Source organism: Durio zibethinus, chromosome 10, assembly GCF_047325235.1.
Source record: "Durio zibethinus cultivar Kanyao isolate XHJ-2024 chromosome 10, ASM4732523v1, whole genome shotgun sequence".
In the NCBI taxonomy this organism is placed as follows: domain Eukaryota; kingdom Viridiplantae; phylum Streptophyta; class Magnoliopsida; order Malvales; family Malvaceae; genus Durio; species Durio zibethinus.
The window spans coordinates 8,655,812-8,727,900 of NC_143171.1; the positions used below are offsets into that span (position 1 = coordinate 8,655,812).

The window sequence follows — 72,089 nt, forward strand, 5'->3', positions numbered from 1 at the left end:
TTATTAATCAATTTACTATTAAATTATTACTGATTTACAACTAAATTATTAGTGATTTATTACTAAGTTATTAATAATTTACATCTAAATTATCAATGATTTACTATTATGTTATTATACATTTACAACTATGCTATCATTAATTTATTACTTAGTTTTCAATTATTTATTACAAAATTATCATAGATTTATTATTAACTTAACTATGATTCATTATCAATTTATCACTAATTTATATTAAATTATCCATGATTTATTATTAAGTTATCATTGATTAACTACTACTAAGTTATATACTTATATTGATTTACATTTAAGTTTTTAATGGTTAACTACTAACTTATCAGTGATTTACTATTAAGTTATTTATCATTTACTACTAAGTTTATCAATTTCATCACTATTAAATTGAAATTAATTTATTGTTAAGTTATCACTAATTTATTACTAAGTTATCATTAATTATTATTTAAATTTTAAATCATTAACCACTTAGTTATCACTTATTTTCTATTAACATATCATTGATTACTAAAATATTGTTATGTATTTACAACTATGAAACAAGAAATATAAAAATCTACATATAATATATGAGATATCTTTCTTTTTATATAATAACATTATTATTTTATTTAAGTTTAGAAAATTTTCAGTAATTTTTTATTGAATAGGTTTATACTAGGTTTATCCTTACCCTAAAAATGAAAGTTTTGACTTCATTTTTGCTAATAATTAGGGTTCAATCCCTGGCAATTTCAAGTATAAAAAAGTTATTAATGATTGATAATTAAGCTATTAATTATCCACTACTAAGATATAAATGATTTACAACCAAATTATCAACGATTTACTACTAATTTATGAATAAGTTATCCTTAAATTATGAATGATTAACCATTAAATTATTGGTGATTTATCACTAAGTTATTAATAATTTATTATAAAGTTATAACTGATTTATTATTAATTTACCAATGATACTGAAAAGTTATCAATGATCAACTAATTTACTACTAAATTATCACTAACCTTTTTTGTCATATGGAAAAAATGGAGTTATGTATAACTAATCAATCTTTCGTCTCATTTTTTTTGTTGCTTAGTATAATCTTCTACTGGTGTTTCCATCAATTAAATGTAATTGTACGTTTTATCAATCGAAAAATTAAATTTTCTTTTATTTAAAGAATTTTATTATACATAAATTTTTATTATATAAAATATTAAAATATATAATTTTGAAAAATAAAATAAAATAAAATAATTTCCTGATATTGGTATTTGTCATGTTTTTTTAAGAAAATTTCAATTTTAAGAATAACAAACTTATTATGTAATACCTATACAATTCATAATGATTTCATTTTCAGTATTAACAACATAAATTTTCATGCATATTAAAATAAAAGTTGAAAGAAAATTAAATCAATTATTATTTTAATCAAGGTGAACAATTTATATGGCAATGCGACGGGATTCAATCATGTACTAGTGGCTCCATCACCTCCTAAATCATCTAATTCTACAAGTGAAAAGTCCAATTAAAGTGTTCAATGAATCACATTGTGCTAGTTATTGGTGGATGAGGTGCAATTGATTTGCATATAATTTGATATTAATTTTTGTTCATGGAATAACAATTATAAAATTTTAGAGAAAAAATACAAAAGAGAAATTAATTATGAAGGCAAGACAAAACTATAAAAAAATGATATATTAAAGAATTATTTCAAGGGACTAAAAAAATTCAATTATGACATCAATGATCAAATGATCAACTGATGAAACATATAACTAATAAAATCATTAACATACCGATTTAGTTAATATATTAAAACAAAAATTGAATGGAAAAAAATAAAAAGAATATGCTTAAATAACTTAATTATGCTTATCTTTAATAAATTTATTTATCCACATAAACTACATTTACCATTGTCATTACAACAATTAAAAAAACAAATTTAATTTAATTTATTTATTCCTATGCACATTCAACTTTTATCCTATTTTTGTTTGTATTTTTATTTGATGCAAAAAATCAGTTAACTTATTAAGAAAAGTCTAATAATAAAAAAAATCATTTAAATGACAATTTACAAAAAAATTACAAATGGTATTTTAATTAATTACTTTTAACAATTTTAGAATTAAAATTTTATTAAGAGTACTTTAATTAATCTCTTTTAGTATTTTTTTTAGTCTAATTATAAAAGTCTAACGATAAAAAAATCATTTAAATTAAAATTTATAAAAACATTTATTAAAAATATTTTAATCAATCACTTTAAACAGTTTTAGAATTAAAATTTCAAAATTTTAAGTAGTTTAATTTCAAATAAACATAATTTTTAATTCTAATTGATTTAAACTAACTTATATAAATAAATTAATAAAAGTTATATATATTGTAGACACTCCAATTTGTCTGGGGTTCTACCTAGGTTAATTTTGTTAATTAAAAATAAAAAATAAAAAAACAAGTAGTTGAATTTGTGTGGAATTATTAGAACTGGTTTGTAAAGTTTGAGTTGGGTTTAAGGTTGAAATTTAAAGGAAATTAAGATTCCTTTCTGGATTGAAGTTCTCAGATTCAAAACCTTATAAATGCATGCCCATATAGATCACATAAGGACACACAAAAATCAAGGAAAGAGGTAGAAATCAAAGAAAGTTGTCAAAAAACTTTTTTGAAGATTTTTTGAGGTTTTAACAAAAAAGGGATTTTTTTTGGAAAAATCTAGAAAATTACCAGATTTTGATGAATTTTTTTAGTTATTGGTGAATTTTTCCACGTCAGTTGAATTTTTTAATGGATTTTTCAGAATTCAATAGACGATTCCAGTGAATTTTTTTATGAACTTTCGATGAACCAACCGGATTTTGACATGATTTTTTAGAATCTGACAAAGATTCAATTTGAGTTAATTTGATTATAAAGAGAAAGGGAGAGGAAAGAAGAGAAGAGAGAAAGAAGGAAAGGGAGATCTGAAGTGGAAAGAAAAAAATCAAGCTTTTATATTATTCCAAAACGACGTCATTTTAAAGTTAAAACGGCCTCAGGATCTGCATGTTTTTGTTCAAGCCAACCTGACCTAAGTGCACGACCTATCTTCGAACTACGGACCGGTTCTTGGCTCGAGTCGAGTCGTGTAGCCGAGCCGTCTCAACCACTGTTTCTACAGCTGAGTCGAGCCAATCCTTCTGTAGCTGAGTCGAGCCATTTTCCTATTTGATATTTTTTATTTTTTATTTATTTTTAGTATTTTTGTATGAATAAATTTTAGAAAAATAAAAAATATAAAAAAATAGTTTTTTTGGAGAATAAATACTAATTATCTAATGATGAAATTTTTAGAAATTTCAAATGGTAAATTTTTATAAATTTTTTAGGTGAGAAATTTTTTCTAAATTTATCTCAAATGGTGGAATGATTTAGATAAAATTTCAATAATAATAGTTAATATTTATTTTCAAACAAAAAATAATAAGTTAAAATAAAGATTTTGGTTGAAAATTTTTGATAATTATCCAATGATAAGATTATTAGAAATTTCAAATGGTAAATTCCTAAGAAATTTTTAGATGAGGAATTTCTTTAAATTTGTTTCAAATGGTAGAAGAGTTTAAATGAAATTTCAAGAAAATAATTATCATATTATTTTCTTTCCAAAGAATAAAAAATTTTTTCTAAATAAGCCCAAAATGGTGAAAATTTTAGAAATTAAAAGAAGAAGATATTTTTAATTTGGTTCAAATGGTGGAGTAATTAGATATATTTTCAATAAAAAATGAAACAAAAAAATGATTAAATCTTTTTTTGACAACGGAGCCTCTTTAAGAAAATGAATGGGATTCTTGAATACTCTTGAGCGAAAAAAATATTTTCAAAAATTTTACTAGATTGATGGAGAATCTTAAGAGTTATTGTCAATATTTAAACATTAAAACTTAAAACCATTAAAATCATGATCTTAGGATAAATTTAAAATTAAATGGTATCATCATTTGGGTAGGCATATGGGGTGCTATAACCTTTCTCACATGTAACTGAACTCTTGAACCATGTTTTGATTAGTAAACCAGAACATATTCTTTTAGAGCTCCTTAGTTAAGCTTAGAAGCTCCTTAAAAAGGATAGATTCATTAGGTGACTAATCACACCTAGTAAAAAAGATTGATGGTGACTCCATTTGTTAAAGCTATAAATTTTCAAATCTATATGTTATGACATATGTACTGATAAATTTGTTAATTTAAAAATTTATAAGAGTATTTAGGTCAATCACTATTAATTTTTTTGGAGTTTACTCTATCATATGTAGAGGATAGTAATACATTTGGCCATAGTATTACTTTAGTTTAGAATGTTAAAATATAATAATCAATTTTGTTAACATTTGACCTGTATTTTATACATTACTAGATTTTCACCCTCACTTTATTGAGGGCTTTTTTTTATATATTTATAATTTTTTGTTGAATGAATCTTAATACGAAAAGATTATTGCAATCAAGTTTAAAAGGTTCTTCCTTCTTTCATAGTACAAACTAAAGTGTAATTATAATAGGAGGGGACTCTCTCTTATCTTTTTTCTTTTTATGAGACTAGATATAAGACATTAAAAGTAAAAAAAAATTGAATTTAAAAAGTTGTGGATGAAAATAAAATATTACATAAAAGTCATGAATTGTTGGTGTATTTTGCTCATTAAAACATTTAGGAATCGTAAGACCTTGAAATATTGGTGTCAAATTATGGAAGTTCAAAACGAAACATTTTAGTAGATCAAGGACCAATGATAAAGTTTATGTGAAATTTATCAACCTTTCCTTCTAACATTGTGTTTTATTGGGGAAAAATGTATTTAGACATAATTTGAAGGTGCTTTTTTTTTTCTTTTTGTTTACTTTGGTGCAGTAATAAATATCTTTGAATTGATTGATTATGGATGTGCAAAATGACAGTGGATTTATCATATCATGTGAATGTGATTGTGATTGTAGGTTGTTTTTGTTTAGAGGATATACAGCTCCAAAATATGCCATTAGAGGAGAATTGTCCAAAAAGGTAGACATATATAGCTTTGGAATTCTTGTGCTTGAAATCATTAGCTGCAGGAAGAACACCAATCTTACTTTGCAATCAGAAATGCATTATCTTCCATAATATGTATGTAGCTTTTAATTTAACTTGAAATCAAATCATAAAAGATAAAATGATTGAAGTTATGAATCAGAATTACCATTAAAGTAAGTATGGCGATGCAAAACATTGATATAATTCAAAGATGAATTACCATCATTTGGCATATTAAGAATTGGAATTTGTGTGATAGAACCCTTTCGCACTTCAATTTGTCCAGCACAATCGTATATTGTGGCCAAATCTGTATACATGTACCTAGGATATCCATGTTTTCTAGGTACTTTTTCTTGGGCAACAGACACCTGTAGTAGCAATAATAGTTTGTCTCACATAAATGGCATAAAATTATATAAAATCTTACAAATTTAAGATGATTAAAAACAATAAACTTTCAGCATTCACAAAAAAGTTTTTGGGAGTTGCATACATTTTCTAAAATGCATGTATTAAATATATAGAATGCAAGAGCAACCAAAATCATAAACAATGGTGAAGAATACGGGTTCATGGATCTTTAGTTTCCACAACTAACATTTCTCTTTTTCTCTACTTACTCTTCCTTTTCCTTGGCTTTAGAGAAACTATAAGTTTTCTAAACTTTTTGCCAGCCATTAGCACATTTAATTTGACTTTCTAAAAAAATTAACCATATCAATCTACAAAATAGAAGTAAATAAGATAATTAAAAAAATCAATTTCTTTAAACCTGACCAACAAATAAGGACAAGAATTTAAGCTTTAATACTTAACAAATCTTTCAATTTCATATTTGGAGAAAGTTTTCCCTTAAATTGTTGGTTATTTTCTGACTCTAAGTTTGAATCTAGAGAAGAGTTCTTGCTCATCATATCGAAACTTTCAATGACTCCTAAATCCTACTTATAAGCAGGTGCATCTAAACTTTTTTATCTCAACCATGATTCAAAAGCTAATGATTGTTATTTTTTATATATAGCTTGCAAGTGCATAGATCAAGTAATAAAATGGAGTATTTCATCCTTTCAGGAATTATAGAGTGTAACATTAGGTAGTTCACAAGTACCAAAAGTGTAAAGTTGCAGTCCTATATCTAAACAAATGAATATTTAAGGTTTTAAGGTTACAGGGTTTGAATAGCCATGGATCAAGTAAATATTAAAGGTGATGTATGGCAGGGTTCTAAACTTCATTGACTATTACTTGGGAAGTAAAAGATTAATGCCAATAAGTAATCCTATAGCGAGAATCAAAAAATTATAAAGTAAAGAATCAAAAGATTGTAAACAAGAATGTTGAATTGCTTTTGAAAAATAAAGATTGCATGAAAGAAATTAAAGAACACGTAAAAAAAAAGAGTGATGGCCAAATTTTGCAAAGTAAATAAAAGAACTTGGATCTTGAAAATAAAATGGTTGTACTAAAATTAAAGAAAACAAGAAACAAGATTTTGTAAACAAGAAAACAAGAAAAGATATCTTTGAATGAAAATACTTTTTGATTGAAAATGATTTAAAAAACAAAAACTTCGTAATTGGCAAATTTATCACCTAATCCAATACCTTAATTAAAAGAAATAAAGAACTTAAAGAAACTTAAAAACTAAAAAAAAGAAAAGAAGTGAGGAGAGGAAATGGATGACGAAACAAGTGAATGACCTTGCCTATTTATAAGCATAGGTTCAGTTAAGGGGGAATAAACTACACAAGTGTTTGATTTTAATTTAAATACAATTGGATGAGCTTTATCTTGATCTTCTAAGCTTCACAGCCAAATAAAACTCTCCATGCTTGAGTGTTATTGGCTAAATGGATTCTTGGTGGGTTAATCTTAGCTTTTGTTTGCATCTTGATCAAATTTTGGATAATCTCCTCCATTAAATTCAACAAAGGCTTGAAGTTTCAAGATCAGTTGAATTTTTATCCATTTCTTAAATTTTGAATGAATAAAATCCTACTCCAAGTTAATTTTTTTGAGGCTAAGCAACAAACTCCTAGTAAGCTTCAAACTCATCTTCGCCAAATGCATTTAGGCTCCATTGTGAGAGAAATAAATGATAGCTCCTTTGGAATTACTTTCGTCAAATTTCTCTAGTGTTCTTGTGAGTTTGAACTTTTTTAATCACATTTCCTTTCTTTTGGCCAAATAGATAAAATTCTTGTGCATTTAAATTTGTATAGAGTCTACTTAAATTTGAATTGGCTGAACATGAAAGGGCTTTGGAGAATTCTTAATCTTACAAACTTTTTCAAATGAGCTCCATTTTTCCTTGCACTTGCCTTGGCCAAATATTATAGGATACCAAGTGAGATTTGAATTGCATGTGTGTGGATCAAAGGGGCAGCATTAAGCTTCTATAATTGGGTCGAACATCTTCTTTGCATGCTTGTATGCATGGCTTGTATGAAATGAAGTATTTAAGCTTGAAAAACCTAAAATCATGAAAATAACATTAAAAACGCTAAAAATCATCCAAAATTTTAAATTTTAGCACTATTTTAACATGTAAAAACTATATATTTTTTGGTGTTCTCAGCTAACAACTTCCATCTAGCAGCTAGGTTACAGTACAATAAAAATCCAATCAAAGAACCAAAAGATACTTATAAAATTAATGCAATAAAGTCAAAAGTCACAAAGAAGTACATGTTTGCAAATAGTCATGACAAAAGGATAAGGTTTAGCTAGAGCTTATTAACTCTACTTCTGCCTTCTTCCGATCTTACACATATATTTTATCCTAGTCCAATCACTATCCTACAATTGTATGAGATACTAAGAGTGATAACACATGAAAATCATCATTTTATGTATTTGGTACAAAGAAGAAAGTGGTGAATATATATAGTTAAAGGGAGGAATATTTGAAATAGGATATAAAAACTCATAACCTTGTTCAAGTATTTATCGACAACCATAGGAATATCAATGTGAGGTTTGTAGTTGCCATAGAAAGCACCATTGAGAGTCCTCTCACTCAGGATATTCATTAGATGAGTCTTGAATGCATCATCAAATTTTGGCACACGAAAATTAAAAAAGCATTATATATATATTCAATTAAAACATACAATGTAAACAAGTACTATTATTTTTGTTTGAAGAATAGGAGGTTTGAATAAGATAATTACATCATAGACACACTTAAATGTGAAAATATGGCATCAACACTCCCTGTACACTCAACATTGCAACCCACTCCTTCGCTAATCATCTCAGCAATCACCTAATTTTTGGCAATAATATGTTAATAATCTCTATCAAACAAATACTCTAATACATTCTCCAACATCAATAATTCAATAATCGTGTAGCCAATAGCCACAAAAATGAGATTCACAAATCAAAACTGTTGAAACTAAAGAATTGAATACAAAATGAATAATAATTTTTGAGCTGGAACCAACCTCCTGAAAGGCTTGTTGTAATCTTTTGGATATACAAATTTTGTAATACCAAACTTTTTAGTTAATAACAGGAATAAGAAGAAACATGATCACTTAGTAATTTTACTTTATAACTATGGACCAAAACAACAAATCAACCAAATTGGTACTACTTTCTTTGAATCTTCTAAAGTTTAAATCAGCAATGATAATCCAAGAAGTTCTACAAACCCTTGCACCTTCAATAGCCTAAATTTAAAAAACATGTCTAATGATAAAAATCAATCCAACACATTTCCAAGTTGCCTAAAGAAAACCATAACAGAGACAAGAATAACTCATGGCAAAACCAATGGCACCTAGTCCAAAAATGGCAATAGTTTGGCCTTTTTTAGGTTTAGCAACATTCATAGTGGCCCTAAAACCTAAAAAAGTAGAGAACCAATATATTAGTGAAAGAACAAATTTCTCATTTCTGACTTCTAATCAGTTTCATTCTTACCATTTATTCATTTCTCCACGATCAAGGCTCAAACCAATGCATAATAAGCTAACCTCCAAAGGTGATACAAAAGGTAGATCACCATAATCTTTAGGACCGATGGCTTGAAGCAATGGAGAGTAGTGCACTTGAGATAAATGTTTTCCTCGATTAGAGGCATTTCATGATATAACAAGGTGCATTACCAATCAAATAATCCTCAGGACTAAGGGAGAAAGGTTAGGGCAAAGCTAAAAGCTAACATGCTGGCTAATGCAATAGAGAGTAGTGCACTTACTAAAATAGACATGTTTTCATTTAAAAACAAAAAAAGTGAAAAATTAATTAAAAATAAGTTAATATTGAATTAATTATAGAGAAATTATAGTTTTTTTCTTTTACTTGAGGATTATGAAAATTCTAGAAATTAAATGAAATTGTTGCCATGCTTGTAGATGAATTTTCTTCTGTTCAAAGGAAATATATTAGATTGAATGGTTTTTAAACTTCTTAGATTAAAGGGTTTCAAAACCACTTACTTTTTAACATTAAAATCCAACATGGTAAATCAATATTAGCAAAGGAAAAAAAATGCTCGAATACTAGCCTCTTGCATACACCACGTTATAGGTACAATTCTCTCTAATCCCAAACTTAAACCTTTTAAAATCGTTGTACTTTTTCCATGACTTTTCTTTCTTATTCTTAAACCTCAAAGCCACATCACCAATCAGGTTTTTCCCATTGATTGGAGTTTGATACTCCAAAAACACTGGGTTTTTTTTAGCAAAGATTGATGAAAAAGGGTAGGGGAAAGCCAACGTTAGCAAATGGTAGCCATGATAATGTCACTACTAAATGCTTGAAATTATGCAATTATGCACGTGACAAGAACAAATTACATAAATGTCACTACTAAATGCATGATAAAAGCATGACCAAAAAAAAAAAACTAATTACAAGTCTATGCATTTACAAAACTAATTATAAACAAGTTTCATATAAAAATTCAAGGAAAAAATGGATCAATCATAATAAACTTTTGAAATTGGTTTGAATGTTCCACCATTTTGTCTTTTAAAAATCTAACCAAACAAATATAAAAATCAACCAAACAACTCATTCAACTATTTTTTTTTCAGTGAAAAATTAATCCAACACATTAAAAATTTAGTAAACATGACAAACACAAAAATCAAATACAAAAGATCAAGCAACATTTGGCCACAAATGATAAGCGAGTTTCGGCCAAGCAAGGAAACTACCTTGGCCAAATATTCTATGGCATTTCCCTAAGTAATCAATATTTCATTTTACTCAAATATGCATTGAACCTCACCATTTTTATCATATGAAGGCATCTATAATACATGAGGAGTTTCAACAAACATATGATGAACTAAGAAGAGTAGAAAACATGGAGTCAATATTTAAAGTCAAACAACTTCTTCATCACATTCTAGCTAAAATTTATGTAAACAACAAATAAACTTATCATTTAATCATCACAAATAACCTTCAAAAGTAAGAAAAACATCAATGGAGGACCAAAAGAGGTTCAGCCATGGTGTGGTTGTTTGGTCGAACCTTGTAAACACCCTACTTGGTCTGGGCCCAAACCCATTGGGCCTAGCTCAATAGGGCCCAGGTTATTAGGCCCAATTGGTCATTCTTTTACTTTTTATTTATTTTATTATTTTTTGGTTTTATTGGGCTGATTATTAATCTTCGTTTTTTATTAATTTTTCTTTTTTTTGTATTCTTATTTTGTTAGATTTATTATTAGTTTTTTTTAGGTGAAAAAAAAAAGAAGGTTTTACTGTGAATTGGACTAGTGGCAAAATTATGGTTGAATTAAATTTCTATGGGATAAGGCTGAATTATTGTCAATGTGGGAGTTATAGAGTTAATAAAAAATTCTTTTGATTAAACTCTATAAATACCCATTGATCATAGGCCAAAGGAAAACACATACAGAGAAAATAGAAAACAAAAATCTCAAAATCACAGAAAAGCAGAAAACAGTGAAAACTTTTTGAAGTTTTTGGGTTCAGTGGAAAAAAGGGATTTTTCTAGAAAAATTTGGACAATTCCCAGATTTTGGTGAAAATTTTTAGTTTCGATGAATTTTTCAGCGTCAGTTAAATTTTTCGGTGACTTTTTCGGCACTACTTGAATTTTTCGACGAGGGTTTCCAAAATTCAATGAAGATTCCAATAATGTTTTAATTTTTCAGTGAACTTTCGGTGAATCAACCCAGATTTTGATGATATTTTCTAAAATTCGACAGAGATTCAATCAGAGTTCATCCGGTTCTAAAGAGAGAGGGAAAGAAAAGAAAGGGAAAAAAAAGATCTAAGGCAAAAAGCTTGAACTTGGGCTTTTATAGCCACCATAAAACGACGTCGTTTTGGCATTTAAGAAGACCTAGGATCTGTGCGTTTTTCATTCGGATGACTCGACCCGTAGCACAACTTATTTTTGACCAGTGCCTCAACCAATCTTTCCAACTAAGTCGAGCCCTCAAGTCGCAACTCCTGAGTCGTTGTTTTTGCTTCGAGTCGAGCCAAATTTCAATCGCTCCAACAGAGCCATTTTTATTTTTTTGGTATTTTTTTTATTTTTTTATATATTTTTTCTTATTATTTTGCATGATTAAAAAAATAATAAAAAATAAAAATAAAATTTTTGAGAATAAATAATAATTATCCAATTATGAAATTTATAGAAATTTTAAATGGTAAATTTTTATAAAATTCCTAGGTGAGAAATTCTATCTAAATTTGTCCCAAATTGTGAAATAATTTAGATAAAGTTTCAATAACAATAATTAATATTTATTTTCAAACCAAAAAAAAAAAAAAGAATTTGGGTTGAAAATATTTGATAATTATTCAAGGATGAGATTTTTAAAAATTTCAAATGGTAAATTTCTAAAAAATCTCTAGGTAAGAAATTTTCTTTAAATTTATCCTAAATGATGGAATAATTTAAATGAAATTTCAATAAAAATAATTGTAATATTATTTTCTTTATGAAAAAAAATAAAAAGAAAATTTAAATAGGCCCAAATGATAGAAAATTTAGAAATTTCAAAAAAATATATTTTTAAATTAACCCAAATGGTGGAAAGTTTAGAGATAAAAAAAAAGGGAAAGAAAAAAAGAATTTCTAAATAGGCCTAAATGGTGAAAAATTTAAAAATTCAAAAAGAGAAAATATTTTTATTTTGGCCCAAATGGTGAAATAATTATATATATTTTTGACAAAAAAATAATAATAAATATTTTTCCGATGATGGAGCATCTTCAAGAAAACAAATAAGATTCTTGAATACTCTTAAGGTGAAAAAATATTTTTAAGAATTCTACCAGATTGATGGAAGAATCTTATAAATTATTTTTGATATTTCAACATAAAAATTTAAAATCATTAGACTTAAGACCTAAGGATAAATTTAAAATAAAATGGTACCATCCTTTGGATGGGCATGTGGGGGTGCTATAACTCTTTCTACATGTAACCAAACTTTTGAACCCTGTTTTGGTTTGTAGGCTCGAACCTATTCTTTTAGGGATCCTTTATCAAGTTTAGGAACTCCTTAAAGGGATAAATTCCTTAGGTGACCAATCACACCTAGTTAAAAAAGATTGGTGGTGACTCCATCTATTTGTTAAGTCTAGCTATAGATTTATAGATCTATCTATTATGACTGTTTGGCAACTCAATTGGGGAAGCCATAGAGAGTTAAGCCATAATTTTTGAATTTATCCTGTTTTTGGTCTAATGGTTTTAAATTGTAATGACTTGTGTTACTTGTTTACTAACGTTTTTGTCTTTCTTGTCTTTTATTTTTGTGGCATGAAACCTATATGTTCTTTCACACACATTATCACATGCATTTACATTACATGAGCTCTATACCTGAGCTTTGTCCTTTTTAGAAAAGAGTAAAGTACCTACACTCTCGTGAGATGATAATCTTCACAATGGTTAGCGAAATACTCTCACTCAAATTGAATCCTTTCGTTGGTAGCCTATGATGGATAAGAATTGGAATGCCTTACTAGTTTATGATGGACAATGATGTAAGAAATAATTTGGGAACCTTTAGTGTTCAAAGTCACCTAACCCTGCATATAGTGTACACTTAAGAGGCCAGACTCAGGATAGAGTCATTTCTACCTATTGATAGATGTAACCTGAAGTTAGGATACAAGAATGAACAATTTGTGCCTATCTAACTATTTTGATTGTTCGACTTTGTGCATTTGCATTATCATGTCATGCATCATTGTCATATGCATCACTTTCATTTCATCCATTAAACTAAACATTTTGTTTGTTTAACCTTCTGCATCAATTCATCCATGAAAATTCACATTCCATTTATGCATCAACATATCATGCATAAAGCATAGCATTTCTAATCATAATTACGGTGCTTAATGTTTAAATATAGCTCTACCAAGCAAGAACCTCACTCACCTATACAATACAAGGGCCCGAGTTAGACGAATGGAATAAGAAAATTCTAATTGTCTTGAGAAGATAGAGAAAGCTTAAGAAAAGCTAGAAGAATAGTTGAATAGGATTTTAGAGGCATTAAACAAATTAAACAAAGGGGAAGGTATAGAAAAAAGTACTAGCCAACAAGACTATCCATCACAAGAGGTGGATGACCCACTGTACCCTCATGGTTTTGGGCCATATCAATCCTAACTAGCATAAGATCCACAACCACAGCAGTTCACTTATCATGTAGGGTACACATACCCTGGAATACCATCAACTTCAAACTCTGGACAATATCAGAGTTATGTAAATCCTGTCTTTACAAAAAAAATAGTATAACTAGCTTAGGTCCTTAATTTGGACGATCCAAAGGAGAACGAAAAGTTAAAATCAAAAGGGGAAAAGTCACTGAGGGACTCAAAAGTTCACCAAAAAATTAGTATGCTGAAAGAAAAGCTGCAAGTAGTAGAAGGAGTTGATTTTTATGGTTTAATGGATACAGCTGGGCTCTGTTCAGTCCCAGATATGGTTATTCCTTCAAAGTTCAAGGTGCCAGAGTTTGAGAAGTATGATGGTACAAAATGTTCAAAGAACCACATTATCATGTACTAAGAAAAATGTAGCCCATACTAATAATGAAAAACTGTTAATGCAAGTATTTCAAGACAACCTCACAGGCTCTACTGCTAGATAATATGTTTAGCTGAATAAGATCCGTATTCATTCTTGGAGCAATATGACCCATGTTTTTATCAATCAGTATCGACATATTATAGACTTGGTCTCATATCACTTTTCTTTGTAAAATATAGAAAAAAATGACTGAATTATTTAAAAAGTATACCCAGAGGTTGAGAGATATTGCTTCTCAAGTGCAACCTCCTCTGACTGAGAAGGAGACCATGATATTATTTGTCAGCACTTTGAAATCCTTCTATTATGAAAAGATGATAGGGAATACAATAAAAAATTTTATCGATATGGTGATCTCAGGCGAAATCATTGAGAATGCCATTAAAAATGATAATTTGAACGGAGGGAAAATCAAGAAGGCGTCAGAAAAGAAAAAGATTGAAGCTCAAGTTGTGAACTTTGATAGATAGTTCAGGGGATATCAACCCTATCCATCATAAGTAGGATTGGCATCGGGTCGGGTTCGGGGCGGGTTTTGCTCGCTCCGAACCCAACCCGACTTAATACTTAAAAAACCCGAACCTGACCCTACCCGAAAATTTTTTTATTTTTTCATACCCGAACCCGACCTGACCCGACACTATATAAATTGTACCCGACCCGACCCGACCCGAAATTAATAAAATATTATTTTTTAAATATAAATATTTAAAAATATCATTATATAAATATATATATAATTAAAAAATTAATTAAAAAAATTATTTTTATATATATATCGGGTCGGGTAGGGTCGGGTTTGCCTAAAACCCGACCTCGACCCGACCCCGACTTTGTTTTCATGCTACCCGACCTGACCCGACCCGACCCTCGATTTTTTAAAAAAAAAACCGACCCTAAAAAATTTGGTCGGACTGGAACCCGTCGGGTACATTTTTTTTGCCTTCCCTAATCATAAGTTTACTCTCTGTACTATCCTACTATGAATAATATATCACCTTACCCTTACCAACCATATCCACAACTAGTTTACCTACAATTCACCTTTCGAATACCTATATCATCTTCAAAGCCTAACAATCAAGCAAAGGGTTTAAGGAGATTTTAAGATCACTAAGAAAGGGCACATATTGACCCTATCCCTATGACTTATATTGAGTTATTCCCAAATCTAGTCAAGAGCAACTTGGTATCTCCAGTTATTCTAGAACCATTAAAGCCACCATATCCAAAATGGTATGATGCTAATGTGATGTACGATTATCATAATGGAAACATAGGTCATTTTATTGAAACTTGCTTTACTTTTAAACATAAAATGCAAAGTTTGATCTAGAAAGGCTTAGTGAGCTTCGACGAATCAGAAGGGCAAGATGTTAATAAAAATCTTTCACTTGATTGTACAGGGGCATAATTTTGATAAGGATGTTAAGGCTGGTTGGAAGCTATTTGTCATTCTAGATTTCTTTCATAGTAATGTTAGGAATTCTTTTATGCAATAGGATTTCAATTATTATCATTTTAATAAAAGGCAAGGATAATGCATTTCATTATATTTTCTCTTTCATTCAACCATTATTCCATGCTTTGTCATATTTTATAACTTTTCATTCCCATTCTCAAATTTTAAATGATGAATGTTTAGACAATGAGAATAATAATTTTGGAATCTAATTTTGAGAACTCATTTACATTGATCTGAGAAAATTATTTGAGCAAAAGAAGCGAGCTGATGTAAAATAGATATGTCTTAAAGATGTGCAGTCTATTATAAAGATCCATGAGCTTATTTTTGCTATATGAATTTCAAAAAAAGCATTCATATTTGGGAGGGAAAATGACCATATTTTTTTTTACCATTTAAAAAATCATTCATTGCTATCCCTTTAAGCCTATTATGATTTATTTTTCTAAAAAACCCTAACCAAGGATCACCCTCCACACTAAGGGTGTAATTTTTGAAAAAAAAAAGAGGTAAAAGATCACAAAAGGTTTCAAAGATGAAAAAAAAGTAAAAGAAAAAAAAGAAAAAAAAATAAATGCCATACATGATTTGGGGCAAAATAATGGGTTTTTTTTTGTGAAAAATGAGATGATGAAAACGAAAAAAGTAGTGAATAATCTGGAATGGGGCAAAATGCCAAGTTACATCAAATAATAAACGATCCTTTGGTTCTGAACCCTTTAAACACATGTTTTAAGCCTATTTTATCCATTTCTTTCATGATCTCTCACTATGGCCTATATTACAACCTTGAAAAATTCGTTTGGATCAAGTGTGAATGCTCGAATTGAATGATCATATATTGGGCAAAGGCATGCTCATGATTGAATAATGAAACCATGCTATATTTTTCTAGAGATTAATATATGAGAGATATCAACAGTGGATGAAAGATGAAAAAAAAGAGAAAAAAAGTAAAAATGGATGGAAAAAATGAAAAAAGAGAAAATAAAAAAAAAAAGATGAAAAGAGAAAAAAGAATACTCAAATTGAAAACTTGAAAGGATGATTTGGGTAAACAAATCTCTGAGTTGAAAGTTGGATGAACAGTTCAAATATATAGAAGATCAAGGCATCTAAAAAAATTGGAGTAAAGTTTGATGAGCTTAAAATGATTTTAACAGTCAATGGAATGAGTTTTCAGAAAAAAAATCTTGGATTAATGTTCAAAATTGTCTAAATATTCATTCGTCCCAATGAGATACATCTAACTTGTTTTTTTTTCTCATTTGCTTTTGTACCAGACTCACTCTTCATTGATTGTTTTTCTTTCAGCGCACCTTGCGCTTTTTATTCTCACATCCCTAGAATGAATCGAGGAAATGTATGATTGCATTGTGATTATCAAGAATTGAAATGATAATGAATGAATGAATATGTGCTTAAAAGGTTTTTGCATTCTTTTGAAAAAAATTTTGGGATGATTCAAGGCAAAAATGATGAAAAGATGGCAGAAACTTAAAAAAATAACACATGGGATGGCCAAATGATGAACTTGGTGATGGATTGCTCAACAAGATGAATAGAGGGAAAAAATGATTAAGAGATGAATATGGTGATAGATTGGTCTACATAACCTGTGAGTTATAGTCAAATGGTGAGAATATTGTAGACTAGTGGATGAAATTCATTCTTGAATGGCTAGTGCTGAAAAGCCTGTGAATGGTGATCAAGTGATGAATGCAATGTGGATCAATTGATAAATGGTGATTAAGTGATGAACATAATGTGGACCAAAGGATAGAATTTATTCTTGAATGGCTAGCGCTAAGAAGCCTGTGAATTGTGGTGAAAATAATATGGACAAAATTTGTTCTAAAATTGCTGGTGCTAAAAAGCTTGTGAATTGCGATCAAGTATCAATTGACAGAACTTGTTATAAATGGTTAATGCTGAGAAGTTGAAAAGGAAAGATAAGAGATGGTGGAGTCTTGAAAACCATATTACCATAATTAATTAAAATTTCATGACATGGACATCCGCATTACATGCATTACATTTGCATTATTGCTTGGAGAATATTTGAAACTTTGGTTTGGCTATGCATTTGCATTATGTAGTAAATATTTGAACCATGGTTGAGAATATGACATTGTGAGAATCTAGATTGTTGCATTTGCATCATTAGGAAAGCATTTACATCATTGATCATGACATATAAAATTTTGACTTTGGTAAAAGTTTGAAGCTTATTTGGAAAAGGAATTTTGAATATTTTGATGAAATCTTGAATTTTGAAATGAGAAGTTTTTAGTCTTAAATGAGAATCTTTGAGTCTTAAATGAGAATCTTTAAGACATTTTCAAATGAGAATTTTTTAATTCTCAAATGAGAATCTTTGAGTTTTCAATCTTTGAGTCTTAAATGAGAATCTTTAAGACATTTTCAAATGAGAATCTTTAAGTTTCAAATGAGAATCTTTTAGTTTTCAATCATTGAGTCTTAAATGAAAATCTTTAAAAAATCCTCAAATGAGAATTTTTTAGTTTCAAATGATAATCTTTAAGATGTGACACCTTAAGGTTCGTCGAATGTGAATCTTTGAACTAGAATGAAACGTTTTGAACTTTTTGGATGTGAATCTCTAAAATTCAAACGAAAGCTTTAAACTCAATTTTTTGATGTGAATATTTAAATATTTGAGTGAAAACTTTTGAACTTAGATGTGAAACTCTAAGATTTATTTGAACTCGAATGAGAAGCTTTGAACTTTTGGATGTGAATCTCTAAAATTCAAATGAGAATCTTTAAATGTCGGATGCGAGTTTTACAATATGCAATGTAAATCTTGAGATCTTGCAAATTTGAATTCTTGTGAAACTGAAATTTTAAAAATCAAACTTCAGTGAATTCTTACGAAGCTTACGAATTTGAACCTTTGAATTTCGAACTCAAATTATGAATCTTTAAGTTTTCATTAGACATGATCTATGACTCTTCTGGATATGTTGTCGATGAGCATTTATCTTTTCAAAGTTATGGTGTCTCTGTTTAGAAGAACAATTTATTTTTCTAAAAGTTGTGATGCCTCTGTTTAGAGGAGTTTAATTTATTTTCAAAAGCTGTTGAGCCTCTGTTTAGAGGAACTTTGTTTAATTTTTCAAAAAAAAAAAGAAATGTCGAGTTGAGTCCTAATTGGGTATCTACGTCTTTGCACAATTTTTGTTTCACAGAAAATATGCAAAGAGGGGCAGCTGTAGACACCCTACTTAGTCCGGGCCTAAGCCCATTGGGCCCAACTCAATAGGCCCAATTAGCCATTCTTTTACTTTTTATTTATTTTATTATTTTTTGGTTTTATTAGGCTAATTATTAATCTTCATTTTTGTATTGATTTATCTGTTTTTTTTGTATTCTTATTTTGTTAGATTTATTATTAGTTTTTTTTAAGTGATTAAAAAAAAAGTTTTACCATGGATTGGACTAGTGGTAGAATCATGGTTGAATTAGATTTCTATGGGATAAGGTCGAATTATTGTCAAAGTGGGAGTTATAGAGTTAATTAAAAATTCTTCTAATTAAACTCTATAAATACCCACTGATCACAGACCAAAGGAAAACACATATAGAGAAAATAAAAAACAAAAATCTCATAATCACAAAAAAGCATAAAGCAGTGAAATTTTTTTGAAGTTTTTAGGTTCAAGGGAAAAAAAGAGATTTTTTTAGAAAAATCTGGAAAATTTCGAGATTCTGGCAAAAATTTCTAGTTTTCGATGAATTTTTCGACATCGATTAAATTTTTTTGGTGACTTTTTCAATGCTAGTTGAATTTTTCAACGAGGGTTTCTAGAATCCGATGAAGATTCTGGCGAGGTTTGAATTTTTTGGTGAACTTTTGGAGAACCAACTCAGATTCCAGTGACATTTTTTAGAATCTAACGGAGATTCAACTGGAATTCATCCGATTCTAAAGAGAGAGGGAGAGAAAAGAAAGTGAAGAGAGAGAAGGGGAAAAGGAGATCTGAGACAGAAAACTTGAACTTGGGCTTTTATAGCCTCTCTAAAACGATGTCGTTTTGGCATTTAAGAATACCCAATATCCACGCGTTTTCCACTTTGGTAACCCGACTGTAGCCCAACCTGATTTTGACTCGTGCCTCAGCCAATCTTTCTAGATGAGTCGAGCCACCAAGTCGCATCTCCCGAGCTGTTGTTTTTGCTTCGAGCCGAGTCGAATTTCAGTCGTTCCAATCGAGCCATTTTTATATTTTTATATTTTATATTTTTTTTCTTATTATTTTGCATGATTAAAAAAATAATAAAAAATAAAAATAAAATATTTAAGAATAAATAATAATTATCCAATGATGAAATTTATAGAAATTTCAAATGATAAATTTCTATAAAATTCTTAGGTGAGAAATTCTATCTAAATTTATCTCAAATGGTGGAATAATTTAGATAAAGTTTCAATAACAATAATTAATATTTATTTTCAAACCAAAAAAAAATAAAAATTTGGGTTGAAAATATTTGATAATTATCCAAGGATGAAATTTTTAAAAATTTCAAATGGTAAATTTCTAAAAAATCTCTATGTGAGAAATTTTCTTTAAATTTGTCTCAAATGGTGGAATAATTTAAATAAAATTTTGATAAAAATAATTGTCATATTATTTTCTCTTCAAAAAAAATAAAAAAATTTCTAAATAGGCCCAAATGGTAAAAAATTTAGAGATAAAAAAAAAAGAGAAATGAAAAAAGAATTTCTAAATAAGCTCAAATGGTGGAAAATTTAAAAATTCAAAAAGAAAAAATATTTCTAATTTGACCCAAATGATGAAATAATTAGATATATTTTTGACAAAAAAATAATAAAAAGCTTTTTCGATGACGGAGCCTCTTAAAGGAAACAAATGAGATTCTTGAATACTCTTGAGGTGAAAAAATATTTTTAAGAATTCTACTAGATTGATGAAAGAATCTTATAAATTATTTCTAATATTTCAACAAAAAAATTTGAAACCATTAGACTCATGACCTAAGGATAAATTTAAAATAAAATGGTACTATATTTTGGATAGGCAGATAGAAGTGCTATAACCTTCTCCACATATAACTGAACTGTCGAATCATATTCTGATTTGTAGACCTGAACCATTGTTTTAGGGACCTTTCGTCAAGCTTAGGAACTCCTTAAAGGGATAGATTCCTTAAATGGCCAATCACACCTAGTTAAAAAAGATTGATGCCGACACTATCTATTTGTTAAGTCTAGCTATAGATTTACAGATCTATATGTTATGACTAACTTTTAAAGGCTAAAATGGTGGACTGAAAATTCTTTGTTGCTTGGTTTTCTTTTATCTAAGGGGTATTTTTGTAATTTCATACCTTTTAGGGTATTGCTATGATTTCAAATACATCAAAAATCATGAAATATTAGAAAATTAAGATCTGAAAAGTTTCATGAAAATCTAAACTGGAGAAGGCTAAATTATGAAAATATCTTTAAGGGGTATTTTGGTAATTTCACACCTCTTAAGGTATTACTGTGATGTCAAACGCACTAAAAATCATGAAATATTATGAAATTAAGATCTGAAAATTTCATAAAAATTTAAGCTTGGAAAGGGCATTTTAGTACTTTTGTAATTCCCTAAGTGCAATAAAAGTTTTAGTGCTTTAAAAATCACCAAATTTAACTTTTGAACTACATTGATTTTAATTAGGTTACGAATTTTTAGAATTGACTTGATTTCTATCCATTTTGACTAAGTGTTGTGTAATTTTAACTTTGTTTGACTAATTTTAACTTTATTGACTAAGTTTGATCAGATTTGACTTGAGTAAACTTTGGGTCTCCAAATAAGCTAATTTGTGAACTCTTTATGAGTTGTAAATGATCCTTCTAAATGGTTTACGTAATGGTCTTATATTAATGGTTTCGGCTCATGTTCACAAATAAACCTGGGTCAGTCATGTTAAAAATGTTTCTGATAAAATTCGATCTCAATAAATTACATATATATATCCTATGGTTAAACGCAATTTGAGTTTACCTGTTGAAGTTTAAAATGTGATACTTAACTACCTTATAATTTATTTTATTATATTTTTACCCAAAACCATTACTTTTTTTTAATATTTTTTATCTTTAATTCATCTTCTCTCTTTAAAATTAGATAAATTCTCTCTCTAAATAACTAAACCCAAAGCTACCAAAAAACTCTTTTTCACAAACCTAGAAAAGCAATCTCAAACCAAGACCTAAAATTTTATTCTGCTCTTGGATATTCCTGTTAATGGTGTTCTTTAGCTGTGTTTATTATTTTTAATTGAGACTTTTAATTTTTTTGCTTATCTGTTTGTATACAAATTTTAGGTTTTGAGTCCATTTGGGAATGGAATTTTTGCTGTTAAGAATTGTATCAAGTATCAAACAAACAACCAATTTTTATTCGGTAGTCACACCAATTTTCAGGGACAACCATCAACAAACCCAAAAACCAAGAAACCTAGAAACAAACCCAGCACCCACCAGAAAAACTCACAAAACCCGAATCCACCCTGAATTACTCATATATAATAAACCCACAAAACAACCACAAATTCACATAATAGCTATAACAACTCATCAACAAGGATTTTTTTTTTTTTTGGTTTCAGTTTGAATTTTTTAAAGAATTTTTGGGTTTTTAAAATAGAGACCAAAAAAAAAAAGGGGGAAGATCAACTAGTGGCATATACCATAATAGTATACTTTTTCAACATTTGATCCCCCACTTGCTGAACATTGTGAAGAATTCATGCTTCTAACCTAATTTTTCTTTAAAAAGTTTAAATATGAGAAAAAAAACAAACAAAAAAAAAAGGAGAAAGAACTAGGGTATATTGATTAGGCTTTAACGGCATTAATGAAAACTAACGGAATATCACTAATATATAGCTCAAAGTGGTTAAGTGTCAACTTTTAAATCTCAATGGATAAACTCAAATTGCGTTAAACTTCAAAATATATTTATGTAATTTACTTTTTTTTTAAATTTATCCTATTAAATTTTGAATAAAGTAATATTTATTGTCTTATCATTTTTTTTCCCAAAACATACATTTTCATTAAGTCATTAATCATTTCTACACCCATAGTTGCAATAACTCTATCATCACATTCCAATTGTTTTTTTTTTTTATTGGATCATCCAAATTAAAAGAAAAGAAAGTGTACCCAAAAAAATAAAAGTACAAAATTAGGTACTTATAGCATGGTGTAATTAAATTTGTAAAGCAACATGGTTGTAGACACCTAATTTGGTGGATCAATTAGGCCTGGTCCAAATGGATAAGCCCATTTTATTTTTTTTTATTTTTTATTTTGTATTTTTATTTTTTTGCATCTTATTTATTTATTTATTATTACTATTATTATTTATTAATATATTATATTATATTTTTTTCTTTTTTCTTTTTCTTTTTCTCAATTATTTTTCTATTAACTTATTTTATTATTTATCTATTAATATATATTTTTTATTATTATTTATCTATTCATATATTACTATTTATCTGTTAATATATATATGTATTTTTTTTCTTGATTGATTCCCGATTGGGATTAGGATTAGAATTGGAATTCTGGAGTGAATTTGAGGCTGGCAGAGTTGGGATTGGATTCAAAGATTGAATCCAAATTCCAGAAGGAATTGGGATTGATCAGAAACTCTTTTGATCAATCCCTATAAATAGGTGCTGAAGCGTACAGGAAAACAGAGAGAAAAAAATACACTGGGGAGAGGAAAAGTAAAAGAGAAGAAAAAAATGTGTTCAGAAGGGTCAGAGCAATTTCAGGGTTTTTTTAGAAATTTTGGAGAATTTTAGGCAAATTTTTTCTAGAAATTTTTGAAAAATTTTCAGATTTCGGTTGAATTTTTGGTAAAATTTAAATTTTTCGGTGACTTTTTCGGCACCGGTTGAATTTTTCGGTTAGCTACCCAGTTTTTAGCAACTATTTTCAGAAACCGACAACTTTTCGGTAACTTCCGGTGAAAAACCTAGATTCTGATGATATTTTCCAAAATCCAGATAGATTCAACCGGAGTTCTTGGTTCAGGTAGAGAAAGGGAGGAGGAAATGAAGGGAAGAGAGAAAGAGGGAAGGGGAGATCTATCGAAAAAACTAAGGTTAGAGCCTTTTATACCCTATTAAAACGACGTCGTTTTGCGCTTAAAAAAATTCCAGGATCCACGCGTTCCCATTCGGGTGACTCGACCCGTAGTGCACCTGATCCAGCGACCCATTTCTCCATCTGGGTTCGAGCCGAGCCGTATCTCCGAGCCGTTTTCTTTCTCAATTTTTCACTAAGCCGAGCCGTTCTAAGGTTTTTTTTTTATTTTATTATTATTATTATTGTTATTATTATTATTATTTATTGATTAGATTAGAATTATTTAGTATTTCTTATTTTATTTTATTTTTATTTTCTTCTATTTTTATCTTTATTTTTATTTTTTTTAAATAAAATTCCAAAAAAAAATATTTTTAAAGAAAAGTTGAAAGTATCAATTTTCCTTGAAAATAAGTTTTTCTAAAAAATATTTTTGAGAAAAAGTTGAAAATATCAATTTTTCTTAAAAATAAGTTTTCTAAAAAATATTTTTGAGAAAAAATTGAAAGTATCAATTTTTCTTTAAAATAAGTTTTTTAAAAAATATTTTTAAAGAAAAGTTGAAAGTATCAATTTTCCTTGAAATTAAAGTTTCAAAAAAATATTTTGAGAAAAAGTTAAAAGTATCAAATTTATTTGTACGAAAGTAATAAGTTTTTTTGAAGAGAAAAAGATTTATACCTAAAGCTGAATCATTTTTTTTCTTTCTTTTTTTTTTGTTTTTTTTCCTTTTTATTTTTTTGAATTTTCTTTAATAATAAATAATCCGACAATAAAACCTCTGCAAGTGAAACAGTAGTTTCATTGCATACTCTTGAGGTGAGAGAATTTTTTTAATTTTTTACTAAAAGTATTAGAATCAATTGAGAATAATTTTCAATAATTAATTATTTAGTAAATTTTTAAGGTTTATTGGATAACACAAAATTAAGTTGGTACCATCTTTCGATGGACGTTGTAAGGGTGTTACAACCTTCCTCACACGTAACCGTACTCCTGAACCCTATTTTGGTTAGTATACCTAAACATATTCTTTTAGGAACCCTTAGGCTTAGGTGTTCCTTAAAATGATATATTCTTTAAGTGGCCAATCGTACCTAAATAAAAAAAGATTTGTGACGACTCTTTCAAATCAATATCTAACGATAAATTTCTAAATCTAAACGTTACGACAATGATAACAAATGACTTAGTAGAAATTAAAATTGTAGTAGCTAGTAGTACCCTCTAATGTACCCTATTGCCTTATGTACTTCGTTAGCATCTTTGGAATTTTGATGGACAAATAGTTAGCATTGTCCTCTCTCTATATATAAAAAAAGTCAAGGTCTAACGGAATTAAAGAAAGAAAATTTGTTAAGTACCACGAATTGAATTTTCATTTTGCTTGAATCGATTTCTTTAAGGAAGTAGATGAAATAATATTTGAACTAAATCCTAAGCTTGTTATGAGTGTCATTTTTATACCTAAAATATAGGAATAAGAATAATTGCCGTTACTACAATTTAATTTTAGTGTGTATTAATTTTAATTACATGAAATATTCCACAAAATTGTTTCAATGAGAAATTAAAAAAAAAAGAAACAAAACAAAACAAAACGTTCTCTACGTTAATTTTTTAATGGCTGCTTGTGACTTGTGATGATCACAAAAATTTTTGTTCTCGTTTTGATAGTTGGAACAAATTATGAATAATTATTATGTTATACTACTAAATTTACAACATTTTATCATGCTTATGCAATCCTAGTTAAGTGAAAGAAGAATAAGAAAGGCCAACTTTGAGAAAAAAATTTCAAAGTACTTAATAGTTTCCCAGAGGAGACTGGGAAGTAAAATTGACTAGTGTTCATACATATATATATATATATATTTGCATTCAATGAATACTTGATTCATTTTTCCAGTTTCGACACTAGCTAGCTGGAAATCAAAGTGGCTGAGGGGGTAGTTGAGGCATGGAGTTTTGGCTTGGTAACGACCCTAGTTGGACTGTTCTTAGATTGTAAGCCATGCCTGTTATTCATTTCATAAACGACCCTAGTTTCAAAGCATAATTGAACTATATGATTGCGAAAATCAAGCATGATTAACTGAATCACGGTAAAAAAATAAAAGGCTATTCTTCTTTCCTGTTTGAGCCTTTTTGGAAGATTACGAAGGAAAAGAGTGAAATAGGAATTACTTGAAGGGGAAAAAAACTCGTAAGGCTGTGTTTTTAATTTTCTTTCTTTGGCTTGGTGCAGGAATTGAAGAGCTACCCCTGTTTCCTCATAATTGAAGAAGCTGTGAGTGTTAATGTATGATATTAATTGATTTAACTTTTTCTTAATTTTTCCTTAATTTCCAAAAAATAAATTATTTATGTTATTACGTAACAAGTATTAGGTATATATCATTCTCCTTTTTACGTATGCAAGACAAAAATATGATTTGTATAATCTTCAAAAAGAAAAAAAAAAACATAAATCTGTTTAATACTATAGCTTTTCTTCTTTTTTTCTTTTTTTTTTTTATTGGTTGCCGGGGGGGGGGGAGTTGAGACTTGAGACAGAACCTTATTATTTGCACATGTCAGAAAATCCTACAGTCTCGAGTTTGCTCTATCAAGAACCAAAGGTAGTAGGGTGAATTTTGGGATTTCAAATCTGGTCAATAAACCAAAGAGATGATTCCCAAGTAAATTCAGTTTCTGGTGAATTCCTAACCAAAGAAAGCATGTTTTCTTTTCCAATTGAGTCAGAAAAAGAAAAAAAAAAAAAAAAAGCTGCAGCAGTCAGAGGAAGGTTCATGTTTTCAATTGAAGTGAAAGGCTGTAGTTGGGGATTATGACTGCAAAAAAAAATTGATTAATGTCTACTTTGCTTAATAATATGGTGGACCAAAGTTATACTTAACCCCCTTTCCTTTCCAATCCCAGGTCGCTGAAACCTGATAGGCCAACACGGAATCCTGGTGAAATCTAAGGCGATCCACTAGTTCACAAGGTTTTGTTTTTCTACAAAAGATGGATAGGAGAATTAAAGAAAGAATTATAAATATTAAAATTTAAATCTTTAAATTTATTTAATTTTATCTCTTAAAAATGACTATATTAAATAATTGGACCACATCTTGAGTTCAAAGTACATGTTTTTTATATGAAATGTCAACATTTTATTCGAGTTCCAGGGCCTGGTTGTGGTCCATTTGAACCCCAATTTTTTATTTTTAACAGTTAGGTCAGGTAAATGAAAAGTGAAAACACTTCTATCAGATAATGATTATACTTTCCTGGTTTGCGGTCCTGTAATTCATGCTTATTGCCCTTGGAAAGTGGGCAATCAAATTGACTTATTATTCCCAAACAAACAAAAAAATCAAATAACAAAAGCAAGTGGGGCGGATATTGATATATATTCCTATCACTTTCTATAAAACTACTATATAAACAGTTTGAAATTTGAGGTCAGAAAACATGAAAATCAATGACGTTATAGTGATGCTAAAACACGCAATCCTTCACCCATTATCTTAGATTTTAAGTATAATTATTTTGAGTAAATTATAAAATCAATCTTTTTAATGACCTTGTTTTTCATGCGAAACGAAAAATATCTAAACGAATAAAAAATGGTGAGATGAAACCGTCAATGGTTCCGACGTCTTTGGCAGAGAGCGATGCATGATGCAAGTAAGGTCTTGCATCAAATCTCTCACCTTTCAGTGCTGAATATTGCAGCCTCAGATTTTTTTTTTCTTTGTTTTTCCCTCATTAACTTTTTAAACATGATTAGCCAAATACTGCTAATAGCAAAAAGTTTGTCTAGAAATTGAAGATACACAGAATAAATTATACTAACATTTAATAATGATAATCAACACAAACATAGTAAATGTTTATTAAGAATAAGGGATAGAGCTTTTATTATTATTATTTAGTTCGAGATCCCTTTGAATATTAATTCATCTATGTTGAAAAAAATTTAAATTTCATACAGCCGTAAAATTTTTAAACTTAACGAGTAGAATTAAAAATAAAAATTATCATTTTTTTACTATATTAATTTTTAAATATACCTTTAAAAAGCATGTATAACCTCTAATCTCGTTGGTGAAATGTAAAAAATCTATCAATGATATATTAGATTGTCGATATTGCTAATCTATACATAATACAATCTTCATCAACTTGCATAACCTGTTATCTTAATGTGAGATTAAATGATTCAATCAATGGTCCCTTTATGAATTTAATTAGTTTAGATATTTCTTTTTTCTTTTTGTTGTTGGATTTGATTGACAATTAAATTTCTTTGCTTAGTAGGCAAAAAGATAAAAGAAAACTGCTTACGACTATTTAAATGAGTTCCATTGGCCTCCAAGATATTTGAATGGCCTTTTCCACCGAAGTTAAGCAGTCCTTATTCTCATCATCATCATCATCATCATCATCATAAATGTTAGGCGTCTCCATTTAATTTTGCCTCTAAAATACAAATAACTTGTTTTCAAATAGGACAATTTTTCAATTTAAAATATTTTCTTCAATGATATAATATATATATATATATATTAGGAACATGTATTTTTCTCCATTATTTATTAGAGTTTAGGTAAAAGGTATAATCTAATAATAATTTGATAGATTTTCGGGTTATTTAAGTCAAAGTTGAATTTCAGTAAAACTTGTGTTCTTGTGATATATACATAAATTAGGCTTGTAATATTGTTCTCTGTAGGAGAGATGACATGGGTTTGCTTTCCTTGTTGAAGCAATTTCAACCTCGAAATTTGGGGTAGAGAGATAACTGCCAAACTAAGAGTACGAAAAAGCAATGAGAAGTAAAGAGAAATTTTATTGGCACACACACATGGAAGTTTGTTGAAAAACAATTAAAAAGTAACATATGAATTAGACAATTTAATTCAATTAATTTATATAATCATTTTTACGTATGATTACAAATATTAACATGTTAAAATATTTTTATTTTACATTTTTTAAAATTTCAAAAATTTTCATCCAAATACACTCTAAGATACCTGCCAAGTAAAATAAATCATCCTATTTTGAGATATTTCTTACATTAAAGCAAATCGAGTAATATATAGTTCTAATTTTCATGTGGTACTAATTTTTTTTCCAATTTTCATAAGAACAGTTAATTGTATTTCAATATAAGTTTGACAAAAATTGAAAAAAAAAAAAAACTCAACAATTTAGTTAATACATTAATTCTACTAAGAGTCTTTTAAAAAAATATTTTTATTAATAAAAAATAATTTTTTCAAGGATAAAATAAGATGAATTTATTAATTAATTTGATAAATTTTTAGGAATGTTTAACTGCTTTTAACACATTTTGGAGTTGGTACTTTATAAAAAAAAAAAGGATATCCAACTGTTTGTTGTTATGCCTACATGAAAACTTCAAAGAATTGGATACAATTTTTTCTCAAATATTAAAAAAAAAATGAGAGAGACAGAATTAATTCTCTATTAACCCTCAAACACTGAACCTAGCTAGAATACTGTGTGAAAACTCGGTTCTTTTACCTAATCAAATCATATCCTTTGCAATACATTCCTGGCTTTTTACTTTGTTTCTTATAAGAAAATCTTATTTTCAATTACATGCAAATAAAAATATTTTATATTAAAATATCTTGATAGATACATAAAAAAAAATAATTTAGTTGTTACAAAAATAAATAAATAGTATAATCCACGTTGAGCATTTTTTTGTTGCAGGGTCTTGGCCAAAAACCTGTATAAAAAGCGCATAATATCTGACAAAAAACCAGCAACATTCAAAGAGTTGCAGTTTTATAAACCCATATTGATCATGTCTGTAAAACAAGCCATGGAATTTTCTCTCATACAAACCATGGAACCATTACCCATGGCCCTTCTTTTCGTCATCCCTTTCCTACTCCTTGGCCTCATCTCTCGGCTTCGAAGAAAACCATTTCCTCCAGGGCCCAAAGGGTTGCCAATCATCGGAAACATGATGATGATGGACCAGTTAACTCACCGTGGACTTGCCAAGCTTGCTCAGAAATATGGCGGTATATTTTACCTCAAGATGGGGTTCTGGCACATGGTTACTATTTCTAATCCTGAAATGGCTCGCCAGGTGCTTCAGGTTCAGGACAACATTTTCTCCAACAGGCCAGCCACCATCTCCATCAGTTATCTAACATACGATAGAGCTGATATGGCTTTCGCTCATTACGGGCCTTTTTGGAGGCAGATGCGAAAACTGTGTGTAATGAAGCTTTTCAGCAGGAAAAGAGCCGAGTCATGGGAATCCGTAAGAGACGAAGTGGATTCACTCGTTAAAGCTGTTTCAGCCAACACCGGGAAAGCAGTAAATGTGGGTGAGTTGATCTTTAACCTCACCAAGAACATCATTTACAGGGCAGCCTTTGGTTCTATATCGCAAGAAGGGCAAGACGAGTTTATCAAAATCTTGCAAGAGTTCTCCAAGCTTTTTGGTGCTTTTAATATTGCCGATTTTATTCCTTGGCTCACCTGGGTTGATCCTCAAGGACTCAACACCAGGCTCGAGAACGCTCGTCACGCATTAGACAAGTTCATTGACACCATCATCGACGATCATATCCAGAAGAGGAAGAAAAACAACAACTGCTCTGATGAAGGTGACACCGACATGGTTGATGATTTACTTGCTTTTTACAGTGAAGAAGCCAAAGTAAACGAATCGGATGATCTACAAAATTCCATCAAACTCAGCAGAGACAACATCAAAGCTATTATCATGGTATGCTCCCTTCTTCACATGTACTACTACTTTGATTCCACTACCAACAAAAAAAATGGCGATTTTCATTTTATTTTCTCAAAAACGAGAAGGGGGGGGGGGGGGGGGAGGGATTTTTCGTTTCCTTAAAATTAGAATCGTTGGCATTTATATTGATAAATGATATTTATCAGAAATCAACTGGTGGCTTTGGATGTATCCATTTCTAACCTTTATACCAACCATTTTCACGTCACTACAAGATCAAGTTACCCCTTTTTTTTGGAAAGGCTACAAGATCAAGTTACTTAAATACGAAATATTATGTTTCTATAGTGCTGGATTGTTAAAATATGTACCAAGTTAAAAGTGATTTTCAGGACGTGATGTTCGGTGGGACAGAAACAGTGGCATCAGCGATTGAGTGGGCCTTGGCAGAGCTGATGAGAAGCCCAGAGGATATAAAAAGAGTCCAACAGGAGCTGGCTGAGGTGGTGGGCCTCGACCGCCGTGTGGAAGAGTCCGATTTCGATAAACTAACCTTCCTAAAGTGCACCCTTAAAGAAACCCTCAGGCTCCACCCCCCAATTCCCCTCTTGCTCCACGAAACCGCCGAGGATGCTGTAGTGGCAGGCTATCAAATTCCCGCCAAGTCGCGAGTGATGATCAACGTCTGGGCCATTGGCAGAGATAAGAATTCATGGGAAGATCCAGATACTTTCAAGCCATCCAGGTTCTTGGGAGAAGGTGTCCCGGACTTCAAAGGTAGCAACTTCGAGTTCATTCCGTTCGGGTCAGGTCGCAGGTCATGTCCGGGCATGCAACTCGGGTTATATGCACTTGATTTGGCTGTGGCTCATTTGCTTCACTGTTTTACGTGGGAGTTGCCCGATGGAATTAAGCCGAGTGAGCTTGACATGAGTGATGTGTTTGGACTCACTGCACCTCGGGCGACTCGACTCTATGCCGTGCCAAAGAAACGCCTGGTTTGTCCACTCTTTTAAAGGAAAACGAACAAAAACAAAATCCATTTGAGACTTAAACTGCAGCCTATACAAAAGAAAACAGGGAAACCATTGAAGGAAACGGTGACAAAGGTGACTTTACAAGTTGGATTTTTGTTTTTTTCATTTTATACTTTGGGAAAGAGGCAAGATTTCAAGAACAAATAACCGAAAAGAAAAGGTATACGAGAGAATTTAGATTCTCTCCTTCGCTGTGGATAAGACTCTTTTCATTTGAATTATGTTGAAAATTGTCTATCTTTTTTTTTTTTTTTTTTAATTTACAAGATTTAATAAACATTGTGAAAAAAAATCTTTTATTTGGATCAAAGCATTAAAAAATGAAAATAATGCTTCTACTATTGTACAATGTATCACAAGTGCCAATTAATTTTGCTTTCTACTTATTTCTGTTCTCTTCTTTTGTATAGTAAAATAATTTTCATTTGTTTACTCTTGTTTAAGGCAAGTTGAAATATAAAGAGTTGTCAAAACCCTTATAAGTAACCCATGAATCATGCACAATCAGCTCTCATTTTATCAATAACATATATAAATTAGCTCTCCTGTTCATAATTTTCATCGTTGTCTTTGGTTTGTTCATATTTATGATGGTAGCTAATTGTTAAAACATGTAAACTCCATCAACTCAAAAGTGAGATATATATAGAACTAATTGTTTGATTAAGCGAGTGATACATTTGATAATCAAGGTGTATATAAACATGATGATTGAGTCCACACATATGAGTAGCCAAGAATTTCTTCAAGGTAGTGCTATATGTAAAATGAATAAGCTATTATTAAATTTACTCCAAACAATAATAAGTAACCAATTGACAAGCCAATGGATGCCCAAAAATATAAAAAGGCAAATTGTAATTGGTGCATGTTGAAATTGGTTCGTATCATGGGGGGTCATGTTCCCACGTTCTACAATGCAGGCATTTTTTGCTCTTTGGCTATGATCCACTTGTTTTCTCACATACTTTTAGAGAGAGAGAGAGAGAGGCTTAGTATTGCTGAGCGGATTTTAGGTGGGGTGAAGTGGACATGAGGCCTTGCATTTATAACCTTTCTTTATAACAATAATGATTGAAAATTACAGCGTGGAACATATAATTGTTATTGGTAACATCTTTAGTCCGATATATTTGACAAATTATATTTTATTATTTTTTATCGCTCTTTAATTTCTACCATCAATCTTAAATTATTCAAAATATAGAGAAATTGTTACCTTGGATCATTTTTCATCTCTTTATATTTATCTTTCTTTCCAATGTCGAAATTGTTGTCCAACTGATAATCTATCATATCTAATATGTAAATAATAATAATAATAATAATATTATTATTATTATTATTATTATTATTATTTCCCGACTAAAATTTTTTTAAAATTTTAAAGTTTTAAGTTCAAATTTCATTATACATAAATTTGGTTTAATTTTATATTAAATTTATTTAATTATATTCTACTTTATTGAATAGTTAATTTATTTAATTATTCAAGGGTAATAATAATAATAATAATACTTGTATTAATATTTAAGGAGACATTTGGATTCCAAAAAAAAAAATAATTTTTTAAAAAATGTAATACTCGATATTTTTTTTTCATTTTCAGATATCTTATATTTAAATTCATTCATTTTGTTTGAAAAAATTCACATATATTATTTAAAAAAATTAACTTACATAAAATTTTTTTTATTTTTTTAACCATTAATTTTATTAGATCTTAAGAATAAGATTAAAAAAAAAAATTTCTCTTTTTCACTTGTTTGTCTCATCCTTTAAATCTATTTAAATTAACAATTAAAAAAATATAAAACTTTTTAATTTTAGACTTACATAAATTGATCCCTCTCATCATTAATATATATATATATATATATATTTGAGTTGTAAATGTTTTTGGCCCATTAAATATTTAACCATGCAATTAAAATCCATAGAAAGAAAGTAAAAGGGAAAAATGAAGAACAAGCAAAGCAGATTGATGCAGCAGAAATCAGGATGAATTTCGCCATTTACGATTATGACTTTCAATTAATTAAGGTGTAAATATAAATCAATATCTGTGAATCGGTGATAACTTAGTAGTCTGTTCCTTAATAACAACGCAAAATTTGAACCCAAAATAAATAAGATCCTACCTCATTTTCTGTGTGGGTCTCTCCAAACAACAAGATATAACGAAATGGCGTTGGAAGTCAAACTGGACACTGGATAACAATTTGACTTCCAACGTCATTTCATTATATCTTGCTGTTTGGAGAGACCCACACAGAAAATTAGGTAGGAAATTATTAATGCAATTCAATACAAAGAGAAGAGGTAAAACTGTGGTAGAGAGCTGACTATGGGGGACGGTAGGCTGAGTTGGTGGTGAGCATAACTAGTTCACAATTGGGAATAAATCGAGGAATCATTAAATGACAATAAGTCAATAATCATGTGTGATCTCAAACTAAAATTTTAATTTTTTTTATTTTACTGATCAAGGTTCAATCCTGTATAATCTCAAGATAAACAAAAATGATGAAGGTCAATCATGTGAGAAGGATTCTGCTTGACAGCAAATATGAGGCCTTAGTTTTTGTTTCTTGATCAGTCTATTAACAGGATCCAAATCTCTTAAGCATAAATAAATGACACTTGAGCACAAAAAGGTCAGCAGTTTCTACCATAACATAGAGAAAAAAAAAAAAAAAAGGAGATGAAATTATAGATAACCACAGCATTTTGGCGTAGAAAGCAATTTCTTACTCCTGTTTGTAGCAATATCTTCCTTCTGCATCTAAAAGAATTTGGTAAACAGATCCTGCTATTTAACCGAATTAATCAATTCATATATATATATATATATATATAAAATAAATCATGATCAGAATGACAAACCAACAACTCTATATATCCGGTGATCCTGGTGATGATATCAAAGAAAGACAATAGTATGTCAGTAGGATTTTTGCATATTCTTAGGCCACCAAAATCATCTATCTGCCTAATCTGTGCAAGTATGAGAAAACTGCAATAAATAGAAATTTAGAATTGAAAGTAAATACCTAGATTATATACTAAAGTAACTAAACCAAAGTGTAAGAAATTGTTTGGATTTTACTCAGAAAGTAGAAAATGCTCCATACTAACTATACTATGCTAAAGGTCAAAGAGTAAGCATTTATCCATATACCAACAGCTTCAAAATCACCTCAGTTGTTCATCATGCATACCTTGCACGAAAAGCAACTCCAAGCATCCAATCATTCAAAGAGTAAGCATTTATAAACCTTCCAGCCACCACCATCTGCAAAAGACCCCAAGTAATTAATCAGTATGTTCTACGGATGAAAAGCATATATAAATGGAAAATACCTTTCTAGCAGCTTCCCAGTTCTCGCCTTTAATTGAAATGGATGCTCCAAGAAGAACAACTCTTTTCTACAAGTTCAGCTGCCAACATACAGTACTAAAGCCTTAGGATATAAAACCACTACAGCAAATTAAAAAACCCATGAGAGGATAGATAGGTTGTCATCACCATTTTGTTCAGTCTCATACAAAGACCTGAAGACACCTAAAATCACTCATGGTCCAAGTGAGTAACCAATGAGTGTAACAGGCCTGAAAGATTCGTACGATCCCAAAGATGAACATTGGAAAGATCATTTTGCAGAAGTTTTTATTTCAATGAATAACAATATTCACCTAAATGCCACATGTATACCTGTTACCTTTTGTAACCTTTCAATAAAACTTCAGCTAGCAGCTTTCCTGTTTTATCCGCTCTAGAAAATGGAACAAGATAGGGACATGGTTAGACCCATGTAGCATACTACAACAGTTCCTAAGTGTTAAGATAGGAATTAAATGTCTTAGTTAGGTGGGAACTCAACATCAGATACATCCAGACCATATATTTAATAAGATGTTTAAGGAATTTAATTTGCAGAAAATTTTGGTTCATAAAAGATAAAACCACTTTCACAGTTCATCAAAAGAAACATTTAGTCAAACCAGGTAATATGAACATTTTTCTATAGCATTAACCACCTTGACATTCTGTTTAGAGAGACCTGAAAATTATAGCTTTTTCTCTCCTAAGATTGTGCTATTTTGAGTTTGGCACAAACCTAAAGAATTCAATGTAAACAATAAACTACTAATATTCACACTCTATAGTTGTATAACACTTACATTTTTTTCCCATTTTACTTAATATGAAGTTACTTCCTTACCCTCAAGTTCCTTGCTTGGTTCTCTTGAAATCATTCTCAAGGGTTATCAACCTAGCTGCCCAATTCTAATAAATAACAGAATCAATCACTAGCTACATCTAGTACTTTTAAAAACTTTAACCAAAGAATGCCTCTCATAAGGATGACAGCAATAGACCTCTAAAATATTGCATGCTACAAATCAATAAAAGAAAGTGGAAGATAGTTCTTCCCTTTTTCACGGCCAAATACTCTTTTAAAGCTCAATAGCAAATACAACCTGTCCGTGGCAATTGTCTACGTGCTGTCTATAAAGTTGGTAGCTACAAGTAATGCTGCTGGCCATGCCAATGCCATTAAAAGTGAGCTTAAGACTGTCATCATTACACCTTGCCTCATTAACTTCTTAGCAATTCCTGCAGCAACTAGAAGCAATGTTCAAATACAGACTATTCTTATGATCAAAATACTATTTTAAAAATCAGATGCAAACCCATTACTTGAAGTTAGCCAATCCTGAATGGCGGTACTCACTGCAATCAGATTCTTGGACTCCCACTGCTGCACAAACCTAAAATCTTCCTTGGCAAAAGCTACATTACTTCTTTTCTTTTCTCTCTAGGAAATGTTTTAAAAAGAAAAAACAGAGTTTTCAATATAGTGGATCATAGTACAAAATTCTGTACCTCTTCACGTTGTCAATTCGCCCTTCCCAAGGCCTGACAAAATCTTCCTTATCAAAAACGAATCCAGAGATCAAAATCTCAACTGCTAGTCGCTGAAAGATAAGTTAAATCAGAACAAAAATCTTGAGATCATTAATTAGATTCGAACACCATAGATTCCTATGTCCCCGGAAACAGAAAAGAATGATGGAAGTCTATAAGAACTCACGCTGTGGTTGTGTTAGTCTGCAATAGCTTTAAATTAAAATTCATCAATGCTTCAAATTCTCCCAGCCATTTTAGTACCAGTATGTCCAGCTCCAGCACCTGGGTTGAACAGAGTGTTAAAAATATACAAATAACGTATACGAAGACTTCTTCAGAATACTATGTACCAAACATATCCTGGATATATATTAGTATAAAATTTCTCAAATCATAAGCATAACAAACTAAAACTACAAATGAATCCTGCAGGAAGGAAAATGAGACGATAAGGATGGTTTAGGGCTTGGGAGATTCCTGATTAGTCATTCACCTCCAAATGATGCATCAACAGCAACAGAACCTGCAACAGTTCCAGCAGCACTGGCGGCTGCAGCAAACCCACTTGCTCCAATCACGGGGATTAAAGCACCTAATTTAGGAGCTAGGGCACTAAATCCTGCAGCAATTGCTGGGGCAGCTAACCCTGTTGAATGCTAAAATGATGAACCAAAAAGGTCAAAAACATTAAAGTCATAGTCATGAGAAATTTGTTTCCAGCGAAAATCCAATGTCCTGATAAAATGGTTTGACAATCACATACCACCAGTAATGGCCATTAATGTTTCTCCAGTTAATGCAGCAGCACCAGTTGTACCACAATGCTTCCATTTCGCCCATTTGCTTTCCAATGACAGGGATTCTTCTTCATTTGCTACTTTCTCTTTTGCTAAAGCCATTGCAAAGTAAGCAACCATCATATCAATGGCTTCCTGTAAGAAGAAATGTTAACAGAACGAAAATAGTAAAAAATTCTATAACTACTGCAACTAGACCAGAAAGATGGTTGACACTTCACGTCAAAACACATGCTATTAGATTAGAGACGTCTCAGAAATCTTCTCTGATGGTCTAGGTGGACAATTGAGGACAATCAGGAAAAGGATTTTTGAGAATGTCATTAACGGTGTACAAAACTTTAAGTACAATTGATATCTGACAAATACTCAAAATTACATAGAAATTAACATCAATGCCTACCTATTCAGTTATTTCTCTTTCTAAAACGACATCTATAATACAACCCGAGTTTGAAAGGCTGATAGAAAAAAGGGATAATAGGCTGAGTTCACAAACCATTTTTATCCACTCAACATCAAAACAAGTTGCCAGCAATCGTAAAGTCACACAATGTCAAGCATCATAGCCATTTCTTCACCGGGTATATCTTTTGTTATCTTCACGAGTATCTGCAACTGCGAAACAAGCTGAAAGAAGCTCATAAAGAACCATCACTTTCCTCTGATAACTAAGCATCCCAACCTCTTCAGCAGGTTTCTCATCCAAACTATAACTCACAACATGAAGGTCAATATTCCCATGAAGCACATTAGTATCGCTCTCCTGTGGAGTCTTGTCTGTTGGTTTGTCACCACAGAATTTGATGGTACCTCAGTGGAAAATTTCTCACAATATTCATGTTCATATTCATGATGCTTCTCTTTTTAAACCTTGGAATATTCAGAATTTGTTTCCACGCCAAGTGCCAATAGTATCAACAGCTTTTGACAAAGCAGCCTCCTTATTCTAACTTTCAGAAGAACCCTCCCCTCTTTCTTCAGCTAGTAACCTCAAGAACTGTAACCATACAAAGTAAAATGATGTTTAAGCGTAGACAACAAGAATCATTGAAACATTGCTCACATTTCTGCTGCAAATGCTCATAAACACGAAAGCAAATATGTACACGCGTATGCAACCAGGAAGAGAGACGAGAGGAAAACAACAACATACAGCTCCAACATGATATTTGGCTGGAGAAGACCCAGCAGTTTCTTCAAGTCCAAGCCATGCTGCAGAGTCAATATCTAGAAATCTGACAAATATGAATTACAAATAAATATTTAAAAAAAAAATCATAGAAATTCTGAAATTTGAAATGCCCGAAGAAAGAACTCGAGTTCCTAAAAATTGATCACGTTCGAAGTCAAGAAATCAAAATAAAATATATAAAATTCATACCATGAATTCAATTTCAGTTATCAAAAGGAAAAGAAAAAAATGAAGTACCTGACAATGGGTCGGAGCAGACCCGAGTTTTCGTGGACCCAAAGTTCGGGGAGACAGAGTCGCAGCTGCTACTACTACTTGTTCGCTCCTCAGAGGCAGGGTCATCATCCTCAGAGGGAAGTCCCAGTAGACGAGTCTGATGGATCTGAGCCTGGTGGACAGCGATGGCGAACAATGTTCCCGCCGCGTACCTTTGCGTCGGCGTCAAAACGACTCTGTTTTGGTAGCCATGCCTGACGAACAAGGAGAATTTTCTAACTCACTCAAGCTCCCAAAGCAATTTCATGATCCTCCCTGTTGAATTTCTGTCATTCAGTTTCTAAATTAGAAAATTTTCGGATTTTCTTTCACCGTTAATGAGGCTTTGAAAATTTTGTTTTTCTCAACTTTGAATTGAAACGTTCTTGGTAGGTTTGATAGTCCGGGGTAGGTCAGGGTCTGTTTGGGATTAAATAGCGCCATATTAGAGGCCTAACATTAACCATACGCTTTACTTAATTAGAAATTTAGATACATTAATATAGAACCGCCTAATGATAATTGATAACCAAGGGTCCTTTATATTCAAAAACCTGGCCTATCCAGAGAATAGAAATAATATGTATTATGCCCAGCTTGAATGATTCCGTTACAGGTTTAATTGGGAGAATTAAGACTGCAAATTCCTAATACGAATAATGAATACAGAATTACATGCACACAAATTGCTGTGGTAGTAACCGAATCAAGGGTGCCAATAACGACATGATGCACCCTTCTTGCAGTACCCGTTTTCATAAAATTTACAGACCCGCTGCCCTTTCAGCGGAGGCCTGAAAGAACCAACTCTATTTGGACCACCGTAAGAGTACGACTGCCTATTCCCTGAGGACCTGCCCCTAACAAAACTTGAATCTCTCCCCTGAAAATCACGCTCCCTCTGACCAGCATACCTTTGTTGCCCTCCCCAATATGGCGGATTCGCTGCCGAAGTGCCTGAGTTGATGCTGCCATTTTCCTGGAATGTTCCCTGACCTGTTCCCCAATTAACACTCGTGGTTTCTTGACCTAAACCTCCCCAATTAAAATTTGCATTTCCTTGAACTGTTCCCCAGTTGGTGCCTGTAGTTTCTGGACCTGCTCTCCAAGCGGTATCTACGGTAGCCATGCCCCAAGTTGTTACAGTTGATGCAGGAGGCTGCATGTCCGAACCGGCTTCATTTTGATTAACTGAGACATCGCTGGGCCTTTTATCTTCATCCATTTCAGCACTTGTGGAAGAATGCCCGCCAGAACTCTTTTTAGCATCAAGAACTTGGGACTGAGAGACCCCAAATGGCTTATTCGTCACAGTTGACTCAGAAGGCATTTGCAGATCATTTGTTGAGCTCAGAGAATCGCTTTTTCCTGGATCAGGTGCAGGGCTCAGTCCTCCTACAGGACTAAAACAATCAGGGTCAGAACCTTGAGCCAACTCTCCATCACTATGCAAAATTGATGTAGGTGAAGACAAGCCATTAAGAGACTCCATCGCTTCAACTTCAGCCAAAAGATCTGAAACTGATTCATCACCCCAAGAAGAGTCATTCGGCTCGGGAACAATTGAATCCCAACCAGATGCATTATTTGCAGGATCTGTGGGAGAAAAATGTGTTAATTGGCCACTTCCAGAAGTTGGAGTAGCAACATGATCACTTCCCAATACAGTTGGTTTCAAAGAAGATTCAGGCACAAGATTTGAATCCCATTCCTCTGCAGAAGGTTTCACCTGAGTGGAGGAACACCCACCCCATTCACCAGCTATTTCAGGAAGCTGTGGTCCATTACCCACTAGACTAGAAGCGGTACTCCAACTAGGACCTGAATCCTGATGAGGAACATTCGAAGAAAGAGACTGTTTGTTTTCAGTAGCCTGACTTTTGGAGTCTTCGAGGTTCAACTTTGATGTTGAGGTGGGAATATCTGGGAAATCAATATCCTGATTGTGTTCTGATGCTTCAAGAGCCCTGGCCAGAGATATAAGACCAGAATTGGAATCCCATCCATTTGAAGCATCATTTAAAGGTGTAGATCTCCAGCTTTGCCCACAAGATTTGCCTGATCTTCCCTCACAATCATCGTGCTCCACATTTCCAGCAATAATTTGACTTTCAGGGGTCTTGTTCAAATTCTCATTTATGTTCATCAAACCACAGTCCCATCTTTCAGCCCCGTGACCTTTGCTAAATTGATGAGACCGAGTTTCAAATGGTTTCCCAGATAATGTAGATAAGGGAAGTGAACTACTCACTTGGGGCTGGCAAGGGAAGTCATTCTCACCATTCACAGAGTCCCAGTGTGGTAAAGGACTTCCTGCCTGTATTGCATTGGAAACAATTTCTACGGGAGCAGTAGAAGGAGAAGATTGCAAGGCCAATTCTTTGCTCTTAACAAATTCTTTGTTAACATAACAATGACCATTTGTATCATTCTGCATTGTGTTCCCCTCAACCTGTTTACTTTCCATCTGAGTCACATTCAGATCCATACTGTCCCTAACATCTCCATCCCCATTCTGACATCCATCATTAGAGACAATCATCATGTCCTCAGTTCGTACACAGCTGTTATGAAACAACTGTTGTGCTTGGTTGTACTGCCCATCCAAAACATCAGTTAAGAGAATGGAGTCTTTTTGCTTTTCACTTACTCTCCATATTCTCAAATCAGGAGGGAAATGACGACTCAGGCTCCATCTATGTAATGTTGCCATAGAAAATGGCCCTTGAATTTTCCCAAGTGGGTCTTGATAGTGCCATATTTTATCTGTCTCACTATTATTTACAGATAGCTCCATTCCTGTAGAATGCAGCGGTATGCTAGTTTCTCTGCTTCCTATATCACTTAAGATATCACCTCCCTTCAGTGGAGAGGCAGGCTCCTTTTCCTTAATACCAGAGCCAGAATTTCTTGATTTCATGTGGTTATCTACAAACACACCAGGCTAATTAGCACCAAAGAAACATGAAAAAGTATGCATATATACATATATGGCCAATACCAAATGGTTACGAACAATATTGGAAAAAAACAATACAAGAGAGAAGTTAAATATCTAAAACAGCTTACTACCTTTTTTCTTCTCATCCAACTCTCCAGCAACTTCCTCAGACTTGCAATATAGATTCATAATTCGATCACTGTGTACGTCAGGAATTTCATGCAGCCTACGCTGGCGTTCATCAGGTGAGTTCAGAAGCTGCAATTTTTCTATACATTCTCTGAACGTGCAACATGGTCAAGGAATACTTGATAAACTTGTTAACTTTTACTTGCCAACAGAAAGGCTTACAGTAATTGCAACTGCCATTATCATGTCAAGCGGTGTAACACAGCACCATAGCATGATTACTAAAAGAAATTTGAAATTTGAAAATTATAAAAAAATAATAATAATAATTGAGGCTAGGTTTAGAACTTGTGTTACAAGATTCCAGTATCCTCAGTTCCCTTACAATTTCTCAACCAAACAAAGCATAAAGTGGAATTTTAACACGAGTTACGCTTCATGGTACAATGCACCAACTAGTAAAATATGCAAAATATTTAGCAAACAATCACTGCCATAAAGAGCAAGCAATATAGTTGAGATAATAAATAACAAGATTGGATTTGAAAACACTGAGCCCTACATTTAAGTTTTTGATCATCTCCATCAACTTTGAATCTTAAGACTCTTAGCTTCTCCTTATCTTTTCAACAAACTCACTCAAGCCCCAAAAACTATTTCTTTGGATATTTACATGGCAGATACCTTCATAATTCCATATGATAACAAGATGGAGGGTCAAAGAATGAGCTGTGAAGTAAGTGCATCAGGCAAGAGGTAGGGTGGTGTAAACCATATGAGGCCAAAACCAGAGACACATTAAGCTGATTTTGTAAGACAAAGGCCTATAATGAGGAATTGAAGAAGACTTGGGCAAAAACTATTTGAAGGACTTTGCATTCACTGATCTTGCTAAGGGCATGATCTTAAATAGAGAATAATAGCATGCAAGGATCAAAGCAATGCTTAGGTTTATTGTTAGTTGTACATTGGTGACATATGTAGAGTAGAGGCATAGTAGAGAGAATAAATGGGTAAAAGAAAAAAAAAAAAAAAAAAAAAAGGGCTTAAAGCTAAGTATCATATCAAGCAATAAAGGATATTCTTTCATGTGTCCCTTCTCACTTGCTCGATCACGAAGATTTTTAACTCGCAAAATCTCCGACTCCAGCCACTGGTCAAAAAAGTAAGAGCAAATGCAAAAGAATCCTTCACAAACTACATTCAAAAGTTCTTTAAGGGTAAATAGAAAACATGTAACTTTATAAGAACACTAAACATCCTATCCCTTTCAAAGTAGCTACACGGTTATATCCTGAATATTTTATGTGCTGCAACTTTGCAGCTTAGGAACTTACGTCATTTACCCTCACTGCCTGAAGTGCCACTGCTTTCTCCTGAATCTCACCCTACAACAAAGCACAAAACTCCTTTTCAAATGACACTAAAATTGTCTTGGCAGAAGTAAAATGAACATAAGACACACTTACCACTGTAAACCATTTCATCAGCCCACATTTTATTCTCTCACGTAGACGTTTGCACTCATCCTGGTGTTATAACAAAAATATCAAAATCAGAAGGGAAACTTGTATACCTCATCCATGAAGGAAAGTTATGGCACAATACAAGATGGTACACTGCCTGTCTAAATAAGAATGTGTATAAAGGATATCTATATAGATGAAGAACGTGTCAATAGCCTGTAGAGAGTGACCTTTTCCATTTAATGGTAAATAGTTCATAGATTTTACCATGTATTGTCTTTCCCACTTTCTTTTCAATTTTTGTTCTTCGAGCCTATACCAACCCACACAAGCCGTCAATTTTCCTAAGAATCCTCATTCACCTCTGCCATTAAACCCTTAAGTATTTTAATCTATCTTTTAATCTAATTAAGCCATTTTTTGCCTAGCTTAATATAATCCTCACTAAAAATCTAACCAAAAAAACCTAACACTTTGTCCCTTTTGTTTTAATATGGTCATAAAATCACGAAGTAAATGCATTAGACTTCCTTAAATGGAATTCTTGTCAATAAATGCAGGACCAAACATAGAAATTTAAATAAATTGAATCAAAGAAGAAATCACACAAAGAAAATTGAATTGAGGATGTATATTTAGGCACCTCAGCAAATTCCTGATTTGAAATTCCATCAATCGAGACAATCTCTTTCTTGTCTAAATTTAATATCTCAAGCATGATATCAGTTGTCCTTTCACCAATTTTATATGGTTCAACCACTTTGCTGGTACCTGCAAACAAACACATTGGTAGTGAATGTCTAAATAAACAAATTAAAAGGAATTCTACGAGCATTGATTATAAAAGTTAATACCTATAACTTGGACAAGTCTATACATATCTTGCTTCTGATCACTCCCGGGAATTTTTATCCTTACAAAGGAACCAACAACCTTGTCATTAAATTTTTCAGTATCATCAATTAAGTTCTCCATCAAATTACGCTTCAAGTAGATCAAGTTCACATTATGAACATCAATTGCAGCAAATTCATCTAGATTTGCCTTTTGTCCTTTCTCATCAACCTTTTTACGTGTTTTACGTCTCTTATTATTGACAATTAAAGGATGACTATCATTGCTCCCATCAACGGCCAATTGGGCAACAGCTTCACTACCTCCAGCTCTAATGGTATTGATGGGCCTTGAATGGTCTTGAGTGAGAAAGTGTGATTCAAGAAGCTTTAACATTTCAAAGTGGGCCACCCTTGCTTTTCCAAACAATTTTATAAGCATTGAATCACAGACAATGTAAGATTTCTGGCGAGGATCACGAAGATTGCTTCGTTTTACATACTCAAGCAAAAGCGCCTGAACATCAAAATGTGATAGCACAGATAAATCACCATGTTTCATGTGTGCCACAAATTCAAGAAGCTCCTTTGTTGCCCAATTTGTGCCTTCAGGCAAAAGCATCCCTTTCATAACACCCGGTTTTTCTGCTTCTAGAGATTCAACTTTGTTCAAAAACTTCTCTTTCTTCATGCCTTTTCTTCTCTTGGAATAACTAGCTCCTAGGTCTTCACAAGACCTTTCCATGTTAGCACCTCTAGCATTACTAATGTTATTAAGTTCACCTGATGACTCCCCCTTTGGATCCATGATAGCAGTTTCTTTCCAAGGGTTTTTAGCTTTAGTAAGCTCATCTAAACTTAAAGATAGCTTCTCTTTCAAGAAAATCCAATACACCTTGAAGAGATACTCCCAACTAGTTTGATCATCAAAATCCACTTGAACCTGCATAGTATAAATTAAAAGGCCTTTAAGGTAGACAAAAGCTCTCTGCTCTTCAATAATCTAACCACACCAATTAAAATAGACCAAACAAGGAAGCACAACTAATGGAAAAAAGCTATGAGACATTCAAAATGAAACCCATTGTATAAGGCAAAGTTAAGAATACCATTTCCTTATTTTCTAATGTGCTGTTTTCAATCAGCACTACAGTTCTCATGCACATTCCACAGAATCCTTTATTTCCTCTTACATTCAGATAATCAGCATCTTTAGTGCAATTCTTGCACAAGGAATATGTACAAGTATAGCACATATAATATGAAGACTTCTGACAAGTGCTACATATATGCCACCCTGAAATGCAAGAAATTGAACACCAGAAAATTAATGAAACAAACAATGTAGCCATTGAAACAAAAATGATTGAGATAAAAATGTTAGAATAATAACTAATCGAGACGCAAGAGTCCAAGTCATTGAACAGACATGGACGCAACCATTCAATATGCACGTGGAGACAGCATGATATTAAAATTAAGATTAAAAAAAATAGTAACTTAATAACTACTCCAGAAGCAAGAATCCACATTAATGACTAACGTGAAAAGCCACCATTATTCAATAGGCACACATTAATGGTATAATATCTATGATAATTGAGATAAAAATAGCAGCCCAATAACTACTCAAGAACAATTAATCCAAACCAATGACAGACATGGAATGCTACCTTTTGAGACACATTTGGCAACAGTATGACAAAACAACAGTTAACTAACTGTGAAGCAAGAAAATAGAACATGATTCTAGATACCCAACAAATGCTTCAACAATTTCCCAGCACTTAAATTAATTAAACTGAAATGAATGCGACAAATGTCTATAAGAAGTAACTAAAATGCAATATACCACAGTTCCATTTTGCCTTTGATTTAAAGAATGCCTCATCCCTTTTGATACAGGCTGGATGGTATGCCTTAGGACAGCCCCTGACAAGTAAAATCGCATACAATTAACCATGTAAACGACACAAATGCAAAAGAAAATGAATGCATAAGCCAAAAAAAAACAAAAGAAGATTAAAACTAAACCAACTATTGCCAAAAGAAGAAGACCATGAATTGCAATATATGAATTATTAGTACCGTGAAATAAACAAAAGATCAGTGGCATCGGCATACAACTATGCAACTTCCATATTTAACTGAAATTAACTCCAGTCCAAATTTGCCAAAATAAAGCTCAGATAAGCTCAATTGAGCAAAAGGTTAATAAATTTTCAGCTCAACTCAGCACAACGTTGAAGTTCAATCAAACAATAACTCTAGTTTTCACCTAATATCGGCCAATTAACTAAAATTTTCTTCCATTTCCTTAGATTTGCTTATCAACCATACAGAAAAGAAAAACAAGATAAACAAAAAAAATCTAAACTCACCGGCGATCACAAAGCACGAGACTCCCGCCATCGAAGCATATAAAGCAAACATCTTCTTCATCCTTCTTCTTCCTTTGAGGAGGTGGCACCGATGACGCCGTGGTTCTCACCTGATTCCTCGGCGGCCTTCCCCGCCTCCGCTTCCCCGCGCTCAACTCAACAACTTTGACTCCATTCAACGCCCCTGTCTCGGCTTTAGCACCAGCATCTCCTCGAACCTCCACGTCAGCGTTTCCAACGAGCTGCGAATCGTCCATCTCTGGAATCTTCTGGCATTGATCGACGCTCATGAACTCAACTCCTTGTAAAGAATCACGATTCAAACTATCACTATTATTACCACCACCATCAACGCAGCCGCCGCCGCCGACGTTGTCTTGTAAACAAGGCTTATACAGAGCCGTGGTGGATTCCACTTGTTGACAATTTTCCATGAAAAATTTTTTTAAAAAAATAAAAATTAAAAAAATATATATAGTACAATATATTTTCCTGCGAATAGTTTTTTGTTGTTATTTTCTTTGACGCGGAAAAAAAAAAAGAAAAATTAAAGAAAAAAGTGAGAACCCTAGCGATGGAATTGGGGGTTGGGGAGTGGGAGAGGCGTGAGTAGTGGCACATGGAAATGGAGTGGGCATTATTTGGGAGAGAAAAGGTTTATTTTACTTGACTTAAAACCCTTTTTAAAAGTTGTCTTTCAAAGATAATGAGGAAGGAGACCACTCTCTCCAATGTATTTGTTTTTGCTTTTTTTTTTTTTTTTTTTCACTTTTGAGGGGATAGCTCATAGCGGCATAGCCGATACGAGGAAGGAAAGCGTCAAACACGACTCAATGGCTTGGGTGTCTGGGCCGGAGTTGAGTATTTGATTCTCTAACCTTTGCTGCTCTTAAGCACCACGTGGTCAGTGTACACTGCAGTAAGTACCAAGAAAAAGTAATGGCAAAAAAGATTGGGACCCACTCTTTAGGAAAATCTTTGCCATAAACTCTCTTCCTCAGTGGACTTTCTCTTTTTCCTGTTCGAGATTTCCATTAGCTTCTATTTGTTTCGCCAAAAATAATTTTTAAAAAATAATTTTCATATTTTTAAATATTTATTTAATAAAAACCTAGTTAATTAAAGAAAAATAATTTATTAATCAAAGGAAATTAAGACTATTTTTTTTAAATTATTTTATGGATTTAAAAAAAAGAATATATTTTCTAAAAAAAATATTTATCAATGTTTCTAAACATAATTCTACTTATAAATAATATTATATTAAAAAATAAATAATATTATATTAATAAATAGTATGCTATTAATAAATAATATATTAATAAATATTATAATATTATTATAATATATTATATTAATAAATAATAAAAGAATAATAAATAGTTTTATTTTAAGTATTTTTTATATTAATATAATATTTTAATATTAAATATTATGATTAAAATATTATTATTTTTAAATATTAATAATTTTAATAATAAATAATTTTAATATATTTTAATAATCATATTAATATTATTTGAAAAAAATAAACTTTTCAAAAAACAATCAAACAACGAAAAATATTTTTTATTAACTTATTCAAATAATAAAAAATATCTTTTAAATATCACAATTTTTATATTTATTAAATATTGTAAAAATATTTTTTAAATTTCACATTGCAAAATTTATAAAAAAATATATTTATTAATCATAAAAAATATATTATAAAATTTTATATTATTAATCATTTATAAAAAATATTATAAATGTAAAAATTTAAAATTTATATGTATTAAATATTAATTTTTAAAAATAATTATATAAATTAATTGAATTAACAAAATAAAAACAACTTACCATTTGTATTTAACGGATTAAGATTTTTAAAAGAAAAACTAGTTGATGAATGTTGTTGTTTTGATAGGTAGTAATAAATGTTTGGTAAACTTACTCAAAATGAAAATATAAATTAAGGCATTTTAATTTCCACCTAAGTTGGTCCAAATAATAATTTAGAGGAATTTTTTTTCCTTCTTTTTCTTTCCATAGATCAATATTATCATTAATCTTTTAATATAAGAATTATTCAATTAAATCAATAGTTGCAACAAAAATTCTAATGCGTAATTGAGTATTTAAGTTGGTTCTAACATATTCCTTAATTTTAAAACATTTTGTTTGGCTTAAACTTTTTATATTTGCATTCTGAATAATTATTATAAAATAAAACTGAATAGCACAAAATTAATATTATAATTAATTTTAAATGAATAAATAGTTAAAATGTAATATCAAATATAACATAATTAATTTCTATATGAGTATGATCATTTTTTTTCATTTCAAAATTTATATATATTTTGATTATAACTTTTTTATAAAAAATCTTTATGTTTTGTAAAAAAATGTATTTTTTTCTATTTTCAAAAATAAAAAATAAATTGGAATCTAAATTTTAACCCTAACAAATGAAAAAAGTTTTAAAAAATAATCTCATGACATGAATGAAAATGATAAAATTATTGTTAATGGTGATAAAATAATAAATTTTTAATTTTAATAATTATGATTTAAATCAAATATAAAAAAAAAATCTACCACGACCATGGCTGGTGCTTGATTAAAAAAGTATAATTTCAAAAGGTAAATCAAAATACTTTGACAATATTGACATATTTTTCCATTTAAAAAAAAAGTTAAGTGTTATAACGTGTGAATTTAAAGAATTCAATCGTTGAACTTGAGAAATGAAAAATGTGCGAATTCAAGGAATTCGATCACTGGACTTAAGGAATGAAAAACGAGTGGGGGGCTAAAATACATTTTTGATAAAACAAAAAAAAAAAAAACAAATAGCCGTTGTAAATTCTTTTTAGGGTGTAATTAGCCATAAAAAAATTTTGTCCTTTTTATAAAACATATAAAATGGGTTTAAAGTTTTATAAAAGAACACTTTGTAGTCTACAAAAATAAAATTAGGTCCAGAAGTTGATTACGCGTGGAGATAAATTAGCACCTTTCTAGTACCTGTTGAAGGTAGTATCAATTAATTGTATGTTATTCTTAGATTTTAATAAAAATGATCTTATTTTTAATGTTTAAAAAATAACTCATTTGTTTATTCCAACACTTGATTCTTTTTCTTTTCTTTTAAAAGCGAATCAAAATTTTTTAAAAAAATAAAGTATTTTATTTTTAGATCAAAATAAAAACATCTTAAGGATTGAGACACATCATTCGCTCTCTTATATTTGGGTAAAACTTAAAAAATATCTCTAATTTAAAGATTTTCAAATTGCCTAACAACATTGAGATAATACCTTATATAAATAATAACCATTAAAAGTCCTTCTATATTTAGACTAGATCTAAAACATTATTTTTAATTAAGATGTCATTTTATTTAAAAATATTTTTCTTTGAAAACTCATTTTTTGAAACGTATCCATGATATGCATGAATATAATAACAATAATGAATGCATAACAGTTATATATGAATGACAATGTATGATTGCATAGTAATTTAAAAATGCATGTAATAATAAAATAAAATAAGATACAAATACATAAATGGGGTCAAAGTTTGGTTTTAAGGTTTAGGAAATTAGTTTGGGTTTTTAGGGTTTATGGTGGTTTTAAGGTCTAGGCTATGGTTTGAGGTTTGATATAGGGTTTGGGTTAGCTTAGGATTTTGGCTTAGGTCTTGATTTAAGATTTGAGGTTTAGGTTTAGAGTTTGGTTTTAAGGTTTAGGGTTTTAGTTTGGGATTTAGATGGTGATTTAGGGTTTGATCATGGTTTGGGGTTTCATGAAAAATACATGTAATAAAAATAAATAACGAGAATGTCATTGATAAAAATGTAATTATTTATGTATGGATCCAATGTGACAAAAATTACAAAAATGACATTAATGAAAATGCAAATTTTAATATATGGACCATGTATAAAAACAAACATATTACAAACTAAGACATATTTACAAATATATTGCAAACTTAACATGCATATAACAATAAGATAAAAGTGGATCAAAACCAAAGGTTTTAAAAATTTAAAGACATGTTATACCATTTTTTTTAGAAATTCATATAAATAAACTAAAATCACAAAAAAGTCTAGTAATCTAGTATTTTTATTCATTAAAATTTTGATCAAACACATGAAAAACTTGAACAACAAATTAAAAACACAAGCAAACACATAGGACATGAACAACATTTATCCATCAAGAACAAGTGGGAAGTTCGGCCAAGCATGGGGAAGTTTGGCCGAATGCTCCATTTGATCTTTCACAAAATTGCTATAATTTTATTTAGCATAATCATGTATTAAACATCAAAGTATTCATCATATGGAGGTATTTTTATCACAAGAGGAATTTCAACAAACGTGTACCAAACTAAAAAATAAAAAATCCTTAAAAACAAGGATATTAGCCAAACACTATACGTAATCTATCAAGACAATTACCAAATATGCATCAAATATACAATGCACCATTCCAAATATTCATTAACATTTTTCTAAGTGAGAAAAATAATCAAAAAAGACCATAAGAAGGTTCAACCATAAAGGATGGGAGCCTGGCCGAATCTCTCAATAGCTTTTAATAGTGGATTTTTTTTTTTTTTGCTTAATTCTTTTGATTTTAATCCAAACTATTATTTAGTTGGATGAAATCTTGATTCAAGTTTGGATTAAAATATATGAAAAACTATGGATTTTCTCAAGAAAAATATCAAAATAAAAGGTTAAATAATACAAAAAATATGGCCATATTATGGAATGCTATGAAAATACAAAGAAAGGAAAGTAGTAAAAATTATAACTCTTTCAAGCTTCTCCAAATTTTTCTCTATTTTTTCCTTTTTTGCCATTGTTTTTACACCATTTTCTACTTCTCCTCAATTTTCAACTCTAAATGGTGAAAAAAAAAATCCCATGCAAGTGAATAATAACCTTTTGATTGATTTTTCATCTAATGGTCATTCTTTTTTCCCTTGTTTTCTTTGTAATGAGCCATATTTCACTATTGGATCCAGCCCTTCAAGATCATCCTATAACTCAAAATGCTTATGATCAAATATTGCACTTTTAATGCTACCAGACTCATGTAAAAAGACCAATCTACCCATATTAGAAAGTTTTTAATTTTTATACAATTTTCTTGGAGAATCATGATTCCTTTTTCATTTTTATTATTTTAAAGCACTAAAAATCCACAAATAATATGAAATTAAAATCCAAAAGTTTTTGTCAAAATCTGACCTTAGGAATATCAAATTACGAAATTACCCCTAAAGAGTATTTTAGTAATTTTACACCTTCTGAGTGTAACCAAGGTTTTTAATGCACAAAAAATCATCAAATGATTTAATAACATGATTTGAAACGTTTTGCAAAAAATTAACTTCGAGAATGTCAAATTATAAAAATACATTTAAGGGTATTTTGGTGGATTTACACATTTGAAGTACGACTAAGGTTTTTAATGCACACAAAATCATGACATAATATAAAATCATGATCTGTTGTGTTTTGTGAAAAATCAACCATGAAAAGGTCAAATTATAAAAATACTATTAAGAATTTTGGTAATTTCATACCTTTAAAGGTGTGATCAAGGTTTTTGATGCACCAAAAATCATAAAATAATATTTAATGATTTCAAAGTTTTCACGAAAATCTAACTTCGAGAAGGTCAAATTACAAAAATATCTTTGAAGGGCATTTTGATAATTTTATCATTTTCAAAGCGTAATTAGGTTTTAGTGCATTAAAATTACAAATATCAATTTAAGCCCTATTAGTTCCATTTGGTTCAAAATTTTAAAAAATTGACCCAAATTCAATCCGATTTTAACTAATTTTGATCAAGTTTGACTTTATTTGACCAAGTTTGATCAAAAGGCATTTAAGTTAACTTCATCTCGAATTTTTTTAAAAAAACTTGTCAAAATTTAAGAAATATTGGATTTGAATTGGGTTAAATTCTAAGAATTTTACAATTGGTTGAATTCTATCCGAATAAAATTAAGTGTCTATAATTGTTCCTTTTTACATATTTCTAAGAATCAGAAATAATGTAAAGACCAAATACATCAATTTTGCCCAAGACTAATAATGAAAGGTTTTTGCTTGCATTTTTTTGTTTTATTATTATTATTTTTTTTTTGCTTTTCTTTCTTTCTTCTCTTTTTTGTTATTGGTTTTTTTTTTTCTTTTTGTTTCAAAAAATTTTCTTTTATTATAAGCTTCACAACTTTTGAAATCTAAAGCATTTTACCTAAAAAAACTTAGAGATTATGTTCAAAGGTCCTACAAATCTTTACATTTAAAACAAGTTCAGCTTAAAAAAACTTATAAATCTTGCTTAGAAGACCTCAAGACTACACTCGAAGGTCTTACAAATCTCAACCTAAAATACAAGCATTGAGTCATCGAATGCTATCACAAGGTGACAAGGAAGTTTTCATTAAAGTTGTATTACAAGTCATTCTTTTTTATGCCATCAATTTCTTTACACTATCAAAGTCTTTATGCTAATAAATTAATAGCATAATTAGTAATTATCGATAAGGTAAAGGAAAGAATGAGAGAAATGTGGTATGTGTTTTCATGATATAGAAATTTTAACCACGTTTTACCATGTAAACAAGGTTGGAGATTGCGAAAATGGACTTCATCACTAGCTTATAGGGTGTTTAAAGAAAATCCTTTCCTAGTGGACACCTGCTAAAAACTGAATGGGGAACAATACATTACTCACTTAGAAAAGCTTATAAAGAACTATAGATCCTTTTAGAAAGGGAATTCAATGAAGTATAGATAATGGTGAGATAATTAAGATATAGAAAGACATTTGGCTGCATGTTAATTATAGACACTTAATTTTGTCTAGGATAATTGTGTTCAAGTTTGATTTTAACTGAATGTATTAATTTAGACCAGACATGTTAATTTAACTAAACTCGTTTGAGTTTTGTTTTAGATTATTTATGTTGGATCATTTTGCATAACCCAGTCTAATTTCATTTGGGCTAGTTCAAGATTTAATTATTTGGGCTTAAACTTTCGAGGCTCAATATTGGGCCCAAAATCAATTTTAAGGCCTAAATTCAAATTTTTAATAAATAATACATAAAAATTTTAAAAAAATCATCAAAATCAACCTATTAAAAAAAATAGCTAACATGGTGGAGCCATGCACGACATCATCCTACTAGCCTATTACCTAGCCTACAGCCACCCGACTTTGCCAAGCCATGATCACTATGAGACCTTCTCATGAATGGGGATTTCTTTTAAAAGCTTAGCAAAAATTTATAGAGAAAAAATTTATATAGACTTAAACTTTCTACTACCAACACCTTCAATTATCTTCAATCAGTAACCACAACAGCCTCTCATAATCACCCCATTTTCCCCTTGCAAAAAAAAAAAGAAAAAGAACACCCTAACTAGGACCACTCCACCACCATACATAGCCCTCACCATTACCTAAATTATCAACTCCACCCTTGAAACCCACTTCAAGCACTACTTCCTATTACCACAATCATTAAAGCAAAAATAAAACGCATACAAAAAAAAGTCCTCATCGTGGTAGAGGAACCCTAGTCAATACAAAATAAGATATCAAATGAAAATGAGACATTTGGCCTTTTGAGGAGATTTTGGGAGAAAGGTCATGAAAATAAAAAAAAAATGAAGGCAGCATGCCCATATGAATAGTGACAGAAAAACAGCAACATAAAGCGATAGTGGTTGTGACACTGGGCTGGTGGAAATCCAAAATGGTGAAAAGAAAAAGGAGAAGGAAGAGGATAACATACTTTTATTTGGGCCAAATAGAATAGTGTGATATAGTGAAAAAGGGTGAGAAGCCATGAACTTTGGTTTCAAATCTATGAGAATATGGAGAGATTTATGCAAAATTGAGCTTTGATTCGTGATGAGGGCATTAAAAAAGACATATGGTAAGAATTTGGTAAGGAAAAACCACCAACTGAGTGCAACATTTATGACGAAAAGGGCGACCGATCGTCATTTGCTTGGTTTTAAAATGGGAGGGTGTTTGGCATTTTTTTTAAGAATGAGTTTTTTTTTTTAATAAGAAAGACAGAAATGAATGGTAAAAAAAAACTTAAGCTTTTATAAAGGAGAAAAAAAAAAAAGAGAATTGACTAATCAAACTCAATCCAACCCATGACCCATCAACCCTGTATCAACTCATCTACCTACTGCTGAACCTTGCATTGAATTGGATCTACCCATTGGACTTGACTCAATCCAGCTCAAACCTTGTAGCCTTTTTCTTTTTGGGCCACTTGACTTTATTTTTTGGGCTTTAACTTAAAACCTAAGTGAGGTATACATGTGTTTTATAACATTAAGCCCATGTTGTTAATATTCATATGCATTTTTTTAATATATTGATGAATATGAAGATTATTTTTGTCGAAAAAGGAGATAATGTCTTTAAATAAGAATAATTTTGGGTCTTTCCCTAGATATTGGAAAGAACCCAAACAACTATTCTCTTTATTTTAAAAAAGGATTATATTTTTTAAAATTTTTAAATTCTATCTAGATATGAGGAATTAAAAGAAATTTTTTGCCTCAAAGATTATCATTTAAAAAATATATTTTTTTTAAAAAATAAGATAATATTTTTAAGAAAAAATAACTTTGAAAATCTTGCCTTAATATTCGAAGAAATTCAAATATTTATTTTTACCAAGAAATATTATCTTTATTTTTAAAAATTATCATAAGTTTTTAAACAAATGATCAATGTTCCTAAATTTCACTTAGATATTGGGGAATCGAGCAAAATTTTCATCATTAAAAATTTTTTATTTCTAAATATTTTGTTAAAGAGATAATGGAAAAGACATAAAAAATATAAAAAATGAAGTAAAATTGATTTTTGGCATTGTGTGATTTTCTTTTTATTTGTATCATTATACATGGTGTTTGTTAACAATAAAATTGAAGTGATGAAATAAGATTTTAAAAAGTCATTTTTTAAATAAAAAATTAATATTTTTAAGCAAAAAATTTCTTAAGATCTTAATTAGATATTGGAAGGTTTCTCAATAATTATTATTATTATAAAAAAAATATTATGCTATATTTTAACGATTATTATGAGAATCTTAAGTGAAGAAATATTTTTTGAAATTCTGCTTAGATATTGAAAATTTTAAAAAATATTCTGAAAGTAAAAATTCTCATCTTATTCTTAAATAAAATGTTTAAAAAAAGAAAAAAATATGTTCACAAAAAATAAATTTTGAAAGAATTATTTTTAAATACTAAATTAAGACTACTTTTATTGATATAACGGATAACATATGATTAATTGATATCGTTTTTAAAAAAGATATTGTGGAGGTATTAATCCTTCCCCACACTAATCGACTCTTAAATCCAAGTCTGTTTTCATAGACCTATCATAACGCATAGATCCCTGAACTTACCGCTAGACATAGATAAGAAGAATTGGCACTAATCTTTTTTTTTGTTTAAGTGTGATTGGTCACCTGATTAAATCTGATATGTGAAACCAGATTTTAGGTTCGATAGTGCAGTTATGCGTGAGGAAAGTTATAACACCCTCATAGCACCTATTTAGAGGATGGTACCAATTTGATTTCAAATTATCCAAGCCTTAAAAATATTTATGCTTTACCAAAATATTTAATATTGAAAACTAATCTTAAAATTACCCTAATAGTTTGGTAGTAATTTAAGATAATTCTCTCATATCAGGAGTATTCATAGGGACTAGTGTCTTACCCTAAAGATGTTTCGTTTTCAGATTTATTAATTTATTTTAATTAAATAAAATCTCTCAATAGTTTGGTAGAACTTATTTTGAAGCAGATCTTTCAATGTTTGGTGGATTTAATTTGAAGTAATCCTCCAATTATTTGGAGGATAAAATATTTTTTTATTAGTATTTTTTATTTTTTTTAGCTGATTTATGAAATTTTCTAACAGTTTGGTGGATTCCATAAATCAATTTGAAATTTTTTTTTTATTTTTTGTTGAGGTTTTTAAACTCATTTAAAATTTTTTTTTGAATAAAAATAAAATTTTAGAAAATATTTAGTAAAAATAAATAATTAAAAATATTAAAAATATAAAATCAAAAAATAAAAAAATAGAAAAAAAAACTGTGATTCGGGTCGGGTCAGCGCATGGGTCAATGAGCGAGTAAATGGGTCAAGTGTGGATTCTAGGCTGTCCTAAAACCACGTCATTTTGGGTCACTATAATGGCCACTCCTCAACATTTTGACCTCATAAACCCATACTTTCTCTCTCTACAACCCAAATTCTTTAACCTCTCTCTAGAATTCCCTAAGAACCCTATCAAAAACTTTAACTGAAAACTGAAAATCCCACTGATTTCTAAAAAAGTTATCAAAAAATTCAATCGAAAACTGAAAAACTCATTGGTTTCTGAAGAAGTCATCAGAATCCCATTGAAAAATTCAAACCCCATTGAAAAATTCAACCAAAAAATTCATCATTCATCGAAAAATTCATCCTAGACTTAGATTTTTCCAGAAAAATCTCAGATTTCCTAATTTTGCCCAAATTTGTCCAAATTTCTTTAGAAACTCTCCAAAATCCTAATCTAAACTCTAGAAACCTAAAACCAAACCCCATAAACTTTAGATCGAACCCAAAAATCTAAAAATCAAAACTCCAAAAAACTTCCATTACCTAAAATTTTTTCAAATTTTCCTCTCTAAAATCCACTATGTCCTTCCAACATCCACTTTGTTCATGTTCTCTAGAGAAAATCCAATTTATTGCCATTCTTAAGACAAATTTTAGGAAACAAATAGAATCAATCCTTTGCTTAAATCTTGGAATTTGATTCTTCCCAAGCATAATCTTATGCCTCTGATTTAATCCCAATTAAATTCAATAGTTACCTTGATTAAAAACCTTTGACTAAATTGATTTTCAGATTTCAATTTCCTAGATCAGCGATCAAGAAAGAAGGAAAAAATAATATGATATAATACTATATAATATACTAATAATAAGAATATGATAATAATGCTATAATATAACATAATATAACAAAAATAATTAAACTCGATTCAATTAACCTCAGACATGGCCTGATTGACCTTGAACATGGTCTGATTGACCCCAGACATAGATGGGTATCTACAACTGCTTCTATTTGCATATCTCTATTAAACAGGGATAATGCAAAGACATAGATATCCACTTTGTTCCAAAAATCAAATTAGTGAGTAAAAATGACCAGTACTGAGCTACAGTTAAGAAAATGATTTAGACTAAGCTGCGGTTAGGTGACTAGGATGAAATCACGAGTCTAAAGATAAAGCAACCAAGACTGAGATGAAACTACAAGTTAAGAAAATGATTTGGATTGAGCCAAGATCAGATGATTGGGATGAAGTTACTAGTCTAAAAAAATGATTTGAACTGAGTCGAGATCAAGTGATTGAGACGAAACCATGAGTCTAAAGATAAATTGATTATTATCGAGTCGAGATAAAAAATGAATGACTAGGACAAAATCGTGAGCTAGAACAAATGATCTGGACTAAGCTATGATTGAATGATCGAGATAAAATCACGAGTCTAAAAGATAAAGCGACCAGGATCGAGTCGAGGTCGAAAATAAATGATCGAGATGAAATCATGAGTCTAAAAGATAAAATGACCAGGACCAAGTCGATGTCAAAAATGAATAATCGAGATAAAACCACGAGTCAAAAAAAATGATCTAGATTGAACTAAGATCGAGTGACGAGGATAAAATGGTAAGTTTAAAGATAAGCTGTTAGGATTGAGTTAAGGTCAAAGATGAATGACAAAGATGAAAAAGTGAGTCAAAAAATGATCTGAACGAGCCAAGATTAGATAGTCAGGATAAAACTATGAGTCTAAAGATAAAGTAATTAGGATCGAGTTGAAGTTAAAAATGAATGATCGAGATGAAACCATAAATCAAGAAACTGATATAGATTGAGCTGAAATCGAATGATTGGAACAAAATCGTAAGTAAAAAAAATAAAATAATTTAGACTGAGTCAGGATTAGATGATCGAGATGAAGTCACGAGTTTAAAGATAAAATGATTAGGACTGAGTCAAGGTCAAAAATAAATGATCAAGATGAAACTACGATAAAAAAATGATTTAGATTGAGCCAAGATTAAAATGAATGACCAAGATCGAATCACAGATTAAAAAAATAAAGTTTAAAATTTTACTCTAAATACAAAGATTCATAATTTGGACATTCAAAAATTTGTGAGATTTCATAACAGAAGTTGAAAAATCTAATGTTACAAGTTTAACAAAATCATAAAGATTTAAGATTTGTAAAGGTTTTCAAATTCATAAGAATGGAATATTCGTAAGATTTCACGTTTCGTAGAGATTTTAGATTTGCAAAAATTTCAAGTTCGCAAGAACTTTCAGATTCACAAGAAAGAAAGAACCACAAGATTTCAAGTTTTGCAAAAGTTCTAGATTCATAAAGATTTTAGGTTCATAAAGACTTTTAGATTTGCAAGAAAAATTCGTAAGATTCCAAGTTTCACAAAAGTTTTAGATTCACAAAGATTTCAAGTTTGCAAGGACTTTCAAATTCACAAGAAAAAAAGATTTGCAAGATTTCAAGTTTTGCAAAGGTCAAAAAGATGATATGGATCGAGCCAAAATCGAAGTAAGTGATCTAGATTGAACCATGAGTCAGAAAATAAAATGATCAGAACTGAGTCAAGGTAAAAAATGAATGATTAGGATGAACTCACGAGTCAAGAAATAATCTAGACTGAGTTGAGATCGAAATGAGTGATAATTGATAATGTAACAATGCAGATGCATGTCCCTATCTAGGATGCAAATATAAACATAATGTATATAATACTGATGTCATAAAATTTTAGTTGTGGTGATAAAGTTCTCAAGACTCCACCAGTCTTTCTCAATATTAATAGTCTCAGAGCAAATTTTGTCATTTAATCCATGTCATTCTTCTCATCTAATCATAACTCACAGTCATGTCAACTAATCTATCACTAGATTCATTATTGGGTCACCTTGTTTGCCCAATTATAAATCATTTTCTCATGCTTTTTTCATTTATCTCATCTTGGATTTCTTTCAAAAAATGGAAAACTCTTTATGAAAAATGTCATTCATTCATTTGCCATCATTCAAACTAGTGACAACCATGATACATTTCTTTGGTTCATTTAGAGTATTTTCATTTTGTGAAGGATAAAGAAAATGGGTCTTTATTATTGAAAAAATGAAAGGTAGGATCAAGAACAACTCAAAGATGAAATGTTGTGACTGTGTAAATAATATCTCAACATTTTGAATAATGATTATTCAGACAATTTTAAACTATAATTCAGAATTCTTCTTTCAAAACGTGATTTATCAGTATCATTCTTATTCTTGAGATCTTCATATGGAGTTGTGTTTCTAAGTTTCCATCTTTACTTAAATCACCTTTTTAGATTTTTAGTCTAACTCTCTTTTTCCTATTTTTTTTTTACTTTTTTTCCCTTTTTTTGTAATTTTTTCTCTTTTTTTTGGTACACTTTTTCTTCATCTTTTCATTTTTTTTTCTTTTGATCTATCAGTGAGACTTTGATCAAAGTTTCAAACAATCTGATGGTAAGTCTGGCTTAATTCAATGCATGATTTTCCAATTCGAGCATTCACATCTAATCAAAATGGACTTTTAAAGAACATAGTGTAAGTTAGGGTAAAAGGTGCCTAAGAAAGAGATAAAATAGGCTCAAATTGTACTAGCAAGGTAATTAAACCAATGATCATTTCTTCATATGAAACACATTAGTATTTTGCCCTAACAATTTCTTCTTCTTTTTTAGTGGGGCACATTGGCATTTTGTCTTACTAATTTTCTTCATTTTTTTTTGTTTTTTTATTTGTCAAGAAAACTTGATCATAAAATGGCTTTGTCCCTAAAAATGAACAAATTTCTCAAACTTTGTCGTTTAGTGTGGGGTGATTTTTAGTTAAAATTTCTTAAAAGAGATTTTTAACAAGCTCAAATAAAGTAGCAAAAGATAAATTTTATTTTTTTGAAAGATAAAAGAAAAATGATCATTTCTTATTTGGAACATGAATATTTTCAATAAAAAAACATTTATTGATTAAAAGCATATTTATGAAGGGACAACTGTAATAATCATATGTTGCATCATTTTTGAAAATTTTTTCCAGATTTATCCTTTTATTCAATAGTCTTAATGGACCAATAGTCCAAAATTCATCAATCAAATGGTGTTTTCAAAATCGAATCTTGAATTATTGTCATAATTGTCTAAATATTCATTATTTAGAATAAAAAAAGGTATAAGAAGGTAAAAGTAAATAATGGATATTCATACAAAAGAAAAATATCATAAAAATGCATCAAGCATGTCACTTTATTAAAATGATAAAAAATAAAATGAAATCCTAGTATATGAAAAAAGATCCATGTTCTTAAGTAGTCCAAAATGATAAACAGTTCCAATCAACCCCTCTCAAAATTATGCCCTTGGATGATTAGGTGACACGTTACCACTGGTATCGGATATAGTGTTTCCATTGGTATCCAAATTTATCAGCCCTTCTTTAATTAAACTTTGCACCGTACGTTTTAAAGGGACATAATTTCTGTGGAATAGTACGTCACCCCAAAATGATAGTCACAGTAAGTAATGGAGTTATACTATTTAGAATAAAGAGGTTTAAATGGTTTTACAAGAACAGGAGCAATCATATGATTCTTGTAAAACTCTTGATATAATTCAATATAACTCACAAGAATAGGGTCAAATGTAGGTTTTTTCTTATTTCATGATTCTTGCACACCACTTATTGAGGTAGTGGGATGAATTAAGGGCTTAAGAGGGGATGGATAAGAAGATCATGGATTTGATTGGTAGAGTACAATAGAAACATGACTTGCAAAAGAATGGTATATGAGATAGGTTGGCTGAGGGTAATTTTTGGATTGCTGTCTATTGAAACTCATAGCTTGAGTCTCACTTTTCTTTTTTTTAGGTATCCTTTTAGCAACAGAAGACTCTCTTTCTTTCAATTTATCACTCTTGATTGCATTTTTGATGATATCCCTTGAGATCATCATATCGATAAAATTTTTAGTCACTTTCCTTATCGTCTTCTCGTAATACGATGACTTTAAAGTGCTTACAAATAGTACCATCATTTTTTTTTCATTAGAAGAAGTTATACCTAGGCAATAGCATCTCGTCATCTTTGGGCATATTTTTTGAAAGACTTAGAAGCTTTTTTTTTTCATTTCTTATAATGAAAGGTGATCAAAAGCTATATCTATGATGTGGTAGTATTGGTTAATAAAGGATTGAGTCAAATCCTTAGATGATTTTATGCGAGTCCTATCCAACTAAAGATATCATCTTATAGCAGATCCGATTAAGTTGTCCTGAAAAACATGTATGAGTAACTTTTCATTGTTAGCATGTGCCATCATATTATGATAATATATTGTGATATGTGTAATGAGGTACTTGGCATCATCATACTTCTTAAATTTTGGTACCTTGAATTTTGGGGAAATCATAACATCTGAAACTAGACAAAGGTTGGTAGCATCTATAAATCCATAGAAATCAATGCCTTTTACAGCTTGTAATCTTTCTTCGATATGTTCATAGCTTGATCGATCTTAAAGTCTTTCAAGGATACAGTCATTTGCAACTTCACTTTTTTTTTAATCTCATCTATTTTAGGCATTTGGATGGGATCATTTACCTTTTCAACGAAGATAGAATTGGTAAAACTTTGAACATTACCTCAATTGTAATTTGAAAATGTGGTCTGTTGTTGCTAAAAGTTTAAAATGATTTGAACTTGATACGAAGCAAAACCTGGAGGATATAGTGGCTAAGTATCTTCATGTGAGATATCTTTTTCTACTGCTTTTCCTCTGTTTATCTTTTTTAAAGCTTCGAGGATCCTATTTAGCTTTCCCTCAATTATTTCTTGAGCTTTTTCTATTCTTTCAAAATGGCTTACATTGTCTTGCTCTATCTTTCTATCTCTAGCTCCCTTGTAGTACTTGTATTGAGCTATCTTTGAACCTTGATTTCTCATAATGTGCAAATTTAAAATGATATCCATGGAACTTTCAAATTATACATGATAATGAGTATTAAAACAAAAATGCATGAATGCAATAAGAAAAATTTACCCCATAGCAATTGTTATCAAATAAAATCTTTATTAGATTAAAAGTTATTTTTAACCAAATCTATCATTACATCCCTGAAAAGTCTAGAACTACTAGGATAATAAACCTATGGCTCGTCGATACTGGTTTTGCACTTTATTAAAGAAATCTATCAATTTTTAACCATATGCTTCCACTGGTAGCACCCTTGCTTTCCATTTTTCAATATTTTACCATGTCCTTGGCTTTGTAAATGGCCACCATAATTCAGTCAAGCAGTGACTTCAACTGGTTGTGTTTCTGTATATATGCTTCCTTCATTTGTTCACATTCTTTAGCCACAGTCTTTATTTGCACTCTGGTTCCTCCCACCACTTCATTTAGTAGCTGGATATACTTTTACGCTTTAAAGAGCATTGCATCATTTTTTTGTAACTTTGATTGCAATTATATGTTTTCTTGCAACAGTTGAGCCAATTCTTGATTAGTGGATGATCTTATTATATTAAGGTCAATGCATAAATTCCCCCACCCATATTTTTCTTGCTCCAGTGTTTGGACTTTCATTTTTAACCTTTTGTTTGCAGGCTTTAACTGTTCAAATTCTCTTTTTAAGCCAGTAGAGTATTTGCCTAGGCTTTCCATCGATGTAACTGAGATTTTTTTTGTTAAAAATATTTCATGGCAAATATTCCTTATAATGTGAATGCATGATAAAGAAAAAGATTAGTAAGAATAATATACAAAGACCAACATACAAGGTTATTATACAAATAAATACAAAAAATATATGAAAACAAACATCCAATCATGTATCTTATTTAGGTTTTTCTAACACAAGGGAAAGCATGGCTTTATCTAATTTCAAACCCTTAGGGTTAACTATATGTGGCTTGGATTATTTCTAGAATATTCCTAAATTGTTCCTTGCATCATTGTCCATCATAGACTAGTAAGACACCCTGATCCTCATCCATCATAGGCTTTAAGTAGAAAAGGTTTAATTTGAGTGAGAGTATTTGCAGGCCCATACAGAGACATGAAATCTCACTAAAGCATAGGTACTTCACTCCTTGATAAGGGTAGAGCTCGGGTGGAGAGTTTTATGTTATGCACATGCAAATGAATGACATATATATACAATAAATAAAGGAATAACTAAAACAAACATAAAAAAATAAAAAAAAATAATAAAATTTGAATTTATTAGGCAAGGCTTAGATAATAAGAAATCATTTACTAGCTTGACTCTCGATGTCCCTAGTGGAGTCGTCAAACTATTATAACATATAGATCTATGGACCTATCACTAGACATGGATAAGAGGAGTCACCACCAATTTTTTTGCTTAAATGTGATTGACAACCTGATTGAATCTGATTTACAAAATCAGATTTTAGGTTCGGGAGAACGGTTACGTGTGAAGAAGGTTATAGCACACTCATAGCCCATCCAGAGGATGGTATCAATTTGATTCAAAATTATCCAAGCCTTAAAAATATTTATGCTTTACCAAAATATTTAATATTGAAAACTAATCTTAAAATTACTCAAATAGTTTAGAAACAAATTAAGATAATTCTTTCACCGTAGGAGTATTTATAGGAACTAGTATCATACCCTAAAGAGGCTCCGTCATTGCATTTATTAATTTATTTTAATCCAATAAGTTTCCCAATAGTTTAGTATGACTTACTTTGAAGCAGATCTCCTAATAGTTTGGTGAGATTTAATTTGAAACAATTCTCCAATCATTTAGAGGATAAAATTTATTTTATTGTTATTTTTTATTTTTTTCAACTGATTTATGAAATTTTTCAATAGTTTGGTGGATTCCATAAATCAATTTTAAAATATTTTTTTGTTCTTTTTTATTTTTTTATTGAATTTTTAAACTCATTTAAAAAAATTTTGTTTTTAAATAAAATTAGAATTTTAAAAAATATTCTGTAAAAATGAATAATTAAAAAATAAAAAATTGAAAATAAAATAAACTAAAAAATAAAATTAATAAAATTAAAAATAAAAAAAATAAAAAAGAAAACATGCGATTCATGTTGAGTTAATGCGCAAGTCAGTGCGCAAGTTAACAAGTCAAGCACGGATCCTGGGCTATCCTAAAACGACATCGTTCTGGGTCACTATAAAGGGCACTCCTTAATGTTTTAGCCTCAAAAACCCTTGCTTTTTCTCTCTCTACAACCTAAATCCTCTAACCTCTCTTTAGAATTTCTCAAGAACCCCATCGAAAACTTCAATCGTAAACTAGAAATCCCACCAATTTTTGGAAAAGTTATCAAAAAAGTCAATTGAAAACTGAAAAACCCACTGTTTTTTGACCATGTTGAAAAATTTGACTGAAAAATTCATCATCTACTGAAAAATTCATCCTAAACCCAGATTTTTTCAAAAAAATCTTAGATTTTCTAGTTTTACCCAAATTTGTTCAGATTTCTTTAGAAACTCTTCAAAATCTCAATATAAACTCCAAAAACCTAAAACTAAACCCCAGAAACTTTATATCAAACCTAAAAATCAAATTTTCAAAAAACTCCCACTACCTAGAATTTTTTTATACTTTCCTCTCTAAAATCTATTGTGTCCTTCCAACATCCACCTCATGCATATTCTCTGGAGAATATCCAATTTATAGCCACCCTTAGGATAGATTTTAGCAAACGGACAGAATCAATCAATGCTTGAATCCTAGAATTTAATTATGCCCAAGCATCATCTTAGGCCTCCGATTGAATCCCAATTGAATTCAACAGTTACCCTGATTAAAACCTTTGACTATATTGATTTTCATATTTCAGTTTCCTGGATCATCGGTCAAGAAAAAAAGAAAAAAAGAAAAAAAATAAATAATAATAATAATAATAATAATAATATGATATAATACTATATAATATACTAATAATAAGAATATGATTATAATACTATAATATAATATAATATAACAAAAATAATTAAACTCTGTCTAATTGACCCTAGACATGGCCCAATTGACCCTGGAATGGTCCGATTGACCTCGAACATAGATGGGTATCTACAAGACCAAATTTCCTTTTGGATAAATTTTAAACTCGTTTTATTGTTTTATTAAAAAGTTAAACTTTTTAAGTGGCTAATCACACTTAACCAAAAATGATTGGTAGTGACTCATTCTATTTTGAAACTTTAAAAATTTTTCATCTAATGGGCCCCAAATCCATTATAACATTAATGAAGAACTAAAATCATTAGTGCAAAGAGGGGGATCAGATGAATATACATTGGTGAGTGAGCTAATAGATACAAAGTCAAGATAATGGAAAAAAGAGTTGATTTATAACACATTTACAATCAAAGAAGCTGATGCCATATGTGCCCCACCAATCGACAAACTCAACCAACCAGATATCTTGATATGGCACTTTAATAATAATGGCATATACTTAGTAAAGAGCCAATATAAACTTCTTAGATCAGCTATGATTAATGTGGCAATGAGTCAAAATAGAAATAGTCTTGAAAGATTCCAATAGAAGATATTATGAAGTGCTACTGTACCAAGCAAAGTGAAAGTTTTTCCATGGAGAATGCAACATGAAATCCTACTTGGGAAAACTAATCTAGTTAGGAATAAACTACTAAAAGACGAAAGTTGTTCACGTTGTGAGGGAAAAAAAGAATTGATGTTGCAGCTGTAAGCATCTCATTTTGTCTAAAAATATTTTCAACATCAAAATGGGTTTTTAATCTTAAATGGGCGTTAATTGGAAATTTGAGTTTTTGGGCCCAAAAAACAAAAAGCCCATAATTATGTTTTCATTTATTTTTATTATTATTGTTTTAAATTTTTTGTTTCTAGTTTTTTTATTTTAGTTTATTTTGTTATTTTTTATTTTTTGTCATGTGCCAAAAAAAAAGAAAAAGATTTGGGAAGATTTAACAAGTGGAAATCCAAGGCCAAGATTCAAAAGTAATTAACATATTGGTTATAGAAATGTTTGAGCATCAAGTTTAATTAGCAAAGGATAGATTCTCGAGAGAAAAATCTTGAGAAAATTTTGGTAGATTTGATAAGATCTTGATTTTTCAAGTTGAAGTGGGATTTACTGTTATGAAAAGACATTGAATTTACATAGATCGAAGGAGAAATTTAATAATAGCAAGATCATTCGACACAGAAGTAGTTTTTAATAAATCACCAGTGGTTCAATAAAGAAGCAATTCAGCAATAAGTAGCAGGCCCAATTTCTAAAGGTAGTAAGCAATAAGATCATAGAATCAAGCAATCAAAACAAATAAGCAATTCCAAGCCAAATTCCATAACATAAGCAGCAAAAAATTCACCAACAATTTCAATAATCAAATTCACTAAGAAGAAAACCCAAAACCTAATAGTTCATCACTAACCCAAAAAAGATAGAATCCATAGCCTTGAATAAAGTTCAACATTAAATTAAAACCCAACCTAGAGCAAACTCGACCAAACCCGAAATCCAATTAAGACTAGCAAAAACAAAGAGAACAGGTAAAAATCAAGTTATCCACCTAAAAAACCAAACCCAAATTCAAAAAAAAAAATCTAAAATCAACTACATATGTCAACAAATCACCAAGATCAAACAAATGTGGAATATAAAAGCTAGAGATAAGGGAAGTTCCTTGGTTATTTTAATGGTGATCAGAGTTGTTTTGAGGCAACGGTAAAGATAATGGGTTGTGATCACTTTTTGGGGTTTTAGGCTCTGCTAATTTGGTGTAGTCCTTGAGAGTTTAAAGGCATTGGCCATGGTGGCGTAATAGTGAAGACTCACCAAAGTTTGGGTTGCTATTGTGTTAAATTTGAGTTGAAAGAATTTTTAAAAAAGACTAGGAACTAAAAAATGAATGAAGAAAAATGAAAAAGAATGAGTTGAATTTTTAACCATGGTCTAAACAGTAGTGTTTTGAGCATTAGAAGAAGTGGACCAATTGACCCGTGTAGAAAAAGATTCATGTGCTACAATAACCTAACTCAATTAATTTGGTAATTTTTTCTTCGATTTTTGGTTTTTTTCTTCCTTTATTTTCTATTTTGATTCTATTTTGAATTGATTGAAAAATAATGAAGAATTTAATTTTTGCATGATTACCTAATATTTTAATTGTATGAATTAATTTGGTACCAATTTTGGGCATAATGGGGGCGCTAAAACCTTTGATTAAGGCTTAGATAAGATAATATATAATTAATTTGGTACTAATTATGGGAGTAATGGGGTGCTCAAACCTTTCTTGCAAGTAACAATCTCTCATACTTAGTTTTATTGACATAATCTAGAACCTATTCTTTTTAGGGATCCTTAGTTTATACTTAGGATAACCTAAAAAAATATAGAATTATTTAGGTAACCAATCACACCTAGAAAAAAATATTGGTGACAACTCTATATTTTTTATGTCTATGGGTAGGTTCTCAGACCAAAATGTTATGATAATTTGGTGACTCCATTGGAAATATTAGAGAGTCAAACCATTAATAGTTGTATGTTATCTTAAGTCTTGCTTTGATAGTTTTATTATGTAATTATTTATGATTTTTTCATATGTACTAACCTATTTGTTTATGATTTCTTTTTTGTTTTGCAGATTTTAATTTTTTTTCTTTATGTGTACTAATTTATTTGATTATTTGGCATGTCCTTTTACACACATAACTCTTGCATTCATGCATAAGCTTTATACCTAAGCTTTGTCCTTTATTAGGAGGGAGTAAGTACCTACACTCTCATAAGGTAATAACCTCCATATAGCTAGCGAAAACTCCTACTCAAATTGAATCATTTCCATTTGAGCTTATAATAGAGGGCAAATATTATAATGCCTTACTAGTCTATAATAGATGATAATGTAAGGAACAATTTGGGAGCCTTTATATTGTCAAACTTTTGAATCCTACATGTAAATAAACCCTAAGCATCTAAACTTAAGTTGGAACCTTGCTTTCCCCTTTGTATTAAAAACCCTAAAATATGACACAAAATGGGACATCTCTTACCTTTTATTTAAAATTGTATCTTTTTTTTCTTTATTTATGCATACGTACTAACAAATTTTTTTCAATTGTTTATTCATGCATCATCATAATTAAAATTTTAGATTATGTTGCATCGTGTTTATTCATGCATATTCACTCATAAAATAGTGCCCTAATTATGGTAATAAATGTTCAAAGATAGCTCAATCTTCGAATAATATTAGGTAATACATTACTTGGTATCAAACTAGAATTGGGACAGAAAAACAAGTTATCTTTTTTAACAAAAGATGGGAAAAGCACAAGAAGTAATCAATTGGCAATTAAAAAATATGGTTGAATTACTGAAAATTCTAAACAAAAGAAAAACAGTGATTGAAAATATAGATAATCCATTATACCTACCTAGTTTTGCCTATACAAAGTCCAAACATCTTAAAAGGCCCAACCTCAAATGCCATTCATTTGAGGATATCCTTATATACATTTTAGCATGCCTTTAACAACTACCTAAGCTCACTTTCAAGAATTCATGCCTCTTGTTCCTGATATTAAATCACCTGGTTTGACTAAACTTCTTGATTTGGATGATCCAAAAAAAATAAGAAAAACTAAAAATCAGTGCATTGAAAATTAAAGAAAACATTAAATCTCAACAAAAGATGGATCTTATTGAGGAAAGGCTTTGAGCTATGAAAGAGATGGATTTTTATGGTTTACTAGATGTTACTAAACTGTACTTGATTCTTGATGTGATCATTCCACCTAAGTTTAAGGTGCTTGAATTCAAAAAATATGATAGAACCAAATGCCCCATAACGCATATCACTATGTACTGCCACAAAATGGGCAAACATGCATATGATGAAAAGTTGCTTATCCATGTCTTTTCAGATTGCCTCATTGGATTTATTACAAGTTGGTATGTCTAATCGGATCGATCTTGCATCTCTGGTTGGGGGAAACTAGCTATGACTTTCATCACTTAATACAAGCACATCTTAAATTTGGCTTCAGATCATTTGTCCTTATAAAGCATGAAAAAGAAAAACACTAAAAGTTTTAAAGAATATACCTTGAGGTAGAAGAATGTTACTGCTCAAGTTCAACAACCGTTCACTGAAAAGAAGACTACGATTCTATTTGTCAATACTCTCAAAACTCTATATTATGAAAGGATAATTGGAAATGCCATTAAAAATTTTACTGATATGGTAATTTCTAAAAAGATAATAAAAAATACAATCAAGAATGGTAAGTTTAATGGAAGTGGTACAAATGATGTAAAAAAAGATGATGCACTAAAGAAAAAAGAATAAGATGCACAAGCTGTAATTAATAGGAGGCAACAAGTTTGAGGCTTTATCCCATATCAACCTTATCTGATATACCCACTTGTTACCTTTCTATAAACAACCTCTCCTAAAATCCTTTTCTTTATCAACTTGTACAACAGTTAAGCTTTTATGCAAATTCTTATTCCTAAACAACTGCCACTTAATTTGCTACCCAACCAGTGAGCAATAAAAAAAATCAAGGAATAATTAAGAAAGAATTCCAATCCAAATTTCTAACCTCTTACCTTTACTAATAAAGCATTAATCCTCACCGCTGTGCTTGTAAAAACAACTTCAAATCTATCAGCAAAAAGTTATGATTCGAATGGTAGATACAATTATCATATAGGGACAACTGGATACTTAACTGAAAGATGTAGGCAACTAAAAGAGAAGATTAAAGATCTTATCAATAATAGCACCTCAACTATAGAACTTACAAAATAGTGGTAATCTACTTTGCAATAAATTAAATTTTCTTTTGGATTTGAAGTATCAAATAATTTGCGAGAATATTTTAAAATTTTGAGCTTTTGCCTAAGTTTTGCGTTTAGTTTTGTTTGCATATAAATTCTTTCATAACTTGTGAAATAATTTTAAGGGAAATGGTGATTATTGTCGAGAATGAATATACCTAGTTATTTCACTTATCAGTTTATATTCTAATTTAGCTAAAAGTCGTACCACTCTAAAACTTGACTTCCCAAGTCTTACAACCCTGATTTTCACTTGACCCAAAAGGATTTCAAGTTAATAATCTTCATTAAGGCTATGAGCAATGAATTTTGCAAAATCTTTGTAAGCTAATACATGAGACATTCTTGTAAAGATTTTGGATTTTAATAATTTGATTAATGTAAAGGCTACTCCAAACACACAACTACCTAAATTTTCTTTCCAAATATTGATAAAGCAATATTTTTATCCATCATCTTGACTTTCTTTTTAATCCATTACCCTCTACTCACATTTTAAGATATATTTACCAAAATGCCAAATTACCTGATGTCCTCAATATCTTTTTGATTCATGAAACAACAATTGAGCCTTCACTTGGAATGAGAAATTAAGATGATATATGAGTTGTAAAAAAAAAGTAAAATAAAGTAAAAAAAAAGAATTAATTATAACATCATGCGTATGAGACATTCAAATGATTTCAAAAGCAATAAAAAATCTTTTTTCTTGAAAATTGATTTTGAATGAAAATATTCATATTTGTATGATAAATGATCATCTTTCATATTCTCTTTACAAAAAAAAATCCATTTGCTACCCCTATTGGGCCTATTGAATTCTTTTGAACAAACTTTAACCAAGAATTATCCTCTATGCTAAGGGACAAACATGAATATGCATCTTTTTGAGAAAGCATTAGATCCAAAGTTAAAGACAAGAAATAATTACTACAATCAAAAGGCAAGTTCTAAAATTTTGAACTCAATTTGTCAAGAAGTGGAAACATGAATGAAAAAAAAAGAAAAAAGGAAAAGAAATGAAATGAAAAATGAAAATGGGAAAGAAAAATGTCTTTGAGAAAAAAAATCCTTGTTTTGATTACCCTTAAACACATATTTTTCTTATTTATCTTTTTTTTTAGAACCTTAGATCTTAGCCTATGTTACGTCATCTGAAATTCTATTTTAATAAAATGCGAAAATCTAAATTGAAGAACTTTTCTTTAGGAAATCACCATTACTTTTGATTTTGGCAGAGTTTTTAGTTTTCAAATGCATGATGGAATAGTCATAAAAATAAAGACAAAAGAAGAAAAGAAAAAATAAATGAAAAAACTAAAAGGGCAGTCTAGAGTAAAAATGGAATTTTGAAAACAACTAACACAATTAGAGGAAGGGATTTTAGATAAATCAATGAACAATGAAAACCTTTGAGAAATCCAATAGGATAAGCCCCTATCTAAACATTTATTTTGAAATTTGAGCTTTTTTTTTTGAAAATTTTAAGCCTACCACAGTTAGTATTGACATTGTTAAAATACCATATTAAGAATAAAAAAATGCAAAGTGGATTGTATTTTAAAAGATAACTTTTCATTTGTGAATCTAGATAAAG

The 72,089-nt window shown here is 30.2% G+C and overlaps 2 protein-coding genes and 1 pseudogene across 6 annotated transcripts; 1 reads left to right on the forward strand and 2 right to left on the reverse strand.

Annotated features, from left to right (window-relative positions):
- Positions 1 to 29,541: 29,541 nt before the first annotated feature.
- LOC111291905 (cytochrome P450 84A1-like) lies at positions 29,542 to 31,913 on the forward strand. Its single transcript, XM_022884032.2, has 2 exons — positions 29,542 to 30,523; positions 30,883 to 31,913. The coding sequence occupies exons 1-2, from the start codon at positions 29,585 to 29,587 to the stop codon at positions 31,504 to 31,506; spliced, it is 1,563 nt and encodes a 520-aa protein (XP_022739767.2). The 5' UTR covers positions 29,542 to 29,584; the 3' UTR covers positions 31,507 to 31,913.
- A 2,154-nt stretch (positions 31,914 to 34,067) lies between these two features.
- LOC111292778 (transmembrane and coiled-coil domain-containing protein STS1-like) lies at positions 34,068 to 38,930 on the reverse strand (annotated as a pseudogene). The gene is made up of 14 exons (XR_016345723.1): positions 38,672 to 38,930; positions 38,396 to 38,477; positions 37,739 to 38,239; positions 37,206 to 37,374; positions 36,936 to 37,088; positions 36,627 to 36,724; positions 36,419 to 36,510; positions 36,233 to 36,303; positions 36,013 to 36,148; positions 35,250 to 35,303; positions 35,057 to 35,139; positions 34,891 to 34,968; positions 34,749 to 34,822; positions 34,068 to 34,543 (listed from the first exon to the last, which is right to left on the reverse strand). The product of XR_016345723.1 is annotated as a transmembrane and coiled-coil domain-containing protein STS1-like (transcript).
- Positions 38,931 to 39,251: 321 nt separating this feature from the next.
- On the reverse strand, positions 39,252 to 47,293 carry LOC111292777 (zinc finger CCCH domain-containing protein 44-like). 4 transcript variants are annotated; one of them, XM_022885344.2, is made up of 10 exons: positions 46,440 to 47,293; positions 45,911 to 45,990; positions 45,168 to 45,355; positions 44,080 to 45,001; positions 43,869 to 43,996; positions 43,229 to 43,288; positions 43,097 to 43,147; positions 42,842 to 42,912; positions 41,762 to 41,916; positions 39,252 to 41,617 (listed from the first exon to the last, which is right to left on the reverse strand). In XM_022885344.2, the coding sequence occupies exons 1-10, from the start codon at positions 46,871 to 46,873 to the stop codon at positions 39,396 to 39,398; spliced, it is 4,311 nt and encodes a 1,436-aa protein (XP_022741079.2). In that variant the 5' UTR covers positions 46,874 to 47,293; the 3' UTR covers positions 39,252 to 39,395. The 4 variants fall into 4 exon arrangements, with proteins under 4 accessions (XP_022741079.2, XP_089622821.1, XP_022741080.2 ...); XM_089766695.1 differs by lacking the exon at positions 45,168 to 45,355 and having other exon boundaries at positions 46,440 to 46,624; XM_022885345.2 differs by lacking the exon at positions 45,911 to 45,990 and having other exon boundaries at positions 46,440 to 46,575.
- Between the last annotated feature and the right edge of the window lie 24,796 nt (positions 47,294 to 72,089).

Coding starts and splice junctions, on each gene's coding strand:
- LOC111291905 (XM_022884032.2), top strand. CDS start 29,585: ATGTCTGTAAAACAAGCCATGGAATTTTCTCTCATACAAACCATGGAA. Junction 30,524..30,882: donor ACATCAAAGCTATTATCATG/GTATGCTCCCTT, acceptor AGTGATTTTCAG/GACGTGATGTTCGGTGGGAC.
- LOC111292777 (XM_022885344.2), bottom strand. CDS start 46,873: ATGGAAAATTGTCAACAAGTGGAATCCACCACGGCTCTGTATAAGCCT. Junction 45,991..46,439: donor CTCGTGCTTTGTGATCGCCG/GTGAGTTTAGAT, acceptor TTTACTTGTCAG/GGGCTGTCCTAAGGCATACC. Junction 41,618..41,761: donor GTTGGATGAGAAGAAAAAAG/GTAGTAAGCTGT, acceptor GTGTGTTTGTAG/ATAACCACATGAAATCAAGA.